The following is a 72,089-nucleotide window of genomic DNA, read 5'->3' on the forward strand; positions in this document are numbered from 1 at the left end:
TTCTGCCCTCTGACTCTGAGCAAGCTTTATTTACTAGAAGACAAACCACACTATTTTTGTCAGTTGCAATAAATACACTCTTTTAATGTAATGTTACACATTGAGAATAAACAATTCAGAACTATTTGCAACAATGTGGATGACACACACACACACACACACACACACACACACACACACACACACACACTTTGAGAAATTCTCCTGATTGTTCCCAAATGTCAATCAATCAGAAACCAACCCTTACCTACTGATGTAATCCTGTAACTTTTGTCTTTAAAACTTAGCAGTAGACAGGGAACTTCACCCCCTCTGGAGGCTGCTGCATCAGCTTGCTAGACGGGGTCCCTCCCGTGGTAGGACTGAAAAAAAAGTTAATAAGCCTTGTGCATTTGCATCAGTGGTTTGTCTCCCTGGTCTCTTTGGGGATCTCTGTGACTCGGGCACAACACTAACAAGGCAGAAAGGACCCTTCCTAGTGAAAGACAATTTTTCTAAATTTTAAATGACTATAATAGACCTTTCATAAGCAAGCCAAAATATCCTTTATTGGGTTTTAAGTTCTGGATATTATATGCCAGTTTTAATTAGCCCAGGGTCAAGAGACCAATGAGCCTGATCATTGGTCAGCCAAGGTCAGCCTCTGTCCCCTGAACCACTGGGCATAACATAGCTGTCCTTATTCTGCTTCACCTGTTTAGTCTTGATGCTTCCTGGTGAGCCCTGCTGTTTCTTGAGGAGTCTTGTGTGGTATGTTGTGTCTCCTGTTTCTAAGGACCTAAGAATGTCAACTTTCTCTTCATGGCCATCAATTATGTGTCTGTGTCTTACAATCACTGAGTAAAGGCCAGCCATTGGTGGCGCACACCTTTAATCCCAGCACTCAGGAGGCAGAGGCAGGCGGATTTCTGTGAGCTCGAGGCCAGCCTGGTCCCCACAGCAAGTGCCAGGAAAGGCTCCAAAGCTGCACAGAGAAACCCTGTCTCGAAAAACCAAAAAAAAAAAAAAAAATCACTGAGTAAAATAAATTCCAAGTGCCATTAAAGCACACACAGAAGCAAATACTCTCTGATCCCATTTAAATGAAGTTCAGAAGCAGGAAAAGCTAATTTATGGTATTTGAAGTTAGTAGGGAAGTGGTTTATTCAGTAAGAGAATGTGAGGAAGCAGGAGAGGAGCCCCTGGGATGCTGAAGATTTGTCTCTTGACCTAGGTACAGGTTATGAGAACATATTCCTTTTATGAGAATCAATCAAGCTTGACATTTGCAATTTGATCCGCTCTTTTGTGTATCTAATGCATACAGTTGCCTTTTTGATTTCAATTCTCTGCTTATATCTCTTTGCCCTTTGCTGGGCTACTTTGCAATAAGTTTTCTGCTCCTACAATGGGGAATGAACCAGCCATGTGGTTTGATTTGGCCAATAGAATGACTAGGAAGCAAAGCGTATGCTAGGTCTTGTCCCGCACCTCAACAGGTCTTAAGTGTTTCTTGTATGTTTTTAAAAGTTACAATATTTTGGCCGGGCATTGGTGGTGCATGCCTTTAATCCCAACACTCGGGAGGCAGAGGCAGGCGGATCTCTGTGAATTGGAGACTAGCCTGGTCTACAAGAGCTAGTTCCAGGACAGCCTCCAAAGCCACAGAGAAACCCTGTCTCGAACCGCCCCCCCCCCAAAAAGTTATTATATTTTATTGACGTTACACAGAATGGTGGCTCTAGCATGCTTATCCCAGGATGAGAGCCTGGTCTGAGGCCCCTTCCTGATCCAAGGTCTGCCTAAAGCTGTGCTCTGAGGTGTTCCACAGAGGAATGTTTCAACTAAGTCAACATCAGTTAAGTTCAGCTGGGTCAGCCAGCCACTCTTGGCCAACCCATAGACACACAGGCTAATCATGTTATCGTGCAATTGACTTTGATTGTGGGTTGTTAATTGGCAAAATGTTGCTCTAGGAGTGAGGATAAAAAGGACAGTAAACACTCAAATTTGGAAAATCTATAACAAGGGAAACTGAGATGTCAGTATTTCATTCTTTCAAAATTATTCCATTGAGCCGGTTTGGAATGCAGCACCGGTGTTCTGATTATGACACCGTGACATTCATAGCTCCCTGACTCAACAAGCCAATCTCCACAGGAGGCTATGATTACTGAAGGTAGAAAATAGGTAACAGCCAAAACCCAGAGGGAAAATTAGGGTAGAATGGAGGAGAAGATAAATGGGTTGAATTTGAATTTATGAAAGGCTAAGTGGAGTCTTCTAGCAGGGAGAAAGTGCAGTTTTGATACTTGGGTTTTCTGCAGTCTAGATTTGAGCATTATTAAGGCACAGGTAGGGACTGAGAAGTTAGTGCTGAACATACAAAAAACCAGTATTCAGCTGGACAATGGTGCTGCACACCTTTAATTCCAGCACTTGGGAGGCAGAGGCAGGTAGATCTCTGTGAGTTCAAGGCCAGCTTGGTCTACAAAGTGAGTTCCAGGATAGCCAGGAGTATACAGAGAAACCCTGTCTCCGACGCCCCCCTCCCGCCAACTCCCCTCAAAAAACAACCAAAAAGCTGGTGTTCAAACTGCAGGAAGCTGCTGAAGTATCAACACCTGGTTATTTCAGGGGAAGTGCTTGTCTTAGTTAGGGTTTTACTGTTGTGAAGAGACGCCATGATCACTGCAACTCTTATAAAGGAAAACATTTAACTGGAGCTGGCTTACAGTTCAGAGGGTTAGTCCATTATCATCATGGTGAGAAGCATGCTGACTTGTAGGCAGACATAGTGCTGGAGAGGTAGCTGAGAGTTCTATATCTAGATCCAATGGCATTAGGAAGAGAGAGTGAGCCACCGGGCCTGAGGAGAATATCTGAGACCTTAAAGCCTGCTCACAGTGCCGCACTTCCTCCAATAAGGCCACACCTCATAAATAGTTCCTCTCCCTGTGGACCTATGGGGACCATTTTTATTCAAACTATCACAGTGCAGTCTGGCTGTTTTTGTGTGCTTATCATTTTCAAATAGTCATGGTTATTATTTTGTTTTTAATGCAGCTGGGTGGTATTACTACTACTTGGTCAGCAGCAAGAGAATGTCCTTTATTACTAAAACATCACCGTCTGTCACATGAAACTTCCCTAACCTGGAGAAGACTGGGATAAGTGTTCTTTTAGCTGGTCCCAGGACTGGCTGGAGTGGATGGGGAAGTGAGAGAAATTCTACAGTCGTTGAGCTGGACTTATAAGTGGGGAGAGGAAAGGAGAAAGCCTGGTGAATGGTACTCCAAGCAGGGACCAGAGGGGAAAGTAAAGTAATCACAGTAATCAGAGTAAAATAATCAGAGAAGGCTGAAGGGAAGAACAGGAAAACCTAAGTGGAAAAGAACCGGGTCCAGTGTGCGAGGGCTGGGCAGTCCAGAGTGCATCTTCACCATTCTATGGAACCCGACTGGGAAACGGTGTCCCCGGAGCGAAAGAAGCACGAAACTTCAGGCAGAGTTTGAGCCAGTTTCCGAGGAACCTAGAGGCGGGGTGGGGTGTTGGGGTCGGGTGTTGTGTGCATTCTCAGGATCACTATCGCAGGGCAAACCAGAGCGAAGGCGTCCCTGAGACTCCGGAGGAGCTGCGAAGGGTAACCATGGAAGAATTAGGGCACTTACCCTCGAGGCTGGCACCTGCCTGAGGGGTGGAGGGAGGGTCCTGATGAAGCAGAGCTCAGCACAGAGGGAATGGCAGGGTTTGGAAGCACCGGAATGCCAAATCTGAGGTCGGAGGAAGGACCTGGTTTGGATAGAAACTGAGGGGAGGGAAGAAGCATCTGCGGCTGGGACAGGTGGGAAGTCCTGGCCAGAGTTATCTGTGGTGGGTGGGCACTGCCTGGCGACAGCGCTGAGGGGCTGAAGGTGTGCACAAGGGATGGAGAAGCATCAGTGCTTTCTTCTGGGCTATTGCTTGTTCTCAGAAGTTGCAGAATTGGAAGTTGATGGGTGAGGAGCAAGTCCTTCTAGGGCCACCTAGGGAGGAAAGGAGTTGAAATCGATGCAGACCGCACCGGCGGAGGAAACCTCCCCCCTACCCCGCAACATTTTTGGCTCTGTAAGAGCTTTGGTCCTGTGTCCCAGCAGCAGCCCAAAGAGCCAGCCGGACAAAATGGTCATTGCCTCTAAGCAGAGCCAGGGCGGGCTGCGCCAAGGTGGGAGGCACACGGGAAGGGGGCTGGAGGGGGGAGGGAACCCAGGTTCGAAGGGCGGATGCGGGGTGGCGTCTGATGCTCCATAAAGGGGCTGCGCTCACCGCCACGCGGGAGGCAGCCACCAGCTGTGAACACCGGCGAGATGCCGATTGAGTGCCACCAGGGCCCAGTGCTAGCAGGTAGCGCCACTTTGGCTACCATGGGGGCCCTGGTCCTGTACTTACGGGAACCCGGCAGCTACGGGAAACACAGCCAGAGTGTGTCGTCGGGAGTTCCCCTCCTGCCGGCACGCGTCGCCTGGTTCTTGCAGGAGCTTCCCTCCTTCCTGGTGCCTGTAGGGATGCTCGCTTGGCAGCCCCGATCCCTCTTCGGACAGCCCGGGAATGTGCTGCTGGGTCTCTTCTCTGCTCATTACTTCCACAGGTTAGCGTTTTCCCTGCGGAGCGCATCACCCTGCTCGGCTCCAGAGCACTAATAAAAGTCGAGGGCTCAGTGCGGAGGAGCTCGGAGTGAGGCGGGTTTGGAGAGCAGGGTAGGGGCTGGGTTTCAGGCTGGACTGACACACTCGCGGGACAGGAGCAGCCTTCACTGTCCTTGTATGCTCCTCGGATAGTTCAAACCGTCCAGTCCGGCAGCGCTGGAGAGGAGGTGGCTGTGGCAAGAATGAGTTGGGAAACTCAGGTTGGGCTCCATTGGCCACAGTGCTTCCTTCTCCAGTTGTGTGCCTTGCCAAGTGTCTGCTCAGTCTCTAGACTTCACCTTTCTGTTGTAGCAGGGATTTGGGGAGGCGGTATCTCTGAACTCTCTGAAGTTCTTCTATCAGTTTAGTCTTTGCGAGATTGAAGAGGGAGTCAGGGAGAGTCCAACCTGGATAGATGAGAACAGAGTATCATGGGGTTTCTGCTTAGACCCCACCCCAAAGAAGCTGCTCTTACTGCCTCTGTCTTTCCAGGTCCTTCAGGACTTAAAAGGTGAGTGAGTCAAAGCTAATGGAGGACTCAAATGTTCTAGATGAAAAATTCTGAGTTCAGAATTTTGCCTTTCTTGTGTGGGAGGAAAGACAGGAAGGCAATGGACAGAGACTGAGAGTCTAAGGACTGTGCAGCCTTCCAATAGAGACCACCAGGGGAAGGGGACAGGCTGCTGAAGCGCCTGCTATGCCCATTTAGCATCTGTTGTCTTGTTTGGCTTCACTGTAAACACATGAGATGTCCTTGATTATGCCCACTGTAGAGTCAAAGAAACTGAGGCTGAGAATGGAGGGTGACACACCTACCGGGGTTCCTAGCTAATTCCCAATGAATAACTTCAGTTCAAGCCCCTCCCCTCTAAAAACAGGTAGATGCTCCACGCAGGTAAGTAGCAGGGACCATGGGGAGGGAAAGGCTACCAAAGGCTGGTTCCTGAGCGGAGAATTCTTCGGGTCAGAAGATCAAGTCAATTTAGATAAGAAGTTAGATTTAAGAACAAAGTGTCTGGGAACCTAAGACAGAATTTCCCCTCAACAAATACCTTACACCTAGGAAAGAAAGAACCAGACATACAAAGTTCAACCTGTCCTTTCTTAACTTCCAGATGATCTCCTTTATTGGTCAAGATTTAGTAATCACGAAGTGTTAGTGGAATTTTCAATACATTAATGCTTGCCCAATAAACCAAAAGCCTGTTGTGGACAAGATCTGAGAGTAATTCACTTAATTTTATACAGATGTACAGAAAGAAGGATGTTGGGTGTAAGAGAAAAAAGACAAGCATTGATTTTGCTTGTTTGGAAACAGATATTTGACAAGAAAATATGATTGTATGGACATTTATTATCTTCAGATTTACTACTGTCAACATACACCCCCCCACCCCGCGCCTGAGCCTTTTTGAGTCAGGGTTTTATTACTCAGCCCCCACTGACCTGGAACTCACAAAGAAGATTCCCCCTATCTCTGCCTCTAGAGTGCTGAGATTAGAGGCATGTGCCTGGTCATAAACTGTATTTTTATGAGACCATTTCATATAGAAAAATGATGAATGTTTTCTGACAATCCTATGAACATAGTTTTTTAGGACTTTTTTTTAAAAACCCCAAAGGCATGTTGTGCAACAAAATATGACCAGTGCCCTTTAAAACAAACGAGGAAGTAACTGCCCATAAAACAAATGTGCACGTTGTCCAGTTGTCCATCACCTTCAGAGTAACTTTAAATGTGTTAGGACAGTCTGAGGATTGAGTCTGTCTGAAAGAAATTGGCCCCCTGAAAACACAGCTCTGAGTGACCTGTCTCTAAGATATTTGTGGAGCTTTCCACCCATGTTTCAGCTCTTCCTTTGAGACTCCTGAGCACTTCCATGCTGTTGTTTTGAGCCCTTTCTTGATGTTAGACTCTGTGCCAATAGGTGCCCCATTCACATGGTAGTTTGAGGACCCAGAGTTGATACCTGGGCACTTTGGATCCCATCTTGGGCTTTCACCACAGTGATAGGCTACTCATACTTGTTCTTGCTGTTTAAAAGCAATACTATTATTAATACTATTACTGTTTTAGTCACACAGCATAATTGATGTTTGCTAAAGCAAAAACTGGAATTTAAAAGGATAGAAATACACTTTTAGTATGTTAGTATGTTAGTATGTTATTCATGTATCAGAGCATGTCTGTCATTCTTTATAGGTGGTAACAAATTTTTACACATTCTTCATATATATATATATGTATATATATATATATATCAATATATGACTTTTGTTCTACCTGATTAACATTTTGAAGCTTTCAAAAATTAATCTCTCTCTCTCTCTCTCTCTCTCTCTCTCTCTCTCTCTCTCTGTGTGTGTGTGTGTGTGTATGTGTGTGTGTGTGTATTTTTTGCAGTGCATACTCCGGGCTACTTGGGCCAAGAACGTGTGAGCATTTTTATCCCTACCTCCATCTTAAGGCAGGAGTTCTAGATTACATTGACCTTTCATGTGAGTTCTCAAGATCCAAACTCAGGGTATCAGGCTTGTGATGCAAGCATTTTTACCTACTGACCCATCAGTGGGGTCTGTTAGCATTTTATGATATGTAATATCCCTATATTATTGCACACTCTTTGAACATACCTTCTCAGTGGCTGCTTTGGATTTAACCTCATGTAAAAGCCATAATTTACCTATGTACTCACTGATTGTTATACAATTAATTTGACCTTTTTTTTTTTTTTTTTGGATAGGTTAGATGATAGGTGGTGTGCATTTTCTGGTACCTAAATTCATTTCAGAAGCTAGCTTAGAATTTGTGAAGTTCAAATCCCAGACCTAAAAAAAAGCGAAAAAGAAAAAGGTTAGAATGCTATGAAGATTCTTTAGATTCCTGGTACAAAAATCCTGGAAGATTTAGGAATTATTGACTTGAAAACAAGAATGAATTAAGCAAGCAGCATCTGGCCCAAGTTCTTTTGTAAAGTGTCCATTGGGGACCGTTCAGGGCACTCTATGGAGGGGATGTTAAAGCTCACTTCCCTCAGCACAAGGATAACACACTAGAGTAAGTTCCACAAAGGCAAGCTGTCCTTTTCTTTTGCATCATTTCTTTTACATGCTGTGCTCTTGGAGCAAAGTATTACTATACAGCTGGCACTCAAATAAAATTTGTTCAATGCAGGAATGAACTTGGCTGGCAATAACAGACAGCATTGTGGGAGTGCTGGCATCTGGTTAGGAATCATTCTCGCTAAAGTTGCATGGCCAGGTCAACTCACATCACTGTCCTTTTTTCAGGGTCTATTGTGGTGAATGTTTAGCCATATGGAAATGACTGCTACCTACGAATGCTGCCTAACCCAGTTGATGGCAGGCAGAGTTATCTTACCTACCGCTGACCTCTACTCTAGTCCTGGAATGTCTCTTTGTTCAAATTCTTTTTGGATATTCTCTATCCCAAGAGCACTTGGTCTCCTACATTGTAGCCATCTCTATATCACTTAAGTACCTGTCATAGACGGTATCTTTTAAAAATATTTGCAAGTGACCTCAATAATAATAAAGTGACCTAAAAAAGAAAGATTTCCCCTTCAAAATGTTAGAAGGAGCTGTGTATGGTAGCACATGCTTTAATCTTAGTATTTGGGAAGCAGAGGTAGGAAGATCTATGTGTGTTTGAGGCTAGCCTGGTCTGGTCTTCTCAGTGAGTTTCAGGACAGCCAGGGCTGCAGAGTCAGACTCCTGTCTCAAAAAACAACACACCAAAAACAAAACAAACAAACAAAAAACCCCCAAACAACTTAGAAGATATTGGGCTGTAAGATTCACATATTAGAATCTTGGGAATTCCAAGAGATGCTAAACTACTTCCCAGTCAGCTGAGGAAGAGGATGGCTTTAGTAAAATTCTTGTTGCTTTCTCCACTGACTCTAGCAGCACAAATACTTTATCATTTGAGACTCAGGCTAGGCATCATTTCCTGCAAAAAGTTGTGACTAAACCACTGCTACTCTGTGACCCTATTCTGATGCCATTCCTCAGTTTCCTAAAGGCCTTTACACATGGGTTAAAATCTATTTTAAGAAGACTTAATCCTTTGCCCAACTTTCACAACCTCCTCCCTCTCCTTTCCAATTTCTGAATTTTACAGAAGCCATGCACCAGAGGTTGAGCCGGTGGTGGCAAAATGAGGTTTTAACTGAAGTCCTCCTGGACCTTTCTGTGGGTCACTTGTCATCTAAGAGGTGCAGATGTTTCAGACATTCAGGAACAGGCAGGCTCACTAAAACAATTCAGTGGCTGATAATCAGTGATGTTTAATGTCTACATTGGTGACAATAGACACATCTCTATACAATAGACACTCTAGATTATCACATGAGATAAGCAACATGCTTGTGGTTATGTGTTGAGGACATTCAAAATATGTAATTTTTACCTATTAACATTCATTGAAAGAATTTTTAGAATGAGAGTTAGCAGACTTTTTTTTGGACAGGTTTTTTTAGGTAACGCATAACTGAACTCACTATTCTGCTTCAGCTTCTTGAGGGCTATGATTACCGGTGTGTGTCACCACTCCTGGCCACAGCAAACTTGAAAGTCAGATCATAATTATTTTAGGTTTTGCAGCCTTTTGGTTTCTTTGTTGCAATAAATGGCCCTCTGTTTGGGATTTAGCAAAAAGCAGCATTGGTAGATACTATGTAAGCAAATGAGTGTATGTGCTTGTGTTCCAATAAAACTTTCTTTACAAAAACAGGCAGTGGTCTAGATTTGGTCTTTGAGCAACAATTTAACAACCCTTAAGAAAGCAATGAGTGGCATAGGTTTACATTCAGTGCCCTGGTAATTCTATAGTAAAGTTTAGTTAAAGTCTATTGCAAAGCATTGGGTGTGTTTTAGAAAGTGCATGTTATATTTTATTAGAGATTTGGTAGTAAACATAGGAAACATTGTTTTCTGAGAATCCTTGTGCTGCAGGTCCCTTATGTGAATGCCTGCAGGAGATAACTTTCTTCCTGGAGTTTTCCTTGTAAAAGGAATGACATCATAAGCACATCCAAAGAAATATATAGTTGTTTACGAAAATGTAAACACGCCATGGAGTTCTTGACCATTTCACTCTTTTTTTTTCCCACAAGCATATTTTATTGCATTTATTAGGCATTTGCTCTTTTTATACATATATTTCAGTTTGACTTTTCAAATGTTCCCTTAACCTCTGTTGTCCCTAAATCCTGTCAAGTTTTTTCCCATTCATTTATTTAGCTCATAAATAAAGTCATGCACAATTATGATACAGAATACAGTATGTTCACAATGGCATGACTAAATTAAACCAATTAACATGTTATATCACACATATTCATCATTTGTGTTTTGAGAACACTTAAAGTATACTATCTCACAACTTTTAAAATATAGCATATTGTTATCAACCATATTTGATATGCCCTCAGTAGACCTCAAGACTTCAGAGAGTCCATGCCTCTTGTCCAACTGCAGTTTTATATCCTTAAACCAATCGTTTCCCCCTTGTTAAAAGACCCACACTGAAGCCTAATAGCCACAATTCTGTTCTCTGTTTCCATAAGTTCATCGTTTCTAGGTTACACATAAAATTGAAATTGTGTGACATTTGTCTTCCAGTGTGTCACTTTTTTTTTGGCAAGCATATAACTTTACTACTTACTAAAGATGAAATCAAATTTGCATGCACAGTTGAGCACTCACTGAAACACCTTGGATTCATTACATATTTGAGTTTCAATTAGCACACACACACACACACACACACACACACACACACACACACACACAGCAATAATGGCAATATGTTATGCATCAATAGCAGCAACAGCTTTTCCAGGTTCTGCAGTCATTTGAAAAAAATTGTAGAGACATCCAGCACACTCCATTTAAAAAAAAACAAAAAACAAAAAAATAACAAAACAAACAAACAAACAGCAACAACAACAACAACAAAGTAAAAAACAAAATCCCAGAAAACAGCACAGTTCTGTTATTCTTGTGGTACTTGGCACCATTTTTTTTTTAAATTAGCTTTTCAGTCATCATCTGGGAGGAAACCATTCTGAGCAACATCATTAAAAACAGCTCTGATAAAGCATGGTTACTACTATGTATCATAAAGCAGGTCCACATATGAGTGAGCACATATCATGTTTGTCTTTTTGTGATTGGGTTACCTTGCTCAGAATGGTTTCTTTGAGTTCCATCCATTTTCCTGCAAATTTCAAGATTCCATTGGTTTTTTCTGCTGAGTAGTACTCCATTGTGTAAATGTACCACAATTTCTCTATCCATTCTTCGGTTGAGGAGCATCTAGGCTGCTTCCAGTTTCTGGCTATTACAAATAGTGCTGCTATGAACATGGTTGAACAGATGTCCTTGTTGTATGAATGTGCAGCTTTTGGGTATATGCCTAGGAGTGGAATTGCTGGATCTTGTGGTAGTCTCATTCCCATTTTCTTGAGGAGTCGCCATACTGATTTCCACAGTGGCTGTACATGTTGGCACTCCCACCAGCAGTGGAGGAGCGTTCCTCTTTCTCCGCATCCTCTCCAGCATAAACTGTCATTGGCATTTTTGATTTTAGCCATTCTGACAGGAGTAAGATGGTATCTCATAGTTGTTTTGATTTGCATTTCCCTGATGACTAAGGATGTTGAACACTTTCTCATGTGTCTTTCAGCCATTTTAGATTCCTCTATTGATAATTGTCTATTTAGTTCTGTACCCCACTTTTAATTGGGTTGTTTGGTGTTTGGGGGACTAACTTCTTGAGTTCTTTGTATATTTTGGAGATCAGCCCTCTGTCAGATGTGGGGTTGGCAAATATCTTTTCCCAGTCTGTGGGCTGCCGTTTTGTCTTGCTGACTGTCTCCTTTGCCTTACAGAAGCTTCTCAGTTTCAGGAGGTCCCATTTATCAATTGTTGACCTCAGTGTCTGTGCTACTGGGGTAATGTTCAGGAAGCGGTCTCCTGTAACGATTAATTCAAGGGTATTTCCCACTTTGTCTTCTAATAGGTTCAGTGTAGCTGGATTTATGTTTCCATCTTTGATCCATTTTGACTTAAGTTTTGTGCAAGGCTTGGGTCTAACTGCAGTCTTCTACATGTCTGCAACCAGTTATGCCAGCAACATTTGTTGAAGATGTTCTCTTTGTTCCATAGTATAAATTTGGATTGTTTGTCAAAAATCAGGTGTTCATAGGTATGTGGGGTAATATCAGGGTTTTCAATTCTATTCCACTGGTCTACCAGTCTATTTTTGTGCCAATACCAAGCTGTTTTCAGGACTATAGCTCTGTAATAGAGCTTGAAGTCAGGGATGGTGATGCCTCCAGAAGTTCCTTTATTGTATAGGGATGTTTTGGCTATCCTGAGTCTTTTGTTTCTCCATATAAAGTTGAGAATTGTTCTTTCAAGGTCTGTGAAGAATTGTGTTGGGATTTTGATGGGGATTGCATTGAATCTGTAGATTGCTTTTGGCAAGATTGCCATTTTTACTATGTTGATCCTACCTATCCAAGAGCATGGGAGATCTTTCCATTTTCTGGTATCTTCTTTAATTTCTTTCTTTAGAGACTCAAAATTCTTATGGTACAGGTCTTTCACTTTTTTGGTTAGTGTTACTCCAAGGTATTTTATGTTGTTTGTAGCAATTGTAAAGGGTGATGCTTCTCTGATTTCTTTCTACACCAATGTGTCATCCGTATATAGTAGGGCTACAGATTTTTTTGAGTTAATCTTGTATCCTTCTACTTTGCTGAAGGTGTTTATCAGCTGTAGGAGTTCCCTGGTTGAGTTTTTCAGGTCACTTATATAGACTATCATATCATCTGCAAATAGTGAGAGTTTGATTTCTTCCTTTCCGATTTGTATTCCCTTGATCTCCTTTTGTTGTCTTATTGCTCTAGCTAGAACTTCAAAGACAATATTGAAGACAATATTGAAGAGGTGTGGAGAGAGTGGACTGCCTTCTCTTGTACCCGATTTTAGAGGAATTGCATTGAGTTTCTCTCCATTTAATTTGATGTTGGCTGTTGGCTTACTGTATATTGCTTTTATTATGTTGAGGTATGTTCCTGTTATCCCTGATTTCTCCAGGACCTTTATCATGAAGGGATGTTGGATTTTGTCAAAGGCTTTTTTTGGCATCTAGTGAGATGATCATGCGATTTTTTTCCTCAGTCTGTTTATATGGTGAATTACATTGATGGATTTTTGTGTGTTGAACCATCCTTGCATCCCTGGGATGAAGCCTACTTGATCGGGATGGATGATTTCTCTGATGTGTTCTTGGATTCGATTTGCCATATTTTATTGAGAATTTTTGCGTCAATGTTCATGAGGGATATTGGTCTGTAGTTCTCTTTCTTAGTTGTGTCTTTGTGTGGCTTGGATATCAAGGATATTGTGGCCTCATAAAAAGAGTTTGGTAATGACCCTTCTGCTTCTATTGTGTGGAATACTTTGAGGAGAATTGGTATTAGCTGTACTTTGAATTTCTGGTAGAATTCTGCACTGAAGCCATCTGGCCCTGGGCTTTTTTTGGTTGGGAGACTTCTAATGACTGCTTCAATTTCATTAGAGGTTATAAGTCTATTTAAGTTGCTTATCTGTTCTTGATTTAATTTTGGAAAGTGAAATCTGTCCAGAAAATTGTACATTTCCTTTAGATTTTCTATTTTTGAGGAATATAGGATTGTCTGGATTTCCTCTGTGTCTGTTGTTATATCCCCCTTTTATTCTTGATTTTATTAATTTGCATGTTCACTCTTTGTTGTTTGGTAAGTTTGGATAAAGGTTTGTCTATCTTGTTGATTTTCTCAAAGAACAACTTTTTGTTATATTGTTTGTATTGTTCTCCTAGTTTCCCTTTTATTGGTTTCAGCCCTCAATTTGATTATTTCCTGGCGTCTGCTCCTCCAGGGTGTATTGGCTTCTTTGTTTTCTAAAGCTTTCCGTTGTGCTGTTAATTCTCTAGTGTGATTATTCTCCTGTTTCTTCATGTGGGCATTTAGCGCTATGAACTTTCCTCTTAGCACTGCTTTCAGAGTATCCCATAGGTTAGGATATGTTGTGTCCGAATTCTCATTGAATTCTAGGAAATCTTTAATTTCTTCTTTTACTTCTTCCTGGACCCATGAATTGTGCAATTGGGTGTTACTTAATTTCCATGAGTTTGTAGGTTTTCTGTAGTTCTTGTTGTTGTTGAATTCTAACTTTAAAGCATGGTGGTCTGATAAGACACAGGGGGTTATTTCAATTTTTCTGTACTTGTTGAGGTTACCTATGTTGCCAAGTATGTGGTCGATTTTAGAGAAGGTTCCATGTGGCGCTGAGAAGAAGGTAAATTGTTTTGTATTTGGGTGGAATGTTCTATAGACATCTGTTAAGTCCAATTGTGCCATAACTTCTATTAGTTCTTTTGTTTCTTTGTTAAGTTTCTGTCTGGTGTTCCTGTCCAGTGGTGAGAGTGGGGTGTTGAAATCTCCCACTGTGGTTTTATGTGTGATTTGAGTTTTAGTAAAGTTTCTTTTACAAACATGATGCCTTTGTATTTGGGTCATAAATGTTCAGAATTGAGACTTTATCCTGATGGATTTCTTCTGTGATGAGTAGGAAATGACCTTCTTCATCTCTTTTGACTGATTTTAGTTTAAAGTCCAATTTGTTGGATATTAGAATTGCTACCCCCGCTTGTTTCTTTGGTCCATTTGATTGGAAGATCTTTCCCCAACCTTTAATTCTTAGGTACCATCTGTCTTTGAGGTTGAGGTGAGTTTCTTGTATGCAGCAGAAGGAAGGATTCTGTCTTCTTATCCATTCTGCTAATCTGTGTCTTTTTATAGGGGAGTTAAGACCATTAATGTTGATGGATATTAATGACCATTGATTATTGTTCATTCTTGTTTGTTTTTGATTTGGTGATGGTGGCAAGATTATGTGTGGGATTCTATCCCTTTTTTCTTTTGACTGTTGGTAAGTTGGGATTATCTATTGCCTATGTTTTTCTGGTTGTAGTTAACTTCCCTGGGTTGCAGTTTACCTTCCAGTACTTTCTGTAGGGCTGGATTGGTGGATATGTATTGTTTGAATCTGGTTTTATCATGGAATATCTTGTTTTCTTCATCTATAATGATTGAAAGCTTTGCTGAGTATAGTAGTCTGGGTGGCATCCATGGTCTCTGGAAACAGTTCCTGGCCTACCTGGGCCGGAGGATGGAGGCCAGGCTGGCTCTGGTGATTGAGTTTCCGAACCCACCGCCACCGCTGAACTGGGTCCGGCATGCAGGTCACTTGCCTCAGATGTTTCTGAGCCGGCCATTTCACTCTTACACACATGACAGAAAGGGCCAACTCCTTGCTCATGTTGTCTCTAATCTAGGTCACTGAAAAATAACAAACAAAAACAAGGAAACAGGGATCAAATTTGTGGTGAGGTGATCGATACTGACTTACATAACAAAGGGGAGAGTGAACTTGAACTACTCACCTTTACCAGAGTCTTGAATGTCTGTCAGCATGCCCAGCCTTATGGGAGACAAAAGGAACTATGTGCTGGGTGCTTGCTTGGAGGGGAAAAGCATGTAAGAGCCATCAGGTTCCCTTCTGGTAGATGCAAACAGATCCAATACTCTGGTGTCGGTCCTCTTCTTGTGGATGGAGGTGTCACTGTTACCCGGGTGTCGGCAATGTCCAGGTGTGTCGGATCCTGCTGGGCAGGCAGTTGGAGGCAGAGCTGTCACTGGCCTTGGGGTGTCAGATCCTGCTGCCAAACTCTGTATGGTCACTTGTGTCAGATGACTCTGAGCAGCGACGACGAGCAGGACACAGTTGAGAGCCCTGGGACCTGTCTGTGTTTGAGTGTTCATGAGACAGGGTAGATTGTGGATGGGTTTTGAGAGGGTCCCCAAACAGCTCCACTGCTGCTTCCCAGACAGAACCAATTCCAGTTTGACACACTTCCTACTGACAAAGCTGGTTTAGTGGAAAGTGAGAACCACGTGGATCCTCTACCACCATATCTTCAAGCTACCAGCAGCCACAGTGGCTGGACAACTGGGGTTTTCCCCCAAGTCATGCTTGCTCAAGAAGATGGAAGGACTGAACTGGACACACCCTTTGAAAGATCCTGTTCTCACACTGGCCAATTGAGGATTGGGCCAAGGGCAGTTGGAGAGGGGAACATGTATTTTCTTTTGTTATTACACAGGATAGAGTAGTTTTCTATCTTAGGAGTTTTGCCAGGATGTGGCAATTTGCTTCTGGAACCTGGAATACTTTCCACCCTGCTGTTGACTCTCTTTAGGTAGATCCATCAAGGAGCCTCAAGCCCAACTTAAGTTGTTTCAAAAGTTTCTGTCCTCAACCCAGAAGCCTCTAATGACCCTCAGCCTGACACAGGAGCTCTAAAATTTAAAAACCTCTGAATTGGGGCCAAGAGTGCAATTTGCCTTCCATTTGGTTATGGAAGCAGGGAGAGGGGGAGGGGAAGCCAATATTTATTGGGCTCTGGGTGTTCCGGGCATCATGTTGATGATTTACATGGGTCATCTCATTTTGTTCTAGCTTGTGCTATTCTTCAGTGAGTACATGTAGAGCCGTGGTGGGCGAGTGGAGTGGGGTGTCCATGGGAGGGCAAGTGCTGAACTACCCCCAAACGATGGTCCATCTTTGGGTTTGTGGGTGGAAATGTGATGTCCTGTCATGAAAGGGGCCCCATCTGGTGACCCCTGGCTTAGAACCATCCTGCACTCTATACACTCAGTCTTGGACTGTTTCCCAACTTTTTAATTCTAAACATCACTGGTATTTACTGGCTGGTGCTATTACCAAAGCCTCAAGTCAGATTCTGGGCCATTTGTAAAATTGTTCCATTTTATTTGATCCATGTTGCCCAGGCTGACTCTTTATTACAAAATGGGGTACATGGGGTACTTTGAACAAAATAGGGTACTCTTCTTCTCCTCCTCTACCTCCCCCTCCTCTCCCTCCCTCTCTCCATCCCTCCCTCCCTCCCTCCTTCTCTTCCTACCTTCCTTCTATCTGAAGATCCTTTTCAGTGAAAAGCATCTGCCTCTTGGCTTCTCCCATTTTCTTTTAACAACACAGGTGACTGCACTTCCAGCCTCAGGTGTTGTGTGACCCCCATCTCTCAGGGGAGCTCTTTTACATGCCTAAAGTTACCTATTTAGTGAACAACTCTAAATAGCAGTCTATTCGAATATCTTTTTAAAATTATTTATTTATTTTTATTTTATGTGCATTGCAGTTTTGCCTTCATGTATATCTGTGTGAGGCTGTCAAATCTTAGAGTTAAGACAGTTATGAGCTGCTATGTGGGAGCTGGGAATTGAACCCAGGTCTTCTGGGAGAGCAGTCAGTGCTCTTAACCACTGAACCATCTTTCCAGGCCCTCAATTGTTTTCTTATTAAACTTTAGGGTTATTTATATATCTTGGACACAAATATTTTGCCAGGGAGGCACTTAACAAGTATTATTCTCTCAGCTTGTAGTTTTTCCTTTCTCTTTAATTCTCTATCTTCTGAAAAGCAGGGGCATTTAATTTAGCAGCTCTGGTTTTCCCATTTATCCATGTGCTTTTATTGTCATATTTAAGAAGCCTTTGCCTAACCTTTGGTAACAAGGGCACTCTCTTGTACTTCCTTCTAGAAGATGTGCAGTTTGGGGTTTTGTATTTTGTCCTATAATTCACTGATATCTTTTGCATTAGAATATGAATCAAAAGTCCTTCTGCATATGGACAGCCAATTCTATCACTACTTACTAAAAATCCATTCTTCTCCTCTAATAATTGGCTTTACACCTTACATTTTTTAAGTGGAAAAATTACACAGATACATATTTTACCAAGAAAATAGCCAAATGCCCAATGAGAACATGAAAAAATTCTCATCCTGAGATAGCTGGAAAAATCCAAATTCAACTATGATATCATTAGGAACCTACTAAGTATGCTAAAAGAGTGTGTAGCCATAGGCGCTCTCATACATTGCTGCCTGAAATGTAAAATGATAAGTTCTTTGGAAAATATTTTGACAGTGAAAAAGTTAAACATTGAAAAAATGTAAAAATAAGTGCTTATATGCTCTTGAGTTCATGACATTTCATTTCTGGATATCCTCTGCCCCAGTAAAAGTGTATGTTCATAGAATGACTTGTGTGGAAACATTTGCAGTAGTTCTGATGGTGGCTCTAAACTGGAAATAATGTAAATATTGGTCAATAGGTGAAAGTAATAAACTGAGATATAAATATATAATGAGCCATTACTCAGAAATAAAATGGAGTATTGGCACATGTTATAGTATGGAAAAAGGGTAAAATAACTCTAGGAAAAAGGAATCAAGCCAAAAAGAACCCATGCATTATTATTCCATTTCTATAAAGTCCAAAGAGCATATGGTGATGGAAGGGACACCCCGTGGTTTGCTGAAGGTACAGAGGATATGAAGGATCCCTTGGTGGTAACGGATGTGTTTGACATGATGTGGGGTCATGGGTATGCACACACCTAAAACGTAAGATTGTACACTAAAGTGTACAATTCAGTTTCATATTGAACATACTTAAATTAGTCCCTAAAAAACATTTGAAATCCTGTGTGAATGGCCATAGGTCACTGAAAATTATTCATGTTTTCTGTAAAAATAATCTGGTAATATTTAATAGTATTGGAAAAGCAATTCATTTGGGGGGTACAGGGAGAGAGGGAGAGGGACAGGCAGAGGGAGAGGGAAAGAGAGAGAGAGAGAGAGAGCTAAAATCTGAACTCAAGGGAAATGTTCAAAAGGAGTTTCCTCAAAAACAAACAAACAAAAAACAAAACAAAAACAAAAAATGGATACATGGATATAGGACTACTAGTAAAAATAATATTTGGTCACTTCTACAATCAGGGCCAGCTGAACTCCTAAAGCTAATTAGGTTTTGTCAGTTTGATACAAACTAGAGTTACCTGGGGAAAAGTAACCTCAACTGTGGAATTGCCTCTATCAGATTGGTCTGTTCTTAATCTTTTGGTGATTTTCTTTTTTGAAACAGGGTTTCTCTGTGTAGCTTTTGGAGCCTGACCTGGAACTTGCTGTGTAGACCAGGCTGGCCTCAAACTCACAGAGATCCGCCTGCCTCTGCCTCCTAAGTGCTGGGATTAAAGGTGTGTAGCACCAATACTCAGCAAAATTTATTTAATTTGTTATGTATGCAAGAGGAGGGCACCAGATCTCATTACAGATGATTGTGAGCCACCATGTGGGTACTGGAAATTGAACTCAGGTCCTCTGAAAGAGCAGCCAGTGATGAGCCATCTCTTCACTGAATTCACCAGTTAGCATCTCTGAATGCTTGAAGAAGACCTCTTCAGCACTCTGGGTCTCTCTCTTCAGTACTCTGTAATAAGCATTAGATACGTCTTGATCTCATGACTCAAGAATCTTGTAGCTTTAGCTTCGACTCCCCCTTCCTTGTACTTCAGCCTAGAAATTATCTCAAAACAGCACTCTGGGTTAGTTATAAGGTTCACATAGTTTGTTCCTTGTTTCCCAGAGATACCTGTATATGATAGTCAGTGTCCATTGTCAACTAAGAAAAATGTACAATTAATCTCTTTGGAGATGGGTCTATGATTATGTCACTGGGGGGTTATCTTGAGTACCTTCATTGAGACAAAAGACCTGCTGCTCTCTATTGGTGGCGCTGTTCCCTAGGTAGTGAACCCTGGAATCTATAAATGGAGAAATAATTTGACCACTAGCATGCATACATTTATTGCTAACTGACACTGTGGCTTTCTTGTTCTGATGCACTGTGACCTGGAACTAAGAGATTAACAAACCCCTTCTCCATTAAGGTGCTTTGGAGAGAGTATTTTATCATAGTAGCAGGAAAATAATTGAAGACACTGTCTTTCATTTTCTAGTGTTTATTGTTTCATATTATGTGTCTTGCTTATTTCTAGGAGGAAGGATAAATCCAGTTCCCATTACTCCAAATTCACTGGAAGCAGATGTATCTCCAATGGGCTTTGTAATTCATCTTTGCTAATTTGACCATCTTGTGGCATTGAGTGGTCCCTGTTTATTATATTCATGACACATCTAAACCCATTGTTTGCCTTCCTTCCTTCCTTCCTTCCTTCCTTCCTTCCTTCCTTCCTACCTTCCTTCCTTCCCTCCTTCCTTTTTTCTCTTTTTTTCTTGAGGCAGGGTTTCTTTGTGTAGCCCTTGCTGTCCTGGAACTTTCTTTGTAGGCCAGGCTGGCCTTGAACTCAGAGAGCCACCTGCCACTGCTTCCCAAGTGTTGGGATTAAAGGCATGTGCCACACCTGCACGACTATTGTTTGTATTTCTAAACTGAGTACCAGTTTTCCAAGGGAATCTGTTATGTTCCACTGTAATCCCTTTCTTTCTTTAAAAAAATTGTTTCTTTTGTTATAGGCATTCATGAACCACTTGATGTGGATGAAGGGGATTCCACACTGAGTCCTCTGGAAGAGCAGCAGCTCTTAACCACTGAGAACTCTCTCCAGCCCCTTAATACTGTTTCTTCATCCATTCTCATGCTTGATGTGCAGGGACCTTTAGGTCTCATTTTGTATGTTTCTAAACTTGGGGAAGGCTACAGATGATGGAAAACTGATGACATCCTTTACACAAGTCCTGTACCTCATGCAGTTGTGGATGGCAATGTGATTTCAGGGTCACAGAGTAGGGAACATAGAATGGGAGACACCAGCGATGGTGATGACAGACAGGCCTGAAGCTTTCACTCAACAAAGTCATAGACACTTCAATATGCTTTCCTTACTCTTTTTTTTTTTTTTGTCTAAGTAAGCAATGGACTGGAGATAGGTGTATAAACGAGCCACACTGGGGTGCATCCATCTTTGAAGGCTGTGCCCTTTGATCAGGGCAACTGGACCCTAGGGCAATATTTCTTCTTTGTAGTTTTTATTGGTGTGCTCAGTGTGCATGTTGACAGGCTTCATTAAGACCTTTCATTCAGTTATATCATGTCCTTTGACCACGTTCAATCCCATTATTCCCTTTCTTCCTTTCACCACCTCCTTCTAGCTCTCTTTCTTCCCCATAGTCTTTCTACCTTCACATCATGTAAACATGTATGTGTGTATATATGAATTGAATGTATCTATGAATAATCTAGGATCCACATAGGAGAGAAACCATATCAAATCTGTCATTCTGAATCTGGTTTCTTCTGTTAAATGTGACCATCTCCAATTGCATTCATTTTACTGCAAGTACCATAATCCCATTCTTCTTTACAGCTGACCAAAACTCCATTGTGAATATGATGGGCCATACTTTCAAAAGTCATTCATCATAGATAGATACCAAGACTAGTTCCACAGTGACTATTGTGAGCAGTGCTACAATAACCATAGGCGAGTGGGTATCATTGGGTTGAAGGGAGTCAGGATAAGAACTCAAATAGGGCAGAAACCTGGAGGCAGGAACTAATGCAGTGGCCATGGAGGGTGTTGCTTACTGGTTTGCTCCTCATGGCTTGTTCAGCCTTTTTTTTTTTTTTTTTTATAGAACCTAGGACCACCAGCCCAAGGATGGCACCATGTACAATGGGCTGGCCCTTTCTCCATCAATAACTAATTATGAAAATGCCCTACAGACTTGCCTACAGCCCTATCTTATGGAGGCATTTTCTTAATCGAGGTTCCCTCCTCTCAGTGACTTTAACTTGTGTCAAGTTGACAATAAATCTATGCAGCACAACAATGGGGTCATTTTTCTTGAAAAAAATTGTTTTTGAGTTTTGTGGGTATGTGTGTGTACATTCCTGTATGTGAATGCTGCAGATATGTGCATGCTAATGTCATTTATGTAGAAGTCAGAGAACCACCTTGGGTGTTGGTCCTTGCCTTCTTACCTTGTTTGAGACAGGGTCTTTTTCCTCTTTATACACCAGGCTGAATTCTTCCATCCCTGTCTCCCATCTCCCCATAGGAGCGCTAGGATTGCAAACTCTGCAGCTGCAGCATTCTGCTTTTATGTGAGTTTTGGGTATTTGACTCATGTTTTCATGTCTGTGTGGCCAAAACTTGTATCTACTGTGCCATCTTCTCAGTCCTAAGAATTACATATTATATGTATTGGCGTCTATTTAATTTTTTCTTTCAATTTGAGATCTTCCTAGTACTTGGAATGGTGAATGACTTTCAACTGTGACATACAAGAATTATGAAACTTTGAATCTTGCTTTGGTGTGTGGTATGTGGTGTGTGTGTGTGTGTGTGTGTGTGTGTGTGTGTGTGTGTGTGTGTTGGGACAGTGCCCAGGGCTTATGCATGCTATGCATGTGTCAACCACTAAGCTGTACCAATAGTCTGAGTCTTCTATTTCATCAGTATCTCCTAACATTGCTTTAGCTAAGGTTGTGGGTACACTACCAGTAAGGATGTGGGAGCACCACCACACCACTGCCAGGTGTGGGCAGAAGTCCAGGTTACCTGAATGCAAAGAATCCTTGTTACAGTTGCAGGGGATGGGAGTTCTGAATTCAAACTTACCCTCCACTGACATTTAGCTGCTAGGAAACTTGTTTGTAGTGACATCTTGGGATGCCACTACACTTTGTGTTTCCTTTCTCTTCCCAAATAGTCTCTTCTGACTCCATGGAGTAGGAGTGAGCGGCCTCACTATGGTTAGGAAGTGGAGAATATCCCCACTCTCCACTAAGCCTTTTCTAAACAGCACCCAGATCAGGAGGAGGATTAGGGTCAGGGTGGACAGACTCCCCATAAGATCTCACCTTTCACTGAAAACACTGAAGTGCTGGCTTCCGCTTACCCACTGTGACAACTGATAGGCTTAAAGTGGTTTTCCCAGCTGAGGGGTGGGGTGGGAAAACTTTTCTGAATTTTCTTGGTGGGCGGGAGTGGTGCTAAATTTTTTCCTTTTTTGCTAGGCTATTTTCTTCCTGGTCTCGGGAGAGGGGGTGGGGGTAGGGGAACAGAATGGGGGAATTCCCACTGTGTTTTGTGTCTATGCTTATTGTATCTTATGGTTGCTAGTTCCATCAGCTCTAACTCTACAAAGAGGAGGCAAAAAGAAAATCCAAGGAACTCAATGTGGCCTTGTTCTTTGTGTCTCTAAGTCTTTGCTGGGTGCCTTTTTTCTGTCACCACTTAGAATCAATCCTCTTACACTTGTTTTATGAACAATGTCCAGCAACTTAGTCATGTGTAGCAAGAAGACTAGGTGAAAAGTACATGTGGTTCACCATCCTGTAAGTGAAAGTTCTGATGCACCTTCAGGGGAATAGAATTTTAAGATTTGTGTACTGGATGTCTTCATTTATAGCAGGTGACAGACTCTCACCCATTCCATATTAATTCCAGGCTCACTGTGTGCCAGGTGCTGGAGATACAATGATAAACAGAATAGATAATAACACACTCCTTAGGAATTTTGCATTTTTTAATTGAAAATAATTTTTATTCAATATATTCTATTCACATATTCCCCTTCCTCATTTCTTCCTAGATCATTCCCAATGCCTCACCTTCAAACTCTGTGCCTTCTTTATCTCTCTCTTAAGAAAACAAACAGGCAAATAAAACAAACAAGTATATAACAATGAGCAACTAACAAAAAAAGAAACAAAGAGAGAACACACACCACACACACCATAAAGACACAAAATAAGAAACCATAATGCACAAACAAAAGACTAGTAAGGGAAAAATGCCAAAACAAAGCAATATGAGACAAAAAAGCTCCACAAATACCTTTCAGTTTGTTTCAAGTTGGTCATCGACTGTTTGGCATGGGGCTGGCCTTAAGTGTGGTTGATATACCTACTGGGGACTCCCTTGGAGAGGCTAATTTTTCCTTTGTGAGCAGTTATCAGTTGGAGATAGCATCTTGGTTAGGGGTGGACGTTCATGTCTGTTTCACTATCTCAGCACTGGGACCCTGTCTCTGTGCATGCACATCTAAGTTCCTATGTCTTTCAGTCCTGCTGTGTCAGGAAAACACTGTTTCCTTAGTGTCATCCATTCCCCTTGGTTCTTACAGTCTTTTGGCCTCTCCTTCTGCATAGGAACTGTACATTTTAGTTTGAAGAAACAGTTAATAAGCAACCTAGTACATTGTATTGCTGCCTAGCAAATAGAGCTATTGGAAATGCAAAGCAGGCTCATGAGGACAGCGAGGAAGGGGCTTCAGGGTCCTGTTTTGTACAGGATGGTCAGGGAAACTGATATTTGAGCATAGCCAACAACAACAAACAAAAACCATGATGGGCCCTGTGGATGCTTGGGTAAGAGCTTTCCAAACCTGTGACACAAGGTCTGAGATGGCGTGTGCTGGCCTTGCTGGGGTAAAGCAGAGAAGCCAGAGCAGCTGAGTGAGGTGGACAAAGGAAAAGGTGGAGTTGAGGTTGTGGATGTCATTGGGGAACCCAACATAGCAAATCTGGGATCTCGAAGGAAATCCTAAGGATTCATGCTTTTCTTTAGCTACAAGATGGGGTGGGTTTAAGGGGAGGTGATGTGGTCCAGATTAGGGATTGACTGGATTTGCCATGGAGAGAAGAGACATTAGTGGAGGGAGTGTGGTTGTCAATGGAGGAGGATTTTGCAAAGCTGTTCGGGAGACGAGTGGGTAAGATATGATTGCATTCTAGAAGTAAGGTTCTAAGATACAGATGACAGAATTTGCTAATGAATTCACCAGAAGTAGAGGGAGGTAGGAGAAAGAAAGGGAGAGAGAGAGATATGCCTGCCTCTGCCTCCAGAGTGCTGGGATTAAAGGTGTGTACACCAGCGCCCGGCTGGGAGAGAGATCTTTAGACTGGAATTGCAAGACTCAACTAGGAATTTTCTGGGATGAGGAAGCCTTGAGGAAGTGCGGGTTTGAGAGTGGGAGATTTGGAGTCTTGTTTGTGTATGTTAAAACTGAACTCTCCATACCATCAATGGTAGGGAACTTCTAGTCTATTAGTAGTCAATGAATCTGAGTGACTGGTGGCATGGATGGCTGTCTTAGTTTACTTTATGCTTCTAGGACAGCACCCCACACTGGACACTTTGTAATGAATGTGAATTTAACCCTCACAGTTCTGGAGGCTGGGGGATTCAGTATGAAGGCATCTGGTGAGGGCCTTCTTATAGTGTTTGCACTTGTTGCAGCTTAGAAAGGCAAGAACAAGTAGCCACTCCCATAAACCCTCCAGTAGAAGAGTCTGTCAATTCACTAGGTGAGAGCCCTTGAGACCCACACATTGCCCCAAAGACCTCACTTCCTAATATGGTTGCAATCAGACCATAGTGACACTATTTAGTATTTGAGATGTTATCACATTGATGGAGGTTGTTGGCAAAGAAAAAAGTCCTGAGACCTGGGACATCAATATTTGGAGGACAAAGGATTGGGGAGAAACCCATAAGGGAAAATCAGGACTAATCAATGAAGCTGAAGAACCAAGGGAGTGTGGGATGCTTGCAGGAACTGTTTCCATAAGATGGGAGTGGCCTAAAAATCTGATCTTGTTCTAGAAATGTGGTGCGGGGTGGTGGGGAAGGAGGTAAGTAGATGAGCAAACATCGTAGAGATGTCATGTATGGGCCGCTCTTCAGAGGAGTTTTGCTGTAAAAGAAACCAGGGAAATGGGACAGTGAACGAAAGAGGACACAGGGTCACTGTATAGAACAGCTAAATATAATACATGGAAGCTTTGTATGTGTTTGCAGAATTTGAATTTATTTTGATTGACAATGAAGTCTAAAGTTTCATATCATGAAGAGTCTTCAATTGGCTTGATAATCTTAGCAATAGCTCTTATATTTGAAGAAGATTTAGTTAAATATGAGTTGGTCGATACAAGATGTATTATTTCTAAGTTTCTTCCTTTGACTGAACATTTACTTAGCAATGACAGAAAGCCATATGTTTGCAGAATACTTATCAGGCTCCATCTGAATGAGCATAAAAGAATTAAAATTTACATTAAAAGTGTAGGAAGGAATTAAAGAGACATGGTCCCACAGCATGGAAATAGCCATAGAGAATAGTAGGGCACAGGGTGCCCCTTAGTTTCTTTTGTTGCTGTGATAAAACTACTCAGGTGGGAGAGATTGCTCAGTGACTAAGAGCACTCACTGGCTGCTCTTCAGAGGACCATAGCTCCATTCCCAGCACGGATGAGGCAGCTCAAAACCATATATAACTCAATCTCTAGGGGAATCTAATGCCCTCTTCTGGCCTCTATAGGCACTGCAAGCACCTGGTGCACATACATACATACATACATACATACACACACACCCATACACATAAAATAATAATAAAAGTTTCAGATAAAATACTCTGAAAAATTAATTTAAGGGGGAAGGGGCTACTTTATTCTGCCTCATAGTTTCAGAGTACAGTCTATCACAGTGATGATGTCAGGATGGTGGGAGCTTGAAGTAGCTGGTCATATCACACACAATCAGGGATGCTGAGAATAGGAAGTACACACATGCTAATGCCCAGCTCCCTTTCTTTCCATTGTATAGTCTGGGATTCTCAGCTCAGGAGATGGTTCTGGCCACAATTAAGATGGACCTTCCCGCATCAATTAATGTCATCAAAATAATTTCTCACAGGCACGTCAAAGGACCATCTCCCGGGGGGGGGGATTCTCGATTCTTGTCAGGCTGATAAAAAACAGGAACCATCACAGACCTGAAGGGGAAACTTGCCTGTAACTCTCTGGTATTGATTTGCAGTTTCAGGAGCCAGCTAACTCTCTCCCTTCTCTTCATTGTTTTCATCTTTTCTTCTATACTGAGCTATGTATTGTTTTGGATTGCTTCCAGCTTCCCGAAGCAAAGTTGTTTGTATCCTAAGAGCCTTGTTTGTTCCTGAGGGCTTCTGGATTCCTACCCATTCTCTATAGTTACTAAATTTCTTTTCCTTTTCCCACTGGGAAAACTAGTGGGCTATATTTTCCATTTTCCCCTATGGTTGTGTGGGGACAAGGAACGAGGATGAGAATATAATATGGCATTTCTATCCTGAAGCTTGATTCTCAATAAAACTTACAGTGTCTTCCACATTTTCCTGTTTTTGCTCATCTACACGCCCAAGGCCCTGCTGAAAGATCTTGAGTCCTGAATGCTGAACCAGAGTATCGCTGCCGTACCCCAGCTGTGCTGTGGTCTGAACAACAAAGGAACTCCTTGCATCTCACACCTCTGGCTCTTTGTTACTTTGTTACTGCCCCAAGACATCCCTTTGGTTAGGAAGCAATGATTATTGATTTAGGAGGCCGTAAGGTTAGTTTGGATATATGGCTTACTTTGGAGTCATCATGAGCCGGGTATTTGGACTCATTTGGGTACATGGTTGAAACCAACAAGACTACACTGTTAGGAAGCAAGCAGTTATTTTTTTCAAATGACTTTCTGTTGGCCTTCTAGACCCTTTCTACGTGAGAGCTTAACCTACCTCTAGTTTAATCTACCTTTTGGCCCCTGAAGCTTTCAAGTATGGACGTCTGGGGGAAATGAATGTTCAGTGGTAATCTTGTGTTAGATACTTGTTCTTGCAGGGTTGTATTTAATTTTTGTGATCATGGTATAGTTATGACTAGCCTCAGCTTACCAACAAGACGCTTGCCCAAGATCTGTCATGGAGAAGGAGAATCCATCAAGCTCGAATGTCACCTCCAGGAAGTACTTGCTTTCTCCATTTGATTTTCATTGTGCCCAGGAGGAAACATCCCTGAGGCCAGTGGACTTGCAGACATACTCCAGTGCTAGAGCTGCAGTCTCCTCTCATTTCTTTTGCATGTTTAAGGACATGGGAGGCCAATGTGGTGGTTTTTATTCATGGAAATAAGTGTGTTCACTGTTGTGATTGAATGGAGAGAGGGCTCCATAGGGGACTTAGGGGTCTGCATCTGAATATAATGTGGGGAATAAGGAGTAAGGTAGCCTATAGTTTTAGCTAAAATTTGCGGTGTTCGCTGGCCAAAGAAGAAGTGCAGCTCCTTCCCAGTGGCTACAGAGGAAGTGGGCATGGGATCTTGGGCCAATTCCTGACACCAGCTGATGGGGAACAGAATCAAACATGGGATATGGTTATTAAGTGGTATATTTATTAAGAAGGAATACTCATATGAGAACCGATAACCAGATTGTCACTCCGAGAAGCCCAGTCTTAGACACACTCTAAGACCTGGCCTGAACCCCGAGAGAGGGCGAGAGCCTCCTCCTGAGTCCTTTTATCCCATCCCTTCTGTGTACCTGTGACCACGCCCAAACAGGCGTGGTCAGAGCTACAGGTACGTGGAAATTCTCCCTACAAATCATGCTTCAGTTTAAATGCCTGTCTCCATAGATTATTTGAATAGTTTTTTTTAAAGATTTATTTATTTATTATGTATACAACATTCTGCCTGCATGCCTGCGTGACAGAAGAGGGCATCAGGTCCCACTATAGTTGGTTGTGAGCCATCATGTGGTTGCTGAAAATTAGACTCAGGACCTTTGGAAGAACAGCCAGTGCTCTTAACCCCTGAGCCATCTCTCCAGTCCTATTTGAATGTTTATTTGTGGTGCTAGAGACAGAGCCCAATGCCTTGAGCATGCTAAGCAAGTACTTTATCACTGCACTACATGCTTTAGATTACCAAGTTTGACCTCACAGCGATGCTTGGATTGCCAAGTTTGACCTCACAGTGATCCTGGGAGGTGAGAGGGGAGGAATAAGGTCCCATTTCTATGTAATGCAAAACTCTTCTAAGTTTTCTGACTCCAAATCCGGTGCTTTTGTTAGGCTTGCTGATGAAATCTAAGAGCAGGCATCCGGGCTTTGAAGCTAGAAGTCCTATCTAAAGTGCAACTGTGCTTTCTGTCATGGTCTCCAGGCCCTGTCTGTTCTTTATTGTCTGCAGATGGTCAGATGAAAGGCTAGTATGTGTGTGTGCACTTGAGTGTGTGCATCCATGGATGCATGTGTGTGTGTGTGTGTGTGTGTGTGTGTGTGTATAAGTGAATATGAAACTTACAATGTCAAGTCTTAGTTCATCTTCCGTTGGTATAAAAAATACCCAAGACTTGTTCTGTATAAAAGATTAGAGTTTCTTTAGCTTACAGTGCTAGGGCCTGGGGAGTTCAAGAGCATGATACCAGCATCTGTGCATTGTGTTTGAAGCTGCATCTCTCATGTTCATATGTTGATGGTGTTTTGGAGATGGGGCCTGGTGAGGGTATCCTTTCTGCATTACAACATGACAGAGACGGCATCACATCACACGGCAAGACAGGACATGTGTACCATAAAGGGCTGCTTTTACAACACTTGCTCTTAACTCCTTCAATAGGCTGTCAACCCAAGAGTAGATTAACCACATTCCTTAGGTCCCATCTCCAAAACACCATCAACATAAGAACCTGAGTGAGGCAGTTTCCAACACATGAAATTCAGCTCCAGTGCCTGAGATTTTCAGACCTGTTTCTAGTTCTGTGATGAATGTGGCCCACCTGTCCTTTTAAGAGAGTCGCCACAAGCTTATGCACCTGGATGCTTGAAGAAGTAAACATGTAATTAGGTCTTGTTTGACATAGCAAGATCTCAGGCTTACTTAATTGCGGTGATGAGCATGCCACCCATTCACATATAACAGTTCGTTGTAGTTTTTGGAAATATCAATTCAGGAGTAATCAACAAGTCTAGTGTAGGTTATTGAACCTAGCAAAAGACCTATATTTGTTTAATTTAGTTGGACTGTATTTTATGTATACATGGTTTATGTGTGTGTGCACCAGTGAATGTGTGTGTGTGCATGCAGAGGCCTTATGTCTGTGCACCATGTGTGTGACTGGTACCCATGGAGATCAGAAGAGAGCACTGGATTTCCTGGAACTGGAGTTATGGATTGCTGTGGGCAATGGAAATTGAACTCAGGTCTTCTGCAAAAGCAACACATGGCCTTGACCGCTAAGCAATCTCCCCAGGCCCTTATTTTGTGAGTCAGGGTCTCTCACTGAACTTGGAGCTAATAGATTTGGCTAGAAACCCTGGCTAGTGCTCCCCAGGGATCCTCCTGTCTCTGAGGCCACAGCAGGAGGCTGCAAATGTGTGCTCTTTCAGCTGGCTCTTATGTGGGTGCCAGGGAACCAAACCCAGGCTTTCCTGCTTTTGCAGCTAGCACCGACTAACTAAGCTGTCTCATCAGACCTAGAAAACCTAGGTCTTGCTGTTACTCCATCAGTTGAATCTATAATTATGGGCATATTATTTTAACTTCCTTAGGCTCTAGCTTTCCCATATATAAAATTACAGACTTTGATCTGAAGATTTTGCCTCTGAAAATCCATCATTTTATTTCCTTGGCCTTAAACTCAGTGTGACATCCTGGATATCACTGAATGCGTGTTGTATCTCTAACTTTGTAACCAAGCCTTATCTGCTCATCTTTTCAGACAAAATGTGTTGAAAATCATTGCTATCTCTTCCACTATATTTCTGGTACCTAAACATTTTCCCAACCAGGAAAAAAATTTAATTGTAACTGTTGGGCTAGGGAGTCACATGCAAAAACACCAGCTATGAAAGCCTGAGCATCTGAGTTGGATCTTAGACTCCAGGAAAAGGTGGAAGGAGTAAACTGACTCCACAAGTTATGTTCCTACCTCCATGTATGGTGTCATGCGCTTGCTCTGCTCCCACACCGTACACTACACAGAAAGACAGACAGGCAGGCAGACAGACAGGCACACACAGACCTACAGACACACAGACAGACAGACATATACATACAGACAGCCAGATACACAGACACAGGCAGACACACAGACATATAGACATATATACATACATACATACAAACAGATGCACACATACACAGAGGCAGACACAAAAACACACACATACATACATACAGACAGACAGACAGATACACATACACACACAGGCAGACACAGGCAGACACACAAACACATATATGCATACAGACAGACATACAGATACACATACATACATACATGCATACATACACACACAGGCAGGCACAGACACACATAGACACACACACACACATACATACATACATACATACATACATATACACACAGATAAACAGATAAAAACAAAAGCCCTAATGGATATGGTCCGTTTTTCCCTTGCATAACATCTTGAGTCCAGTCACTCATTCCTTCCTGAACTTCCAGCTCAAAACCATCTGCTGTTTATTCTAAGTATTGCACTCTTTATTTTTATTTTATTTTTTTTAAATTTTAATTTAAATTAGAAACAAGCTTCTTTTACATGTTAATCTCAGTTCCCTCCCCGTCCCCTCCTCCCCTGTCCCCCACTGACCCCCCCCATCCCAACCCCTTTCTGCTCCCCAGGGAGGGAGTATTGTATTCTTTAACTAGTGTATTTTTTCATATCTTGTATTGTCACGTCGTTCCCTTTTAACTGACATTTCCTGCCTCGAAGAAAACATTTCTTGGAGGATACTCTGGGGCTTATTTAAAGTCATTCTGTTGTAATTCCTCTTTACCCAGTATGTGTTGCTCATTATTTACTCAAGATGTTTGCATATTTTATACTGTTGGCTATTTCTTTAGTTGCTGTACTCCTCAGGTGTCCAGTTATCTTGGCTCATAGTCATTTCTCCTAAGATTCTTTGCCATGTGAGCTAGGTCATGGATAAAGAGCAGGCCCCAGTCAGTGTCCTCCTGTGAACTCAAGAAACAGGAGAGAACCACGAGCATCACAAAACAGTGCTCCCCAGAGCCATCATCATCGGGGTATCAGGCAGTCTGCAGCTCTGGGGGGAGGAGACTACAGACTGCAACATATTAACTGTGTGAATGTGGCGGGCTGTATGACAGAACCACTGGCTTCAGTTACTGCTGGGCGTCTGCCTCACCTACCGGCCTCCTGTCTCTGCAGGGGTTTCTCATAGATTTTACAACTGCCACTTCTCCAGGGTTGAATTTAGGAGCAAGAGAAGAAATAGCTTGTGCTGATTGCCTTCTTGCGTGAGGTCCCTATAATAAGGGATGGCAGTGTCTTCATTCAAAATCCTGCCCGAACTGATTCTTCGATTCTTTTGTACATAGTAGCTCTTTTAAAAATAAGTCTTAGAAAGATGACAGTCTGTGGGTGACTTTGGAGTTCCTCCAAGGACAGCTTTTCTAATTGTAGTGTTTCCTTGTTGCTGTTTTACTTCGAGGAAAAACTTTTGCTCATCAATTGAAACTATTAAGTGTAAGAAGGCAGGGGCGAGCATGGATGTAGGATAAATGCTCAATTGCCCCTCTAGTTACATTTTATCAGAGTAAGGACTTAATGTAATAGTCACCTCTAGTGCTGACAAAATTCTTAATATTTTTAATGGGCCCATGTGAACTCACAGAACTTTTTTTTTTAATCCAATATTTACAATTGTCTTCAGCCACTTTTTTCACACCCTGTTTATCACAAGTTTGGCTAGTGGAGCAGTTGGTGTCTATAATTGGGGCAACATCCCATCTCCCATTCATCTTTAATTGTTTCTTTACTTTACAACTCGATAAAACATCCCTGACATACCTTCTATCCTCCCTGCCTCCGATGTCTGATTAGCTATTTCTCCATGACACCCTAGCTCCCCTAGGGGAGTGGTGTTGATGGATGAAGGTCTGGTTGCATATTGCTGCTGGAAGATCTTTACTCCCAGACCTTGGAGAGGACCATTTTTTTCTTAACTCCCCATCCCTATCGATATTTCCAATGAGCACTCTTCCCATCCGAGCTTTGCCAAACTCCTGTGAACATCTTATTCCCTAGCTTTTTCCTTTCAAACTTTTATGTGGTTTATCTTTACTCCTCCTGCCATCACCCCAGGATACCCAGCTATAAAGACACCACAGACATGGCTAAGTCATTCAGCTTTGCCTCAGGTGGGGTACAGACAAGGCTTTTCAGCAGAGCTCTGCAGGGGGCCACTAGAAGGCTGGAGTAAGGGCTTCTCTTCCAGAATGAGACTAAAAAGCCTCACTCCCTCCTGCTCTCACCAAAACTTGGAACATTGTAACACGATTAATAAAAGACCCAATGACAGAGATACTGGGGTTCAGGCTGAAGATCAGAGAAACAAAGCGGCCAGCCAGTAGCTCTTACCTCTACCTCAGACTGAAATGGACGATCCTGTCTCCACGAATCCTCAGAGAGTAATGCAGACTGCACTGCTCTCCACCAAGCCTCAGACTGCAATCCCCGAGTTCCTGCCTCCCGGCCTTATTTTCCTCTCTCAGCCCAGCCATATCACTCCTGTCTCCACCTCCCTAGTGCTGGGATTAAAGGCATATGATCCCAAGTGCTAAGATCACCTTTGTGTGAGCTGTTTCTCTTTTAGATTGGATCAATTTCATGTAGCTCAGTGTGGCCTTGAACTCACAGAGATCCATCTGGCTGTCTCCTGAGTCCTGGGATTAAAGATGTGTCTCACCACTGCCTGGACTCTATGGCTAGCAAGTATGGCTACTGGGATTAAAGGTGTGTCTCACCACTGCCTGACTCTGTGGCCGTGGGTAGCTTTGCATTTTGATCTCCAGTGGATTTATTAAATCATAAATAATATATCACCACAGAACATGGGCTATCAGTTTTAAAGTCGCAGAGAGCAAGAGCATGGCAAATGGGTCTAAGGTAAGTTAATGGCACAGGGTTTGTTGCCTTCAATAAAATTCAGCCTTTCTTTAAAGAGTCCTGCGGGGTGCTGCAAGTTTTTAGCTAATATCCAAAGTTCTGAAAGAAAAAATTGATTTTGGCAATTTTTGTGGAGCCAATTTTTATCTTGATTTTTATAGGGGTGATAATTCTTCTATCTTCCCACTACCATCATCCACTGCTGGATGGGGCTAGTACCTCCCTTTCAAGGCTGTTGTGTCAATAAAATGAGGTACCAAATGGCAGTTTCTAAGCATTTCTTTCTTTCTTTTTCTTTTTTTGGTTTTTCAAGACAGGGTTTCTCTGTGAAACAGCCCTGATGTCCTGGAACTCACTCTGTAGACCAGGCTGGTTTCGAACTCACAGAGATCCACCTGCCTCTGCCTCCTGAGTGCTGGGATTAAAGGCGTGCACCACTGCCTAGCTATTTCTATGCATTTTTAATGTCATAAGACAAAAAAACAAACCCACCAAAAACTACCCCCAAAAAATCCAAGCCAAAACCTAAAAACCAACCCCCTCAAACCAGCAAAACCTGTTGTTCTAGAATTAGATAGTAATCGTCCATTTAATGCATGTCTTTATGTCCCCTGTGCTAGATTAAAAAGTGCATGCCACCATGGCAGGCAAAACCAAACAAAAAAACAAAAACAAAAACAAAAAAACAGATTGTGGGATCAAACTCAGGTCTCCATGCTTGCAAGTCAAACGCTTTACTGACTGGGCCAAATTTAAGGGGAAAGCATTTGCAATAATGACTTTGATGTGGCTTGGACTGTTTTGTGGTTTGACCTCTCCTCCCCTTCTCTCTTTTAACTTCCCCTCCCCGCTTCCAACCAATGAAGACTTAATCACTTTCTTCTTCCATCCTAGGACATTTATTTACTCCTTGCTCACCAGAGGGAGGCCTTTCCCGGTGATGCTCTTTCTGAGAGCGATTGTCTTTTGCATCGGAAATGGATTTCTTCAAGCCTACTATCTGATTTACTGCGCAGAATATCCCAAGGAGTGGTACACAGATGTCAGGTTTAGTTTGGGTAAGTGAAGCTGACTGTATCTCCTCCCTTCCCAGCTAGTGCCAACACCACAGTGTCAGTCACCATCATCTCTTCTCATCCTGGGGCAGCCACCTCACCAACTCATTTGCTACTCATGCCCCTCCTCGGATCTTCTTTCCAGAAGGCAGCTGGGGAGAATTTTTAAATATGTGTCATGCCGGGGCTAGAGAGGTGGCTCAGTGCTTAAGAGTCCTGTCTGCTCTTCCAGAGGCCCTGGGTTCAATTCCCAGCAACCACAACTACAATTTCAGAAGACCTGATACACTCACATAGTCATGAATGCAGACAAAACACCAATTCACACAATACAAAGTCTTTAGGCTGGGCTGTGGTGACACAAGCCTTTAATCCCAGCACTCAGCAGGCAGCTCTCTGTGAATTTGAGGCCAGCCTGGTCTACAGAGTGAGTTCCAGGACAGGCTCCAAAGCTACACAGAAAAACCCTGTCTCAAAAAAAAAAAAAAAAAAAAAAAAAAAAAAAAAAAAAAAGAAAAAAGAAAAAAGAAAAAAAAGTGGATTGTCATCTCCCATCTTAAGTTGGTCCAATAGATTTCTACTGTTCCTATGATACAAACAGGCTCCCCTGCCAATAAAACCCAAATGTTTGGGTCTTTCCGACTTAGCCGTGATTCTTGCCCCGGTTCACCCCATTTTCTGTGCTAGCCCCAGAGGCCTTGCTGCAGGGATTGAAATAGTCAAGCCTGTTTTGTCCCAGTGCTCCTCGGTCGTGGGTTGTTCTGCCTCACTGAGCTTCCAGGCTTGCCCCTCTTCCTTGCTTAATTCATCTCCACCAACTGACCGTCCTCAAGGAGGCTTTTCTTGAGCACCCTACCTGAAATAACTGAAGAAATCGATTTTTCAAAATTTCCCCTATTTTCTGTGGAAGAGGGAAAGGGCCAGAGGGGATGGAGAATACCGAGAAAACAAGACCCTGTATATTAACAGCAGCAAAGCTCGTATGCTCTCAGTGGCTGAAGCAGCATGCAGAGGGCCTGCATGGATCTGCACCAGGTCCTCAGAGCTTTTATTCTGGCTTCCAGGTTAGTGTTTTATGGGACTCTTGAATGTGGGAACAAGTGTGCCTCTGATTCTTGTGTCTTCTCATAGGCTCTTTTCCTTCTGTTGGTTTGTCTTGTCCAACTTTGATGTGACGGGATTATCCTATGATACTTTATTTTATTATATTTTAAAAATGACTGAGTGAATGAATGAGTGAAAACTAAGCCACTAGGGTAATGGTTAACAACTGAACTGTCATTTATATCTGCTTGGAGAAAAAAAAAAAAAAAAAAAAAAAGGTTTTCTTCAATGGTGTGACACTCCAGGACAGGCCTCATGTTCAGGAGAAGTTGATCAACACATACCAGACTCCAAAGTTTTCTTTTCCTTTTCTTTTTTTACTATGTGTGTGTGCTTTTTTTAATTTTTTTTTTTTTTTTTTTTTTTTTTTTTTTTTTTTTTTTGAGACAGGATTTCTCTGTGCAGCAGCCTCTGGCTATCCTGGAAATTGCTTTGTAGGCCAGGCTGGCCTCAAGCTCACAAAGATTAGCCTGCCTCTGCCTCTGAAGTTCTGGGATTAAAGGTGTGTGCCACCACTGCCCAGTGTGTGTGCTTTTATTTGGTTACAGTTTGGTGGTTATTTTTTTTTTTCTTTTGCGGTGTGTGTGTGTGCTGTTTTCTTGGTTTGGTATGTTTTGAGTGGTGTGTGTGTGTGTGTGTGTGTGTGTGTGTTGTTTTCTTGGTTTGGCATGTTTTGTTTTACATTGTGTTTTTGGTTTTCTGAGACTGAACTTAATGCTGGGTGGGTATTAGGGAGGGAGAGGGGATATTGAAGAACTCAGGGGAGGAAAAGAATATAAATATATTTAAGTTTAAAAATCATTTTAAATAATAAGCCTTACTGAGGGGAGTGTCTAAGGAAGTTAGGTCATTTTAGATATGATTGGCTTAAGCAAGTGGCAATCAAATTAGTACCTTCTAAGTGTCTGGGGCTAGTAAGGGGCTGGCCAGGGTTACAGTTTTCCATTTTTGGGCAGGCCTGGAATCAGGCCCTGTCCTTGAGCTGCTGTGGAGGCTGGCTCAGGCCTGGCCTGGCCTAGTACTGCATGTACCAGGCCTCCTCCTGGCTGTTAGGGTGTTGGAGATTGATTGTCCTTTATTTGTGGCTTTTCCTCAGAAACTGCTTGTTCAGTCTCAGGAAGTAAGTCTATGTTTGGAAGATAACCAAAACAAATCTAGAATCTTGAGCTTGTGACCCAAACAGTAAGCAGTCATTGCTCTATTAGCTCGTTAGAACTTTATTCATGTTAAACTCTGAACTTTTGAAATCCTTGTATAATATTATTATGGAAGGGGAAAGAAATCTGAAGCATTTTTATATAAACCTTAAGTTACTTTTTGTATCTTTATAAATTGTATTAATACTTTTAAAAATATTTTAGACCATCACAATCCAAGCCTTTATGATTTCAGACCCTTAGAACTTAGACTTTTGCATTTTTATTTAATTATTTACCAGAAATATAAGCGGTTATTATTAAGAACAACCATTTTAGGTTATCCCTTAATATGAAGCCCGTGAGTAAGGCAAACCTGTTTGTCTCTCTCTCTCTCTCTTTAATAGATCAAGAAACTTAGTAACTTTAACTAGCTAATGTATTAATCAATGAACTTGATCAAGGTGGCTGCAACCTTGGAGAAGACTCTGGTTACCTGTTGTTGTTATGCTGACAGAGTTATGGCTGGCCTATAATACCAACATCAATACCAACAGAGATCTGATAAGGATAAATTCTGTCTGCGTGTAAACTGATCAGTTTTTAAATCTATTAAAAAACAATGGAGACTGTCTATAACCCAGACAGCCAGCCCAGGTTCCTGTGGCCTTCATAGCATTGGCAGGGCAATATCAATCTTCAGCTGCAAGACTCACAAGGCAAGAGTTTTTCCTGGGGAGACTGACTTTATTTTGTCAGTGTTTCACTTGTCCACAGTCTGGGCTGGATTCTGGCAGCAGGTGTTGAGATGAGGTCATGTTGCCCAGTGGTCAGTGCTGTCAACAATCCAGGTTTCATGGTGGTGGTGTTTTATATCTTCCTTGGAGTCATTGCTCGGAGCTGGGAGTGTCTGTCAAAGTAAGCTTTTATCAAATAATTTAAGTGCCATGTTTATCAGATCTTCCACAGGTTTGAGGACCATTATCTATTAAATATATCTGAGTTAAAAAATTTAGACCTAATCTTGAAAACATCACCAAGTTTGGTAACAACAAACTGGCCATTATGTTATCCTATAGATATATTAGTCAAATGGACCTCTCAGGTCCTGTTTTTTTTTTTTTTTCTTTTTTTCTTTTTGGTAAGTACGTTTTATAGAAATTATAGGAGCAGTTAGACCACAACTTTTATTTACAGACCATAGAGTTGATGTTGACATTTTTTAAGAAATAGGTTTGGACTTCTCTGTGAAACTCTGAATAGTCATGAGCTTTAGCCCTGATTTCATAGGAAGCCAATTATATAGAACTAAGAAGGTTGCAATATGGTGATTAATTATTAATTTGTGTACCTTTAAAGAGAATGATCCCATTTTTTGGAAGATAAATTAGTATTTATGTACAGAAAACTTAGCAGTGAGTGTACATTTAACACAGTTTAGTAGTGAGTTCTTTGGTCTTTGCCTTTTCCATCTTGGCAATTCGAGCCACAGATTTAGGACCCAGGATATTGCCTCCCCAGTGGCGGAAGATCTCATAGTATCTGTCATTGTAATTGGTCATAATAGCTTCCACAAGCTTAGCCAGAGCACCCTTGTCTTCCGAGTTAACCTGTGTGAAGGCAACGGTGATACATGTCTTCCTATGGATCAGCCGTCACAGCCTGGCTTTTCCCTTGTTGATGCAGTAGGGGACCCCCATCTTCCGACCCAGGGCAGGCAGGAAGACCACCAGCTCAATGGGGTCTACAGCGTGGGTGATTACCACCAGCTGAGCCTTCTTGTTCTCCACCAAGATGGTGACTGTATTTGATACTGCTCGAAGGACAGTTGGCCTCTTAGTTGGGGCATCCCCTTTGCCAGCAAGCAGCCTTCTTCTCAGCACGGGCCAACAGCCTCTGCTTCTTCTGCTTTGTCTCTGGCCTGTATTTGTGGGAAAGCTTAAGCAGCTGGGTAGCTAAACCAGTTCACCCAGACCGGTCCAGGGCCTGGGTGAACTGGTTAATGGCAGGAGGAACTTTGAGAAGCTTTTAGAGGATGGCCCTTTGCCGCTGCAGCATAATGTAACGGGGCCATTTGATGAAGTATATGAGATCTCTTTTGGGCTGGATGTCCTGCTCAATGCCAAAGTTCTTAGGCCTTTTCTCAAACAAAGGATTCACCACCTTTTGGCCTCCGGTCACGATGGCGGGGGCTGGGACCACCTTCTTCCCCTTGGTCTTCTTTCCCTTGGGCATCTTGTGAAGCAAAGAATCACCAGCTTTTTTTTTTTTTTATGAAGAAAACCAATCAGAATTAACCTACTATGGTTATATCTCCAACATGTTTTCTAGTTTCCTTCTAAACTCAGTATTGTTCACATCCTCTCTGCCCTTCTACAACTTTTCCTGCACTCTTAGGTCAGACTTTTCCTATCTTTGCTCCTCTGGTGTAGGGAGCTGCAGAAAACCGCACCCAAAAGATGGCGCCGGTTTCTGCCCTCCGCCAGCCCGACGGCGAGCGCTCACTGTAGTAAACAACTCCAAATATGGTAAAGGTCATGTATCCTCTTAATTCTGCTTGGAGACAACCTATCCTGGCGCGCCACGTAGGGTTAGGTGATTGGTAGATGTAGACTATATCAAGCCCCGTCTCCCTCGGCCCGGGGCCCGCCCGCCGCCATTATACACTGTACAAAGCAAAGAGGTTCCCGATTAAACTGTGTTTGAAGAAGATTCCTCGGTGTGGTGTCTTTCTTGCTGGTCAAGGGTGGACGCCGCGCTCTGGTTCAGCCAGACATAGACAAACTTTTTTCGTTTTTGTTTTAGTTTCATCTTTTTTTTTTTTTTTTCAACTTCCAGACAACATGTAAATTTCCATAAGGTCTTTTTCTGTGATTTTTCAGCAGCCCAGAACAGTACATAGGTGCAACATGTCAAACAAGAGCAGAAATGTATGTATGTATCATAATAGGAATTTTAAATTTGCAACATGTAAAACTTATACCAATTGAGATTAACAGTATTTTTTTTATCTTAACCAATAACAATTTGTAACCAATTGAATCCAAATGACCAACACCCATGTATTTTTATTTTAAAGTTACAGGGTTTTTGTTTTTGTTTTTGTTTTTCGAGACAGGGTTTCTGTGGCTTTAGAGGCTGTCCTGGAACTAGCTCTGTAGACCAGGCTGGTCTTGAACTCACAGAGATCCACCTGCCTCTGCCTCCTGAGTGCTGGGATTAAAGATGTGGGCCACCAACGTTACAAGGCTAAAGTTACATTTTAAACATTTTTTGAGTGTTCAAGCTAGCAGCTGGCCAGCAGCCAAGATTAGACCTTGACTTGTTATCATAGTGAAGAAGTTGGCTTAGGAAGGTAAGGAGGACCAGCAGTGCTGGTGGGCACAAAGTATGCTCTTGGGAGTCCTGAAAAAGATATTGTTAACCCCTCTGGCCAAACCCCAGATTCCCTGTTCAGTGTTTGCACAGTTTATCAATATTCGTTCGAATGAACGTATCTCCCCATAGTCTCCTCCCTGCCCAAGTGAGTGTGAGTGCGATTAGTTTTCTTCATTAAAAAAAAAAAAAATTAGAGCTGGTGATTCTTTGCTGCAGAATATTTACATTAAAAATGGGATCATTCTCTTTAAAGGTATACACATTAATTATTAATCATCATATTGCATCCCTCTTAGAGACCGCTGGCTGGCTGCAGACCTTTCCTGCAGGCTAAGCCAAGTCCCAGTAGCACTATCCACTTCTTGCAGCCCTTGTAGCTGGCTGAGGGCCAGAGGGCAAGAGAACAGCATCAGAAAAAGGCCCTTGCCATGTCTCTCTCTCTCTCTAGGAAAACTAGGGAGGTTAGTAAACAGAAACAAGTAATAGTGACACAGACAACCAACAGACACTGAGATGACAGCCTCACTCACTGTTATCGAGCCCCATCTAACAGATGGCCTTTCTTGCAGTAAGCAAGCCCCACTTGGCAGGAGCTACCTGCTTATCTCAGTTTAAGCTTTTCAGAGACATGAACACATGGAACAGAACAGCAACATAGTAATAGTCAGACCAAGACAGAAACAAAGAGCACTCATTCACCTACTGGCCGACTTGTCAGAAACTGGGGTGGGGGTCCAATCCTTGTCACCCACAGGTCTTCAGACCCTTCTGCAGAGTTGGGGAACTTCTGAGACCCTCCAGCATGTGTGCTAGGTCTTAAGTGGGCTTTACAGATTACAGATGGAGCTCCAACAGACAGAGAAACCAGATACAGATATATAGAAACCAGATGTCCAGGCAAGTTACCTGATATTTGGTGCCGCAAGACTCAATGGAGAGGTAGTCATGGTGGACTTGAGGGATTTCCGTGGAACCTCCAGTGTTGTGCCCTGAGTCCAGACACCCAAAGACTACCAGCAGACCAGATCCAATACAAAAGCAAAGAATCTTTTTTTAAAAAAAATTATTCAAGCATTCTGGGGTGACCATCCTACACAAAGGCAAGATGGCTACCACCCCAAGAAGGAGGTGGGGCTTCTTTTAAGCCTTACTGAGGGGAGTGTCTAAGAATGTTAGGTCATTTTAGATATGATTGGCTTAAGCAAGTGGCAATCACATTAGTACCTTCTAAGTGGCTGGGGCTAGTCAGAGGCTGGTGAGGCCTACAGTTTTCTATTTTTGGGCAGGCTTGGGATCAGGCCCTGTCCTTGAACTGCTGTGGAGGCTGGATCAGGCCTGGCCTGGCCTAGTACTGCATGTACCAGGCCTCCTCCTGGCTGTTGGGGTGTTGGACATCTGAGGGGACTGGAATGGGGCCTGAAAGTGTCAGATCAGGTGAAAATTGAAGGATGTGTGTGCACTAAGATGTCGATCAGTGGTGATTTGGGGTGATAGGAGTGGGTCATTTGGTTCGGTTAACACTAATTAATGCCTAGTGTTCTACAAACGTGAATGTTGCTTTTACAACAATTTTAAACAGAAATGACATTCTAGTTCTCCTTAGCTTAACACCTCCAGATGATTTCCTTCTGCTGGGGGAACTCCAACCTGCCCCCCAGAAGGCTTTTAATTCTCCCACTACCCCCAACAACATTAATGAGCATAATATTTATATTTAACTACAAAGAATATGGAGTCGCTTTTTTATGAGTAAAGTTGGTTCTTTGACAATTCCATGCATGTATATGTCGACTTCCAGCCTTCACGGTGGGTCATGACAAAGAAGAGAGTGGAACCGGCTGGTGAATGAGCCAGCCAGCTGGTCATTTGTGAGAGAGCCACATGCTTCCTGTTACTCGCTGATTGTTCCATGGGTTTGTTTAATACACACAATGCTGTTCTGTTGCCTTCTACTTGCCCCCCTTCCTACCTCTGCCCATTTCATATCACTGTGAGTGCTAACACTTTACCCTAGGAACAGGACAACCTCTCCTCCCCAGAAGCTTCAGACAATATCTGAATGCCATGCTTAGATTTGGCAATTAACTGCCCCTCCCTTTATTTTAAGAAAGAAAAAGAAAACATATCTTGTATGAAAAATACCAAAGCAGAGCGTATCTTTTGATATGCTTCCTCTCTTCTTCACCAAGGTGTCTTCCTATTTATTTTGGGAATGGGAATCAACATCCATAGTGACTACCTGCTGCGCCAGCTCAGGAAGCCTGGAGAAGTCATCTATAAGATTCCACAAGGTAATGCCTCCCCTGACTCCCGCAGTCCCATTCTTCCTTGGAGCCTGTCCCAGTGACTAACAAGTGGGGAGGGTTCGTGACAGCACAGCTATGCAAACACACACACCTTGGCTTGCTTCAGTCCTCCCCTGCACACCTTTTCCCTTCCACAGAACCTAAGGAAGCTCCAAGACAGCTAGGGCTGAACTCAGTTGGTAGAGTGCTTGCCTAGTATGTGTGAAACCATGGGTTCCATCCCCAGCAACAATTAACCGAGGCATGGCAGGGCAGATCTATGATCCCAGCACTTAGGAGGGGAGGCAGGAAGATCAGGAGTCAGGAGTTCAAGGTCATTCTTTTAGTACATAATGAGTTCAAGGTGTACACTCATGTGTACAGAGAGAGAGAGAGAGAGAGAGAGAGAGAGAGAGAGGAGGGAGGGAGGGGGAGAGAGAGAGGGAGGGGGAGGGAGAGGGAGAGAGAGCCCCAGAAAAGACCCCTTTCCTACCCCAGGGGAAAGATCATAGTACCTTCACGGTGACAGAGGGCACTAGGCTTGGATATAAGTAGTGGGGAAATAGATTACAGCCTAGTATGTAAGTCTTCCATTTACACAGAATGTGAGCCTTGCTGTGTTAGCAATGAAACTGAGGATTCCATTGTCACATGACCATTATAGTGTACTTACAAGAACCTGGATGGGGCTATCTACTGCATACCTAGGTTATAGAGTACAGCCTGTTTTGAAATTTTGAATTTTTTTTAAAACTTTTTTTTTTCTGCTAAAATCTAAGAGACAAACATGTCCTAGCCTAGGCCTACCTATGATCACAATCATGTTACTTTCATGCCTCCTGGAAGGTCTCCAGGGAGCAGCATACAATGTCTTACGGTTAACTTTTTTCTCTCACTGAACCTGGCACTCGTCAATTCAGCTAGACTGTCTGGCCATGGAGCTCCAGAATCCTCCTGTCTCTACTTTCTCAGCACTGGGACCATAGGCATGTGCCACTTTTATGTGGGGACCGGGATTGAACTCAGGTCCTCAGGCTTGCATGGTAATGCCTGGGCCTGAGCTTTCCAATGATGGGCAGTGTGCTGTACTTGCATTGCCATGGCTATGATGTGATTAGGAGGTGAATACTTGAGGTCTGTTAGAGTCTAAATGACTCTTATCATCATGTGTGCAGTCTGCTATTGACTTGTGACTTGCCACTGGGCAGCACATAACTGCCTCTTCAAAGATCAAGATACAGAACTTGCAGTATAACTGGTGCCAAGAAACTAGGAATGAGATAAGAATTCAGCAATGAATCAGTCCAGGTGATCAACACGTGAAAAGTGGACAGTGGTTCCGGAATGTAAACAGAGCCCTCGTTTGCAGTAAAAATGTCCTGGATTATGATATGATGGTGTAGACTGACAACCACTGATGAATAATGACAAAGATATTGTGATTAGTAATACATTTACATGAGTGAGCATTATTAATTCCTCGTATCTAAGGATCTAAGCTAGACCATTCATGCATAATTGGACCCTCACAAAGTCCAGGGTGTCACGGGCAAGAAGACAATGATGCAGTGTCATCCTTAAGAAAAACAACAGCAAAGGGACTTGCTCTTTGTGTCAGTCATTTCTCTCACAGCTGGGATAGAATACTGGACAGAAGCACTGTTATCTCACAGTGTCAGTGTAGAGTATGTGAGGATACCTTGCGTGCTAGGCTCTCTCTTATTGTTAGTGGCAGGAACATGGGGTTACTTGCTTACATCTCCGTAGCTAGCCAGAAAGCAGAGAACTTGGGCAGGAACCAGGCCAGCTATACCCCTCTAACCCATCCCTAACAGCCTTCCACCTACCAGCATGGACCCATGGCCAAAAGGTTCCATAGCCTTCTGAACTGGTATCACCAGCTGGGGACAGAGTTCTCACGCAGGACTCTGGACAGTGTTCACATCCTACCATAGCAACACTTAAAAACTTTGGCTTAATGATTAAGTAATGATGAGCTGGGGCAGGTCTTAAAAACCAGATTGCCTGGGTCAGTTTCCAACTGAGCTATGAGAGTGAGGGAGAACGACTTAAAAGCACATTTTCATGTAGCTGCAGAAGCAGAAAAGCTGTTTTGGTCACAACTTTCTTAGTTTAATATGGCTCAGAAAGCTTGAGTGTGGGTACATTTAACATCGTAAGAATGCCTTGATTTCCAGATAGCTCTGCCAGAGGAAATATCTGGTGGTTAGAAGTGAAACACTTTAATGGCAGCAGAGCTTCTCAACCCCAGTAGGGTGCATATTCTCTGCTTTCAACATGAACAGTGTTAGTGCAGGGGGCCAGGTAGTGGAGGATCACAGGGTCAATAAGAACCAAATCACTTCTCACACCTGCTAAGTTTTTAATTCAGTGTAGTGTGTAGTTTCTCTTTGTGTGACTGGTGTGTACCCTAACGACTGTCCTTGGGACTTGCCAGGGAAAGGCTTGGTAAGGTAAGGAGTGGCCTGAACATGGCCTTTAAAATAGAACAAGACAAGAAGCAGCCCATCTACTCCTCCTGTTTGTCTTGCTCAAAGTTGGGGGTCTAACAGTTGTAAAGAAATCTGGACAATGCCCATCAGTGGATGGGGCCATTCCTCAGGGTTCTGGAACATTCCCTAGGCAAGGGGTTGTGGTTGCTTTGTTTTCTTGTATTTCTAAGAGGCTTCTTCTAAACTCTGGCTGGGGAAGGGGCCTCCCATCTATTTACCTTTGCCCATCGTCTTTGTGTGTTTTGGAACAACACACAGGGATGCAGTGTCACAGAACTGCAGCTCTAAGTATTGTTTTTCTTGTTCTCTGCACACAGGTGGCTTGTTTACATATGTCTCTGGAGCCAATTTCCTGGGCGAGATCATTGAATGGATGGGCTATGCCTTGGCTACCTGGTCCCTCCCAGCCTTTGCATTTGCATTTTTCTCACTTTGCTTCCTTGGGGTTCAAGCTTTTTACCACCACAGGTAAACTTTTTATTTTATTTTATTTATTTTTTTAACAGAGGTGTGTCTCAGTTTTGTTTCCTGTCACTGTGATTAAAAAGCCCTGGCGAAAGCAACTTAAGAAAGAAAGGGTTAATATTTGTCTCACTCTTCCAGCTCTTCCAGTGTCTGTGCAAGGATGTCAAGGTGGTGGGAACTCCAAGCAGGTGGTCACATTGCATGCATTCATTTATAGTCAAAAAGCAGACAGCAAATGAATGAATGCATGTGTGCTACGCTCAGCTTGCCCTTTCCTTTTATACCAGTGATTCTCAACCTTCCTAACGCTGTGACCCTTTAACACAGTTCCTCATGTTGTGCTGACCCCCAGCCATAAAATTATTTCATTGCCTCTTCAGAATTGTAAATTTGTACTGTTATGAATTATAATGTAAATATCTGATATGCAGGATATCTGATATGTGACCCCCAAAGGGGTCATGACTGGCAGGTTGAGAACCTCTGTATAAACTTTATACAGTTCAGAGTCCCTCATCAGGGAATGCTCTAGCCCGTGATTCACATAACAGTGAATTTAATCAGAACAACCCTTCACAGACATTTTCTGAGGCTATCCTTCATACAAAAAGTCCTTCACAGGTGTTGCCAGAGGCTTGCCTCCGAGTCAAGCTGACAATAGTGTCACAAGGTTGTAGCAGTCAAGTAGTATTCTTCTCCAAATAAGATTTTAGCACATGGAGTCAGATTTACAAGCACATGATAATGTTTTCAGAAAGGAAATTTGATACAATAATCAATTTGTGTGATTAAATTCTGACTTTTAAAGCTTTTCCTGAAACTGAAGTTGAGTTGGATAATGGTTGCAGTAAATAATAAAAAAAAGAAAGGTTGTGTAGATAGAGACACGAGAAGTGACGGTTGGGTAGCTATTGTGCCCGCCTTGTTGAGGAGGGTTTCCCACCCTCTGTCCCTGAGGATGTAGTTAATGACTGGGAGAGACACAGAGACATTTTCTTCAGTGGTGTAGCCAGTGGTAAGGTACCCATGTTCATATGAGCAACCCTAATGAAACTCAGTGACTCATAAACAAACAAACAAACCATGAAAATAGAAGGGAAATAGTTGGGAAGAATAAGGGGATTAGCAGGAGTGGGAGAGGACAAGAGAGGGTAATAGAAGCGAATGATCAAAGTGCATTATATCTGTGTATGACAATGTCTTAATGAGCTGGGCGTTGGTGGCACACACCTTTAATCCCAGCACTTCGGAGGCAGAGGCAGGTGGATTTCTGTGAGTTCGAGGCCATCCTGGTTTACAGAGTGAGTTCCAGGACAACCTCCAAAGCAATACAGAGAAAGCCTGTCTCAAAAAAAACCTAAAAAAAAAAAAAAAAGCAAAAAAAAAAAAAAAACAAAAACAAAAAATCCCCCCAAAACAAAAAAACCAAGAAAATGTCATAATGAAGTCTATTATTATGTATATTTAACATGTGATAATAAAAACAAAATAAAAGGTAACTTCCCACAGTGAGTTGGTTGGTCCAACTTCTATGCCTGGTGATGGTTACCACTTGGCTAGAAACTTCAGATAATTCTTTTTTTTTTTTTTTTTGTTTTGTTTTGTTTTTTTGAGACAGGGTTTCTCTGTGTAGCTTTGGAGCCTATCCTGGCACTCGCTCTGGAGACCAGACTGGCCTCGAACTCACAGAGGTCCGCCTGCCTCTGCCTCCCGAGTGCTGGGATTAAAAGCGTGCGCCACCAACGCCTGGCTCCATCCTATTTCTTGATGTGTGTTCCATCAAGATGTGAGATGTGCTCGCACATCTCAAAGTTTCTTGGAAAGTTAAGGTAAGCAGGTGAGCCCCCGAGTGCTCCATCTGCTGGTACATGTCGGAACTGCAGGCATTTAAGGTGTTCCTTTGGAAGGTTGGTCTAACACATCTTTAACGCACCAGGCAAGGGTTGAGTAGCATAAAAGAGGTAACTGGGAAGTAGTGCTTCACCTGCTTACCTTAAAGTAGCTTTTGTAGAGAGAGAAAGCCTAGAACCAAGAAGGAACACCTGGAGTACAGAACGGGGCTGAGAGCTCCTTAAGTTCTTGCCTTGGTGTTTCCACCTGGCTAATGATTTCTTTACTAGTTTTTAGAATTAAATGAGGTACAAGCTTCCTTCTTCTGAGTGGAGAGCAAGACCAGTTTGGAAATAGTTGAATCAGCAGTTTCCCCATGACCTATTCCTATCACCTCCTGGATTGAAAGGGACAGGGTACAGGGGTTCATGGCCTTTGAGAGAGCCCGTGACAGCCCTCCCACTTTAGGAGATCTGCTACCCGTGAGAGATGTCAGAGAACGGCCAAGGTCAGGGCCTCGCCTGGTGCATAGGAGGGTCTTTGAAAAGCATAGACCTCGGAGTCTTTGGTCAGGAATGGCATCAGAAGTTTCCAGCTGATGGAACATGAACATTAAGTTGAGGCCATCTGTTTATATTCCTCTTGGAGGGAGGGCCAGGGATGTCTCTTTTAATGGGCCCAAGAGGGTTCAGTGAAGGGGCTCAGGAAGCAAGGGCAGGCATTGTCAGGAGAGGCTGAGCACACAGGGGCTTTTCAAACCAAAGCAGGCACTCTGGCACATTTTAATTAATTAATTTATTTTTTGATTTTCCAGTTTAAACCCACAGCACTTTAGCAGAGTGTATTTTGTCTTTATTGTGCCTCAAGGGCCATTAGTTTCAAATAGTTAAGAGGACAACTTGGTCACACAGGGCAGAGGCTTTTCATAAAGACTGTCATAGGAAATGACCCTCAGCTACATGGGCTTAGACAAGGGAAATCTTTCTCTCTGGAGTTCTGGAGATCATACATTTGGCCCTAAGGTATAGGCAGGGCCATGCTCTCTGGAATGGCTTGGGGGAAGAAGCCTTCCTTGCTTTTATTCCGTTCTGGCGGAGACAATTGGTCTTGGTTTTCCGTGGCTGGGGCAGATGCCTTATACCTCTCTGCCATCCCCTGTGTCTTCTTGTCTCTTTTCAGGTCTGTGGGATTAAGGGTCCACCCTGCACTGGTATGTGCTATTTTAATTGATTATATCTGCAATGACCATAGTTCCAAAATAAGATTGTATTCCCCAGTAACTCTTAACTGCCTATGGACCCTCAGGGAGAGGCCAGGCCTGTGAACTCCTTCCTACTAGCTGTGATGATCAACCTGTATGTCCTAGGGAGAGGGGACCATGACAGGATATTGGCAGGCTCAGTCTTGTGCAGGTCTCAATGGCTGTAGGATTGGAAGCACAATGGTGATGCCATATTCTACAGTGTTCTACTTCATTTCACTCCTTCTCTCAGCTCTCATACTCTTCCTGCCCCATCTTCTGTGATGCTCCTTGAGCTGGGAGAGAGAGATCTAGAAGTTCATTTCATGGCCGAGCATGCAGCAGTTCTTCATTCTCAGCGCTCTGACTTAGTTACTGCTGCCCACTGCACAAAGAAGCGAAGCCGACAGTAGCACGGCAGCAGTGATCTATGGATATAAACATAATTATTGGGACAGCACTTTGATGGGAATGTCTTTTCCATTTAGCAAAATAGTTGCAGTAGCTTCCCCAGCAGGGCCCATGACTTCCCCAGCCATGGGCTTTTGTCCAGGTTTTTAGTCCCAGATGTGGATTTCCACCCGTGGAGTAGGCCTCAGGTCCAATCAGACAGTAGTTGGGTACCCCCATTACTTACCACTATTTCACCATTTGCCCCAAATTTTTGGGAGGCCCTAGCTTCCTGTAGTTTTTTAGCAATGTGAGCCCAAATGAGTACTTCCCTTTGTGTATCAAAAAAGTCTGGTGACATATATGTGGCATAACAATACCACACCTTAACAATTTCCATCACTACCACCCTACGGATATTACTTTGTATTTATCTGCACATAAATTACCAATGTTTACAGAAGACAGACCGTAGAGAGGGGTCAATGATGGGCACATGGTTCCCAGGAATGGTCAGGTGGTAAAAAACTGGGTTGACTTGTGCAAACTCAACTGTTGGCCACTTCTCCATCACACTTATAATTATTCCTTCCTTTCTTGTCTTTGTAGGTTCTACCTCAAGATGTTTAAGGATTACCCCAAATCTAGGAGAGCCCTTATTCCATTCATCTTTTAAAGAACCCCAATTTTAAGGAGCAAAGCTACGGGAAAACTCCCAGCTGCTGAGACTATCAACTGTAAACTATAATTGAGCTGTCTTGATCACATGTGTACATATGATGGTGTGTGATAATAGATCTCTTGTTATTCTGGTTGCCCGAGGCATGCTGAGTCATGCCTTCTTAACCTTTACTCCTGGCTGCCCAGTGAGCTCTAACCTAACTTCCTGTTGGAGCGTCACAGAGGCCCCTCCATGGAGACATTTTCTCCTTCTAGAAGCTTCTTCATTTCCCATGGGTGTTTATTTCCTATTGTAAGATCTGAAGACATGTGACTTTCTCGTATTCTGTATCAACTGTGGGAAGTTCTTCAGTCAAAACCCTTTGGCTGACATAATGAAAAATGAAGTCATAACATTTGCAGGCAAGTGGGTGGAACTGGAAATTATTATATTAAGCAACATAACCTGACTCAGATAAATACTGCATGTTTTTCTCATATGCAGATCCTAAAGTTTTAATTTATATGTATATATGTATCTGTTTATATGTGTGTGTTAAATTAGGAAGGAGAGCATGAGAAAGGAAAAAGAGGTCTCTGGAGGAGAAGGGCTGGAATAGGGTATGTGTGGCATGAAATCAGAAAGAGGCTGCCGTAGGAGGAAGGGGCCCAGCAGGATAAATGTAGGAGAACAGGGGAGAAGGGAAAAATAAAGTGTGTATGAAAATGCCACAGTGAAATCCACTACTTTGTATGCTGCTTTTGAAGAAAACCAACCAACCAACTAGCCAACCACCCACAAAAGAATGTCTGGGCTGAAGAGGGCAGTGCTTAAAGAGGTAATTAAAAGCATACCTTTTGTATGCCCACAGAGTGTCAGGGATTTACATTTTTAAGTGCCATAGACTCAGAGCACACCTAAATTACTTTGTACTTATCTGCACTTAAATTACGAACATTTACAAGAGGCAGACTGAAGGAAAGGGATTGACGATGGGCATATGGTCCCCAGGAACGATCAGGTGTCAAACTTCCTGCTCTGACCCAAGTCCAAATGTATAAAAGTATCTTAGTCACCAGGCATTGGTGGCGCACGTCTTTAATCCCAGCACTCGGGAGGCAGAGGCAGGTGGATCTCTGTGAGTTCTAGGCCAGCCTGGTCTACAGAGCGAGTGCCAGGATAGGCTCCAAAGCTACACAGAGAAACAAAAAATATCTTAGTCAGTGAACGCCGTGATCTCTCAAGAGGTTTCCCAATCTCTATTAGAGCTATTGCCATTTCATCCACAACATCTTTTCTTGATGGTCAGGGCTATTTTTTGAACACAAGGATATATATATATATAATATATATAATATATATATATATATTATATATCTGAGTGTTTCCAGAAAGAATAAAGAAATATGTTAGGACAGACATGGGAAACTCACGATTTTGGTAGCAGATGGGAATATCAAGTATCAGGGACACATCAAGAATGAGAACTTCAGGAAGAAAGTGGTAGGAGATGAGGAGATGTCTACCATGATGTGAGGAATTGCAGAAGCCCTGAGCAAGTCTCTTCTGGAGTTTCTTCCTCATGAGCCTCGAGACCTATTTTAGAGGACGTGCCCCAGCGGTAGCTTGAACATCAGTCCTCAAGGGGCTCAATGGCAGAAGCTGAGATCTGCAAGCTGCTGTTCATCTGGCAGAAAACCTGTTTCATTCAGTCCAGACAGGGTTTCATTCAGTTTTATTTTCTTTTGTCTTGCATTTCAGGTTTCAAATGGTAAAAATTTAGAGGTTTCTACATAAACTGAAACCTTGGCATTCATTTAAAAAGCTGGAGAGAGAGAGAGAGAGAGAGAGAGAGAGAGAGAGAGAGAGAGAGAGCCATAGAGACAGTGTAATGGGAGGGAATGTGATGGAAGAACTATACACATATAAGAAAACGTAATGAGACCTTTAATACAGTTCCTCACATTGGTTGTGGTGACCCCCAACCATAAAATTATTTCATTGCTACTTCGTAACTGTAATTTTGCTACTGGTATTAGTCATAATGTAAATATCAGATGTGACCCCTGTGGAAGGGTTGTTTGACACCCCCCCCCCCCCGCAAGGGGTTGTGTCCCATAGGTTGGGAACTGTTGATATGCACTGATGTAAAGCTGGAAGATCCCAGCTTACTGAGCCTGGCTCCCCTGTGAGACTGAGTAGCAAATGAGCTGCTTGAGTGTGCCACCTCTCCAGAAGGGATGGCTCCCCTAAGGAGGCTGAAGTGTGGGTCCTGTGATGGAGGAGCTGAGTACTGTGTGTCACAATGGTTGGATTCATATCTACTTAGTCCAAATGTGTGGGCTCAACACCATCGTAAGACACTTGAGAATCGAACACCGGTTTTATCATGTAGTAGAGAAACCGACTGTAAGTTAATACCTGGGTGGCAGATATGTAATGAAGAAGATATGTAATAAAGATATGACTGTAGTGCTAAGCAAGTGTTCTTGTTCATGAAATGCCTTTCAAGTCATGACCGCCACCAATGCTTGAATAAAAAGAGCCAAGACATCTGAGGCTCTTTACAAAGTATTTACTGAGCTGTGTTTTTTTTCTCCCTTCCTTCCCCTCCCTCTCACCTTTTGGTGTTGCTAGTTTTCTTTCTTGCCATCTGTCTTCATTTTGCCAACCGGAAATTGGGGGCTACGAGCAGGATATAAAGTATGACTGGCAGCTTCTAAGTCACAGCTCAGAGTCCCAGGAGGTACAGTGGAGGCATGGGAAGATATGCTAAGGTTAGCTATGTCCAGGATTTCAATGACACTTGTGTGTGTGTGTGTGTGTGTGTGTGTGTGTGTGTGTGTGTGTGTGTGATATACTGTGTATCAGGTAGCATTCACTAAAACAAGTAACTGGGATAAATCATCTTATGAAGAAAAAAGTTTTATTTTTGGTTCATAGTCTGGGAATGTTTGGCACATAGTCTGGGTCTGCAGTAGGCAGCACACTGTGGAAGATTCCTGTTTACCTTAGGCCAATGAGGGAGGGCAGAAGGGAGGGGAAAGAGAGGCACCAGAGATCCACAGTCCTCCTTTGAGGGCATACCTCCCCTCCTCAGTGACCCAAAGACATCCCACTAGGTCCCAACTCTTAAAGTTCTCCCACTATCTCAGGGGTGCCAAGTGGGGAACTAATTGGGGAATGTTCAAGATGCAAGCTGTATAAGCTTTCATGAAGTGGTGAATTCGCCTGAAATAAAGGATTTCCAGGACTTCCATGACTGAAAATCACATTCCTCAGATCTTTTATTTCAGAGCTGGAGATGTAGCTCAGTAGAGTGCTTGCCCAATGTGTGTGAGGCCCTGGGTGAGCAAGGTGCTGCTCACCCCAGCACTTAGTTCAGGCTAATGCTGAACTAAGGAATGCAGTGTCAAAGATACATAAGACCCTGTATTAAATATTTTTTAAAAATTATTTATTTTTTATCTTATTGACAGGCGAGAAAAAAAATCTAGGGCAATCCATGAAATGTGGAAAATGCTCAATAAATGGCTGCCACCATTTGCCTAGTACTCTGACAAAACTACCATTCAGCAACTGCATGCTTTTGCCACAAGAGGGCACTATCTAGAATTTTTTCAGGTGAATTTAGTCAATTTACCAATGTGTGTATGTTATTTTTTTAATCCTACAAAAACTTATTTCTATTTCAGCTTAGTTTAATTAACCACAACCTTCATTTTAAAAAAGTTTTAAACTTTATTGAGTGTGTGTGAGTGCACACTATGTGCACTTGGAGGTCAGAGGACAACTTCTGAGAGTTGGTTCGTTCCTCCCACCATAGGTTCTGGGTTCTGGGCTCTGGGATTTAAGCTCTGGTCATCAACTTTGTGTGGCCCACTGAGTCATCTTGCAACCCAATCACAGACCTTCTTAATTTAAATAAGTAACTTGCATGTTATATGAGATCTTCCCTTGACATCTGAGGGATGCTTAGTCATCTAAAGCCATTGTTTTAAACTCAGTGTTCTTTGTTGAAGGCTGGGATACACACACACACACACACACACACACACACACCTTCGATATGTGGAGATATATGGATATGCATGTTTATTCGTGTATATGTATATATTAAATACAATAAAATTCTGAATATGTCCCCATTCCACAGACATATTTCCTATTTCTTCCTATTTTTCCTAAAAACAGAGTGCAACAAAATCAAGGGAATGGAGTGGCGGCTTCCCCTGAGTGGTTCCCGTTAAAACACCTTACTGGTGGTTAACTACCAAGGCTCATTTTCTTGTCCTTAACCAAGAAGCTTTCACAGAGAGATGTTTCCTGTTGGCCTGGAGGAAGTGTGTTTGATTTGATTTTTAGGGTTTAAAATGTGCAAGCTGACATTAGACATCAGCTAGTCCCCTGCCTTCATATTATAGACAGAAACCCTGAGACTTTTGGGGGTGAAGTGCTTTCCCAAGGTGCCGAGCTAATCTGAGCATCAGTGTGTCCCTTCGAGGGTCAGAAATCTTTTTCACAGCAGGCTTTCACAAGGGAGACCCAGTAGAACCTATGGATCGAACCTACCCACACAGGGATCACTTATTAAATATTTATTACACAAAAAACATTAGTAGTTTCTGGAGACTACAGAACCTGGAGTTCCCAATGTAGCATCACTACGCTGTACCCACAGCCCCAAGGCTATTGTTGGATTAGACATGTCTCTTGCTCTCTGTAGGAGCTGCCATGTGGGTTAGTGTAGAAGCCATGCAGGAGAAAACTCTCCAGAATCAAGCTCTGGGCCCTGACTCAGATACACATGCTCTTTTTGCACATCTGGGAGTCACGTGCTTTGCTCACTCCAGAAGGATTGGTGGGTACGCTCTGTCATGAATCTGTTTAACATAAAGGGGACTTTGTAGCCTTAGTATAGTAGGGATGACCTCTATGTTTGTTGGGGAGAAAGTTGCTATTCATGAATTCTCAAGGTTTACCTTCATAGAGAGAGACATTGGCTCTACTGTCTGAAAGACAAATAGAGCTCTGACAAAAAACTTGCAACCAAACAGCAACTGAAGCATCTGACACCCTTCTGAGCACAGACAATTAAGCCTATGGTTTTACTGTCTGGACTTTGTGTGATTACCTCATGACAGTCATCTTGATAAGTAGGTGAGTGACTCTTGGCATAGTCAGGAACCTGATGTGTCATTTTCTCTCCTGCCTGACCTTTGGTTCTCCAACAGCCCATGGTCTGGGGCCCAGGCAGGCAAATGAGCAGGGTGACAAAGCATGGGAAGCAGCAAGTCCTGTAGCAGGCTGACACTGACTTTATAGTAGAGACACTGTTTCATGATAAAGCGAAGAGGTATGAAGCCGGGGGCAGTATGGTGCTTGGTTGATTTAATGGCCATCGAGTAGATTGAGTTTTTGAGAATAATTTGTTTATTCTGTAAGTCCACAGAGCTGTGATCTAGGAAGGCTGTTATGGAAACAGTGCTCAGGACCATGGGCAGGAGGGTTCCCCCAGTGCAGTGACTTTCCCCCATCCCTGAGTCCAGATTGCAAAGGTCTGATGCCTTCCATGTGCTCCCAGGGAAAGAAATTCTCCCAGGGTTTGAATGAGCCCTTCTTACAGCTCCATTTTATAAGATGAGAAAGCACATTTGCTTAAACAAATGTGGATGAGCCTCACAAGAAATAGCTCAGCCATGTTTCTGTCAGCTCACCTCACAAAGGTGGCTTTTGATCTAAATAGCAGGGACTCTCATGAGAGCGAGGCGAGGCGTGATTTTGGGATGTGGTTGTATCCAATGCTGTGAGGTAGATGGGGAGCAGGGAACATCCAATCTATTTGTGGACTTCATTTTCCTCCATTATGGAGCCTCGAAAACCAAACCAAACCAAACCAAACCAAACCAAACCAAACCAAACCAAACCAAACACTGACCTTTTCTTATAGGAGTGTGTATATTTCTTCCTTCCTTCCCTCCCATGTTGATTATATTAAATTCCAATTCAATTTCATTAATCTGTTAATTAATGCTCTCTTTCATCATGAACTGGGTTTTGGACACTATCTCATAAAAAATGTTCCTTGTGGCTGTCTCAGTTACTCCACCTCCCCATTTTTCTTTTATTGACAATAGTTTTTTTCGTACAATATAGTCTGATTACGGCTTTCCCTCCTCCAGTTCCTCTGAGAGACTCTTCACTTCTTCCACCCAGATCCCCACCTTTTCTGTCTCTCCTTAGAAAATAAATAGGCTTCTCAAGAATAATGATGAAATAAAATATAAAACAAGAACAAACAAACCAGAATAGGACGAAACAAACAAAAGAAAAAGAACCAAGAAAGAAGCACAAGATACACACATGGAGGCAGAGACACATGTGTACACACAGGAATCCCATAGAAATACAAAATCGAAAGTCATGCTATGTAAGCAAAAGATCTGCAAGGTAAAAAAAAAAATGCCTTGATAAAGCATTTTGAGATAAGGAGCCTTCAAACTTGCCATTGAGTTTGTTGTGTACTAGGTATGGTGCCTGTCCTTAAAAATGGTTTGTATCCCTACTGAGACTCTGTTAGAGAAGACCAGTTTGTCATTTGTGAGTGGTTATCAATTGAAGATAGATTCTGAGTTAGGGATAAGGGGTTGTGTCCAATTCTCCTCTCAGTGTTCCAGCTGGTGCAGACCCAGGTGGGCCCTGTGCATGCTGCCATAGTCTCTGTGAGCTCATATGTGTTGGTCCTGCTGTGTTTAGAAGACTTTGTTATCCTCCATTCCTTTGTCTCTTACATTCTTTCTGCCTCCTCTCCTGCAGGGTCCCTTGGGCTCCAAAGGAACACATTTGACGGAGACATCCCATTTAGGACTGAATGTTCCAAGTTTTCTCACTCTCTGAACATTCTCTGACTGTGGGTCTATGTATTTGTTCCCATCTACTGCAGAAGGAAGCTTCTCTGATGATGGCTGAGCAAGGCACTGATCTGTGAGCATAGTAGAACATTGTTAGGGCCAATTTATTTTTTCATTCCTTTAGCAGAACACTAGTGTTTGGTTTCCCCCATGTCCCTTGCCTATCTAGTCTCAGGTTCCTTATTATTTTTATTTTTTTTAAGATTTATTTACTTATTATATATACAGTGTTCTACTCACAGGCCAGAAGAGGGCACCAGATGGATAGTTGTGAGCCACCATGTGGTTGCTGGGAATTGAACTCAGGTCCTATGGCAGAGCAGCCAGTGCTGTTAACAGCTGAGCCATCTCTCCAGCTCTGGGCTCAGGTTCTTGGCCTCTTGAGCAGGGATGGGTTCCAGCTCATGAAGTGGGCCTTATTGGTTTGTTACTCCTACAAGCTTTGTGCCACATTTCAGTAGCACATCTTACTAACGGTCATCAGTGTAGATTGAAGAGTTTGTAGCTTGGTTGGTGTTTACCTTTCTCTCTTGGTAGCATGCACAGTACCTCCCAGTATCACGAACACTGGTCTGTAGGGGGTGAAGGCTTTAGGTAGTCACCAGTTTGACTTTTCCATGTTCAATGATTTGTGTAGGTGTTGTCTTCTTCAATAGGGCCTGTCTTAGTTAAGGTTACTATTGCTGTGATGAAACACCATGACCAAACCAACTTGGGGATAAAGGGTTTATTTGCTTACATTTCCATATCACTGTTCATTACCAAAGGAAGTCAGGACAGGAATTCAAACAGGGCAGGAACCAGGAGGCAGAAGCTGATACAGAGGCCATGGAGGGTGCTGCTTACTGGCTTGTTCCTCATGGCTTGCTTAACCTCCTTTCTTGTCAAACCCAGGACCACCAGTCCAGAGATGGCACCAGGCACAATGGGCTGGGTCCTCCTTCATCAATCACTAATTAAGAAAATGTCCTACAGGCTAACCCACAGCCCAATCTTATGGAGTCATTTTTCTCAACTGAGATCATCTCCCCTCAGATGACTTCAGCTTGCATAAGTTGACATAAAACTATCCAGCACAGGGCTTACTCGTAGTTTGTGGAGGGCAACCAATAACCTTAGCAATAACCTGAGTTGCTTGGAGATTCTCTTTGGCTACAACTTGATTAGATGTAACCCATCCTTAGCATTGGAAACTTCATTTGGCAATGGGAGATGTCCTGTTGGGGCTCTCTCTCCCCTGTTATTTGTCAGTTTCAGTTAGATCCCCTACATACACGTATATATTTTAGGAAGCTTCTACTGCATCAGGTTCCCATATGGCCCCTCAAGTAGCCTTTAGTTTCAGTAATTTCTCCTTGCATTCCCTTTGTCAACCCCTGCTCATTCCCCTCCCTATTTGATTCTCTTCCCATTCCGGTCTCCCTGCCTCATCCATCCATAACTATCTTACTTCCTCGTCCTATGGAGACCCATCTTTCCCCACTCGTCCCTTACTTTATACCTAACCAGTGTGGTTATATTAACTGAAGCTTATATATTAAAGACTTAACAGCTAATACCTACACGTTAGTGAATATATACCATATTTGTCTTTCTGGGTCTGGGTTACCTTATTCAGCATGACTTCTTTCTAGTTACAAGAATTTTTCTATAAATTTCATCTTCCCCCCTTTAATGACTAATATTCCATTGTGTAAATGTACTGCATTTTCTTTACTCATTCATCTGGTAATGGACATCTAGGCTGTTTCTAATTTCTGACTATTATGAATAGAGCAGTAATGAATATGGTTCATCAAATGTCTCTGTAGTGGGATGAACCTTGGTGAATATGTCCAAGAGTGGTATAGCTGGATCTTGTGGTAGCTTGAATCCCGTCTTCCTGAGGAACCTCCACCCTGGTTTCCATAGGGACTGTACAAGTTTGCACTCCCACCAGCAATGAGTGTTCTCACATCTTCATCAACCTGTGCTGTCATTTGTTTCATTGATCTTGGCCATTCAGACTGGTGTGAGACGCTTTGATTTGCATCACCTTGATGACTTGTAGACTGTTATTTTAAGGTGTGTGACTTTTGTTTATGTTGCATTTGTTTAACTCTGTGAAGCTGTGTTACTGTGCCTGTCTAAAATACCTGATGGGTTAATAAAGAGCTTAACAGCCAATAGCGAGGCAGGAGAGAGAAATAGGCGGGGCTGGCAGGCAGAGAGGATAAATGGAAAGAGAAACGAGGAAGAGGAGGAGCAAGGGGATGAGGACGTTAGGGGCCAGCCACCCAGCCACCCAGCCACCCAGCCCCCAGCCACCCAGCCACCCAGCCACCCAGCCACCCAGCCAGCCACGGAGTAAGAGTGAAAGTAAGATATACAGAAATCAGAAAAGGAAAAAGCCCAGAGGCAAAAGGTAGGTGGGATTGTTAGTATTTAGGCATTTGTACTGGCCTGACTTTGGAGTTCTGACAAGATACACCCTCAGCTGCTGCCACTAAGAGTACCACCTGTACCTATTCAATATGTTCTCCTTAAAGGGACCTGCCCACTTTCCATCTCTCTCTTTCTCTCCCTCTCTCTGTCTGTCCCCCACTCCCTCTCTTTCCTCTTTCCTGAGTTCGGTCTCCCCCTCCCTCTCTCCCTTTTATGATCCTTTTCCTCTTTAAAAAAAACAAAAACAAAAATAAAAAAACCTCTGAATGAACTATGTCACATGGTGTCTTTCTTTCTTGAGCCACTTTTTAAAATTATAACAGGGATAATTTCAGTTAAGAAAGGCTGGCAAGAAACAAGCTAAGCTAAGGTCAGGCATTCATAACTCAGAATAAGCCTCTCTGTGTGATTTATTTGGGAGCAGGGTGGTGGGCTCCCCAAAGAGTCCAAAAAGCCAAAAGAGTAAAACATTGCACAATAACAACTTAGGATGTTTAACATTTTGTTTGTTTGTTTGGTTGGTTTTTCGAGACAGGGTTTCTCTGTGGCTTTGGAGGCTGTCCTGGAACTCGATCTGTAGACCAGGCTAGCCTTGAACTCACAGAGATCTGCCTGCCTCTGCCTCCTAAGTGTTGGGTTTAAAGGTATGAGCCACCAATGCCCTGCAGGACTTCTGTTTTTTAAATCATGAAATGGTGTTGGATTTTGTCAAAGGCCTTTTCTGCATCTAATGAGATGATCATTTTGCTTATACAGTGGATTAAATTTATTGATTTATGTATGTTGAACCATTCCTTAATCTCTGGGATGAAGCCTAATCAATCATGGTGGATGATCTCGATGTGTTCTTGGATTCATTTTGGAAGTATTTTATTGAGAATTTTGCATTTATGTTCATAAGGGAAACTGGTCTATAATTCTCTTTCTTGGGGCTCTATGTGGTTTAGATATTAGAGTAACTGGCCTTGTAAAAAGAATTGGACATTGTTTTTTCTGTTTCTATTTTGCAAAATAATTTTAGGAATATTGGTATTACTTTTTCTTTGAAAGTCTGGTAGAAATCTACACTAAAATCTCCTGGGCCTGGGCCTTCTTTTTTGTTGGGAGACTTTTAATTGCTACTTCTATTTTACTAGGGGTTATGGGTGTGTTTAAATTGCTTATCTAGTCTTGATTTCACTTTGGTAAGCACATTTAATATTTGCATGAAAATGGCTTTATATAACCCACTATAATAAAATACAATAATATAAAACAAAATAAAATTTCATATAATATGTTCCTATAAAAGATATGCCTAAAACTTATTCTCACAACTATTTACATTTATAGATTCAAGGAAATGCTATATGACCTTTTAAAATATTTATAATTTAACTGATACATAGAAAATAAATTTTGTAGATGTTAAGGGTTACTATGTGATATTTCAAGACTGTATATATTATGTGATGTTTAAAACAAATTACATGGCTCTCCTCAAATGTTTTTTTTTATGATGAAAACATTCAAAATCTTTTCTTCTAGCTTTTTATATGTAATGATACAGGAAATTTTGAATCTTTTTCTTTTTAGCGCTGGGGGTGTAACTTAGGGCCTTGTATAAGCTAACATGTGCTCTGTTACTCAGGTTTTAGAGTCCCAGTTGCTTTCTTCTTCCTCCCCTCAAAACCTCTTAAACTGAGAATGAAAAGAGGCCCTGTAACTTGTTAAATAATGTACTTAAAATAATATGGAAAGCATAATTTTTTACTAACTAAGGAAAATGTGCTTACTTTTACAATTCAACAGCAGCCAGGCTGTGGTGGCACACACCTTTAATTCCTGCACTCGGGAGGCAGAGGTAGGTGGATCTCTGTGAGTTCAAGGCCAGCCTGGTCTATAGAGCAAGTGCAAGGACAGGAACCAAAGCTACACAGGGAAACCCTGTCTCAAAAAACCAAAAAAAATCTGTTTGTACAATTCAACAGTGTAAGTCATAGTTAATAAAAAGACATGGGAAATATAAGATGTAGAAATTGAAATGAAAACAAACAGTCACTGTCTACAGATGTATCAGTGTCTACATAGAAAATTCAAAAGCATTTCAAAGCAAATGAGCACAAGTCAAAGGAGGATGCAGCGTGTTTGTTGATGAAGAGATTTATATATAAAATCAGCAGCCTTTCTTACATTAGCAATAATCAATAGAGTGAAAAACATCACCCACAGAGCAGCAAATCCCAAAGTTATTTATGAATGAAAAACGTACCAGTCCTTACAGAAAACACAACTGAATGTATCAAAGTACAGTTGTTCCTGAGTCAGTGGAGATAGATATTTTGTTTCTCTGTAAGATATCTCAATAGTGTAATTGTGTCAAGTCTTCACCTGCTGCCTGGTAAATGAAGTACTTTTAAAATCAAAATCCTAATAGAACAATTTATGGAGATTTATCAGATTATTCTAAAATTCATACAAAGGAGGAAAAGCAAGGCACTTGGAAACAAATTTTAGGATTTGTTCCTATGCAGAAATAAAACTTATTTTGAAGTATGAATATTAAGATAAGTGTGGTTTTTTGACTAGGGTGATTAGGCTACTGAAAAAGATCTATGCTCATAGGCACTGAGACAAGAAATTCACTATGCTTTTGCTGTGTGTGTGTGATTATGTATACTTATATTCACTTTTAAAGTAATTAAACATTTATTCTTTGAGAATTCCATACATGTTTACAACACATTTTGATGAAGTCCATCCCCACTTCTCCCTCTGACCAAGGCTGAGAGCAGCATAGACCTATGGGTATAAACACACACATTCAGAAGGCAGTTGATAACACGGCCATTTAGCAAAACAATAATAGTCCTCCACTAGGGTCCATGGCTTCCCTAGCCATGGCCTTCTGGCCAGGTTTATAGTACTAAGCATGAATTCTCTCCTGTGGCAGAGGCCTCAAATCCAATCAGAAAGCATTTGGTTACCTCCATATCAATCATGCCACTGAACACCTTTTGTCTGGTAGGCTGACATTGTAAATGCAAGATCCAATGCTAGGTCTGACCAGTAGTTTGCCTAGCACCTTCTGGGACTATGAAAATTCTAGTTAGTTCCAGATTGACATGTCTATGTCCTGCAACCAAAATACATGCTGTCTTCAGCAACATTGTTTTACTAAGTAGTTAGGCTAGGCAACCAAGAGGAATGGCAGTAGTCTGTGTTGTATTAGGTATTCTGGAGGCCCCTATAATCCAATAACTCACAGGAAGGTATCGCATAGCTGGCACTTTAAATCAATATGTCTTCTGAGAGTTGCATGGTACCTCTCAGACTTCTTTTGACAATTTATGTATATGTTAGTTTTATTTATGTATATTGTGTACATATGTACATACTATAATCATCCTGCTTCTCCCCCCCCCCCATGGTGATACCATCACTCCTGTTTTATGTGGTGCTGTGGAGGCAAACCTAGGACTTCCTGCATGCCAGGCAAGCACTCCACCAACTAAGAGACATCTCCATCTCTCAGATGTATTAGTAATGGCTTATTTAAAAGAAGATATTGGGAGCAAAAGTGGAAAGTTTTCAGATTTGTTAGTGCTGTCTAGAGTGTACAAAGACATAGCTTGTATTATTATTCTCCATGGTATTTTTCTGACTTAAAGATAGTTCATGATGAAAAATAAGTGAAGAACTATTGTGTGAGACAGTGTTTCACAAGATTAGATTCTAAACCAGGCATGGTGGTGTATGTCCATAATCCCAGTGAGATGGAGGAGGCAGAAGGACCAGCGGTTCCAGGTTCTCTTGGAATATAAAGTGAGTTAGGAGGCTGGGGGTGGGTGGCAGGGGTTTGCGCGGGGGGGGGGGGGGCTAGTTAGACAGAAAGGGCCTCAGGATGTATTGCAATCTAAACATCTAATAAGAGCATAGTAATGAGGTTGTTTACACCTGGGAATTAGAAATAACTGCCAAAGTTCCTTAATGCATTTTCTTTTGCTGAAATTGAATACCCCAGACTGGGAAATTTATGAGAAAGAGTGGGTTTACGAAGTTAACTGCTCTGGAAGTCTGGTATCCTGATGTGGAATTGGTAAGATTTTTTTTTTTTTTGTCTTTTAATTTTATGGTAAGACGTTGCTGGTGGGGTTTTCTGCAGAACCTCAGGGTGGTACAGGGTATCACACTGTGAGCCAGTGCAATCTTGCTAGACAGTTCTTGCTTATATCACAAAGCTATTCCCCATAGTCCATTAGCATAACAAATTATAAATAAAGTTATCCCTGAGCAAGGGCCCCAAGGATCCAATCACTATCTGAAGGTCTCAACTCTGACGTACCATTAGTTTATGATTTTAGAGATTAAGTCTTATGTGGGAACTCTAATACATGAAATTTAGGGTACCAGCTTAAAACCTATCATTCACATGGTAAATACTAAAGTTTTGGATGAAGACAATCTGGGTTCAAATCCTAACTGTATTGTTTCTCAGCTATAAATGTTGAGTAGGTATCTTACTATGGTTTCATCTGAGAAATAAGGATGACACTGCTTTCCTTTCAGTGATATAAAGGTCAAAGCGACATCATGCATCCACTGTCTAGCATTGCTGTTACTACACAGACTGTTTATGTCCATTAGTGTGGGTTTTAATTCCTTTCATTTCTACCTGGGACTTTCCATGGACACCCATCTTCCTCCCACTACTTCAAAGCCAAGAACAGGTCTACCAGATAGGAATAAAACTGTAAACACAAGTGACTGCATCCCTTAGAAAAGTGAAGGGTACTAACAAGTTTTGGCAGCATAGAAATTGACCATAACATTTGTATAAAAAAGAGGTGCCTTATTGATCTCACAGAGTAGCTATGGCATGAGTTCTCTGAGAAGCATGAACTCTTCTCTAAAATCTGACAGTCTGGCTCCTTGGGAAGTAGCTCGTTTGTAGGATGTTTCTTCTTTTCGGCAGATCTATGTGGAGGTGATCCATCCATGAAGGTCTCTGAACTTAAGACCTAGAACTGAAGAGACATCGCATGCTCTCCACTGAGCTGCCCTGCAAACAGTTACTGAGAAGGAGAGGCAAGCTATCTGAAATGACAATGACATTTGGTGCATTGTCTCAAGTGCTCCCCACAAACTTACAAATGAAGTAATATATTCTTAAAGGTATGTAGTTTGGTCTTACTTCGGTGCTCCAAGAACAGACAAAACTCTTTCTGTAGGTCAGTCCACATACCTGTTTGTACACACAACCGTTTATCCTTCCAAGTAATCCAGAGGGAAGACAGATGATGAGGGATAATCCATTGTGTGTTGAGTACTATGTTAAGTGCATTTAAAACATAGCGCTTGTATGTTTTAGCATGTAACCAGATTATTATGTACTGGGTGCTATTATGTACTGGGTAGTGGTATCAATGAGACATATTTCTTAGGTGTAGATATTGGAGAAGTCCCATATTATAAATAAATAAACACATGTACACAAACCTGTGGGAATCAGAAGAAAGAGATGAAAACCAGGAGGAAATATTAGAAAATAGAAGAACATGGGTCATGGTTGGCCAGTCAGAGTCTGGGTTTAAGGTGGGGTGGGAAGCATTCTGTCATAATTTGGATGAGAATGTCCCTCATAGGCTCAGATATTTGAACACTTGGCTCCCTGTTGGTGGGATCATAGCTAATGACATGTCTACAATGTTACTACTGCAGACCTTATTGGGAATACACACCTATTATACAGCTTTATATTCAATGTGGCTCTACTTTTCTTTGAACAGAAAGTTGGGAACAGGCAAAAAGCTTTTGGATCCTGAAAAGCCAGGGCAATAGAGAGATATCATGCTTATAGTGACAATCTAGAACTGGCAGGAGCCAGTCTGGCTTCACTTCTTATTACGCTAAAGGAGTAGGTGGCAGAGCCAAACAGAGGCTGAAAACTATGGAGATAAGGTCATATTTAATTTGTTTAAACTAATCAGTGTTTACAAAATCTGAAAAAATAGCAAAAAATCAAGGTTTTCATCTTCTTGAAGTCTGAACTTTAAGTGACAATAATAAATGGGAGTTAACTGACAGATATTATGTTTATCCTCAGGTTGTGGCATTCAATATGCTATATGTTTGCCTGCCATCAATTTGGTAGTTAATGTATTTATTTATTTTTTGTTATTTATATAGACTATAGTATGTCTTGAAATTATCTGGAAATATGATAGATTTTAATGTTAATTAATATTAGTGTAATAAGTATATATATTTATGCAATAGTAAGGTAATATATGCTTTGCATTAATCCAGGTTTTTTTTTTTTTTGAGATAGGGTCTCTTTATTTAAATTTATTGTGTGTGTGTGTCTCCATGTTGCTATGTGTACATGAATGCAGATGCCTGTGAAGGTCAGTAGAGGGCGTTGGATCCTCCCCAGAGTTGAAGTTACAGGCAGTTGTTAGTCACTTGTGGGTACTGGGAATTGAACTTTGGTCCTCTGTTAGAGTAGGACATACTCTTAGCTGCTGACCCATCTTTTGAGCTCCAGAGGCATCTCCTTGTCTTTCTCCTGCTTGTGTCTCCTGGGTGCTGGTTTTCAGCCTTGCACAACTCTGCCCTGCTATATAGGCTTTAAAGAAAAGGGAAATCACATTCCTGTAGAAGAAAGCCAGAGATTTTTGGAATCTGTGGTCACTGCTTTCAGTTCCCTGCTGTTGTTAATTACTGATATAGAAACAAGGGCACTGGATGGCTGAACAGTTTCTGCTTGTACACAATGTTTAGAAGGAGAACTTAAAATCTATTTAGCCAAAGGACATGTCCTGGCTATTTTTATGTCAACTTGACACAAACTAGAGTCATTTGAAATGAGGGAACCTCAATTGAGAAAATGCTTCCATAAGATCAGGCTGTAGGACATTTTCTTAATTAGTGATCAATGGGGGAGGGCCCAGCTCACTGTGGGTGGTGCCATCCCTGGGTTGGTGGTCCTGGGTTCTATAATAAAGCGGGCTAAGCAAGCCCTGGGGAGTAAGCCAGTAAGCAGCACTCCTCCATGGCGTCTGCATCAGCGTCTGCCTCCAGGCTCTAGTCCTGCTTAAATTCCTGTCCTGATTTCCTTCATGATGGACGACAGTGTGGGCATGTAAGCTAAATCAACCCTTTCCTCTCCAGCTTGCTTTTGGACATGGTGATTCTTTACAGCAAAAGGAACCCTAACGAAGACAGGGCTGTGGAAAGACTTCACTTGAATTCTGTTCCCTTGCTCCAACTCATCTATTTCATCTGGGTTATTGCTAAATACAACTCCCCAGGTCACCAGTTGTTTTGAATTTTTGTTTGTTTTTGTTTTTCGAGACAGGGTATCTCTGTGTAACAGTCCTGGCTGTTCTGGAACTTACTTTGTAGACCAGGTTGACCTCGAACTCACTGAGATCCACCAGCCTCTGCTTCCCAAGTTCTGGGATTAAAGGTGTGTGCCACCACCTCCTGGTTTATTTATTTATTTATTTATTTATTTATTTATTTATTTATTATGTATACAGTGTTCTACCTGCATGTTTGCCTGCAGGCCAGAAGAGGGCACCAGATCTCATTACAGATGGTTGTGAGCCACCATGTGATTTCTGGGAATTGAATTCATGACCTCTGGAAGAGCATCTAGTACTCTTAACATCTGAGTCATCTCTCCAGCCCCTGTTTTGAAGTTTTAAGTATTTATTTGTTAATTCATTTACTGGTGGGGGTAATGCCATGGCATGTGTGGGAGTCAGCTGTCTCCTATTGTGTGGGCTCTAGAAATCAACTCAGGTCATCGGGTTTGGCAGCAAATGTCAGTTTTACTTGCTGAGGCATCTAGTCACTGGTTTTGGTATGTCAACTTTTCTTCACCATGAGTTTTTTCCAACTGGAGAAGGACCTCCTTTTCCCTTGAGGTATGCCTCCAAGTAAGAGAGGCTGCCTGGTTTTGGAAACACTGGTTTAGTGGCTGGGTATCCTCAACCCCACAAAACAGAAAGCTAAAGTTACATAACCCGAGCCCAGACAGCTTTTTCCTTATGAGCAAAACAGGAAATCATGTGTTTGAAAACCTCAGACAAAATTGTATTTTGTTCTTGCGTTAGGGATGCATAGTGTGTGAGAAACAATCATTAAATCTAACATTAGTAAGTGGCAGAAGACTGTTAATCTGCTCCATTTCCCTCATAACATTTTACGGGTATGGCCAGGACCCAGTTCTGATAGAAATACCCCACAAATCACCCCTGCAGCCTGCCCAGTCTGTAATCTGCTGTTTGTTATTTATGGTCATATTTTCCCACATCTAGAGATTTCGAGGAACCTGATAACTTAGAGGTCTTTATTCTCTTATAAAAGTTTGCTGTCTGCCTCCCTTTTCCTCTCATAAATGAGGGAGCACAGTATAAGAGTAGGTTTCCTTTAGGAAGTCTGCATAGAGCATTTTTCCATGCAACTAAGCAATGTTACATAAATAAAGATATGGCATGAGCCAAATCCCCTCATATTTCATCAAAAAATAGTTTCTCATCAAGCACTGAGAATTAAATATGCAATCAAATGAAACCAGTCCCATACTGAATTGTCCTCTCAGATCCTCTATATTTCAGAGATCTCATTACTCTTGGCCACAGAAGAAATGGGTCTTTCATACAAAAATTAAGGCTGGAAAAATAGGGAAGTAACAGCCAGGTATTCCCTACTTAAGTGAAGCCAAAGAATCAAGTCAGTACTAATGGCACACTTCGTTGTTTTAACCCGAGAATATTCGTTTACAGCATCCAAAATGGGGTTTGAGAATGTCTAAGCTGCCTGCCACTGCTTCATTTTCCACTATATTTTGCCAAGGCATTCATTGGCTGACTGTTCACAACATTGACTTTTGGTTCCCAGAGAAAGAAACACATGGAAGAGGAGGAGGAGGAGGAGGAGGAGGAGGAGGAGGAGGAGGAGGAGGAGGAGGAGAGGAGGAGGAGAGGAGGAGGAGGAGGAGGAGGAGGAGGAGGAGGAGGAGGAGAGATACTGGGGAGGAAGTAGAGAAGGGACAAGACAATATCTATTGAGACCTGAGAACTAGGAGCCACATTTGATGTCATAAATCCTGTTAAATAGATCTGTGTCCATATTAATGATGACATGTTGGGACTGTGAGTGAGGTTTCCGGGTAGGATGCTATTCCAAGTCTGCCCAACTCCAAAACGATGTTCTTTTTTCTATGTTAGCTGGAGAATAAGGAGAAGAAAGGAGAAATCAATATAAAGGCGTATGACCCATTTGTTCACTTTTGGAATCAGGAGAAATTTGTGTGAGGGAAGTATGAAGTTCCTAGAGCTGAAGGGAGAGTGGCTAGCAAAGAAGTTTCTACTTAAAGGGATGGAGGGATGGCTCAGTCAGTAGTGTTCACTGTGCAAAGACAAGGACCTGAATCTGTGGCAGTACATTCCTATAATCCTAGTGCTGTGGAGGCAGAGGAAACAGGATCCCTTGGCCCTTGCTGACCATCTAGCCAGCTGAGTTTGTGAGATCCAGGTTCAGTGAGAGACCCCGACTCAAAAAATATTTGTTTAAAAGACTGAGAATAAAATACAAGGTCCAAAGATGTCTTCTAAGCTTTGTGAACTCTAGGCTTGTGTTTTTGATGCTTTTGGGGAGTTTGGAATGATTTTCTGGTTCCTAATTGAGCCTGATATAAATGCTGAGTGACAGAGAAGGCAATATATTCTCAAGAGAAGAAGGGAGGCAAATAAATTCTAGACAAGATCTGATTTATTCATTGATAGAATGATTATTTCTGCCGTGTGAATATAAGTGATCAGGGATCAAATAAATAAGCAAGGAAAAGTTAGGTGTAGGGCTTGGGATTCAAGTGAGATAGGGTGGGGATAAGAACTGGGTGATGGTGTTGGAAAGAGTGACAAACGGTTGGGTTTGCATCACATTTTAAGATAAAACCAATGTTGCTGATGACTTGGATACAATGTATGAGAGAAAGCAAAAACTCAAGGATCCTGTCAAGGTAATGCTGTCCCCATCATCCAGAGTTGATTGGACAACTATCAACGAATTGGTAAGAGGGATGACCAAAGGAGAAAAAGGTTTGAAAGGGAGAGGGGAACATGTTCAGTTGGGATAGAATGACCTTGTTATATTTGCCTCTTCAAGTGAAAAAAAATTGGGGCAAACAGCAGATATTCAAGTCTGGGAGATTAGACATGATTTGGATATTGGGGTCAGAGGTAAGACAGAAATGCACCATATCCAAATCCATGGAATTCAGTAAGGTCATTGAAGGACTGAATAGAACAAGACAAGAAGTGCAGGGACCAAGGGCGTGCTGATTGTTCTTTGTCACCTTGATGCAAACCTAGACATATCTAGAAAGAGGGAATCTTATTTGAGACAATGTCTTCTTAAGACTGGCCTGTAAGTAACTCTGTAGGGCATTTTCTTGATTAATGATTTTTGGGGAAGGCCCAGCCTATTGTGGATGGGGCCACCCCTGGGAGGTGCTCCTGAGTTCTGTAAGAAAGCAGACTGAGAAAGCCATGAGGAGCAAGTCAGTAAGCAGCACCATCCATGGCCTCTGTGTCAGCTCCTGCCTCCAGGTCCCTGTCCTGCTTGAGTTCCTGCCTGACTTCTCTCAGTGATGGGCTGTTACATAGAAGTGTAAGCCAAATAAGCCCTTTCCTCCCTCATGTTACTTTTGGTCAGTGTTTTATTACAGCAATAGAGACCTAACTAAGATGAGGGCTACTCTAACTTTTTTGCTAAGAATTGCCTGAGTTATCTTAGAGTTATCTCAATTTTTATTCTATTGCACTCCACATTCAATTAATCAATAAATCTCTTTCTCAGTGACTGCTTTGATTCCAACCACCACAATCCCATACTTGTAGGATTGCAGTTTATAACTTCTTCAGTATTGTCTATCTCTCATTCTCAGAGTGTTCCTTTTAAAATGCCAGTGAGATCATGTAGCTATTGATAAATTCTGCAGTAAGGAGAAACAAAGCAAGGCAAAGCCAAACAAGACAAAACAGAAAAGAAATTCTGTCATCTGAGAGGAGACAATTTTAGTTAAGAGAACGCCTCCCTAAGATCTGGCTATAGGCAGACCTGTAGGGAATTTTCTTAATTAGTGATTGATGGTGGAGGGCCCACACCATTGTGGGTGATGCCATCCCTAGGCTGGTGATCCTGGGTTCTAGAAGAAGCCAGGCTGAGCAAGCCACGAGGAGTAAGCCAGTAAGCAGCACCGCTCTATGGCCTTTGCTTCAGCTCCTCCCTCCAGTCTTCAACCACACTTGGGTTCCTGTCCTGAGTTCCTTCAGTGATGGACTATGATATGGAGATGTAAGCCAAATAAACTCTTTCCTCCCTTGCTTTTGGTCATGGCATTTCCTCACAGTAATAGTAACCCCATCTAAGACAAGTTGGTCCTAGGGTAGTGGAGTGTCACTGTGACAGATCTGACCATTTAGGAAGGATTGTGGAAGGACTTTGGAACTTTGTGCAAGAAAAACCATTGAGTGTTCGATGCTTGGTGCGCTGTTCTGTGGGAGCTTGAAAATGTTGAGGGCAATGCAGCAGATGGAGGCCTGGCTTGTGAAGAGTCAGAGGGAAGTTTAAAGATGCTATGGGGCAATCTGGTACTTTGAATTAAAACTCTGTGGCTCTGGTTAGCTGGGGCTGAAGAATCAGCTGTGATTAACAAGATACTAGAACTACTAAAATGACATCTTTGCTTTGCTGGCATTCTTGATGCTGGTCAGGTGGTGCTGAGAAATTGAAGTGAAATATTCTGGATAGCGTCTCCCAAGAGTCAGCTCACGGAAGCTGTGTTTTAGAGATGGCCAAGCTTGTACCTTGTGTTGGCAGCTGAACTTGGTGTAAGAGTCACCCATGGGAAGTTCATTTGAAAGGTGTGAAGGGGTCATGGAGAGCAGCTGAGGCTTGGCACTGTGTGGCGGGGTTGGAGTCCCTGAAGAGAGGCTATTGGTAAATGTGCAGCCCAGTTGCAGCCCAAGACTCCAGTATTTTGGAGATGCCAGTGTGTGTCATAGGATGGCCACCAAGAATTCCAACAGCAGTGGAGCAGAGCCAGCCTGAGCCTAGAAGATACATGTGTGTTTTTGTGTGGAGCCAGAGGGCAGAGCCAGAGAAGTGACCAAGTCCTTTGGAGGAGCCCAGAAGATCATGAGTGAATCCCAGACAGGCATTGCACTATTTATTTACACTGTTGGGAATTTAGTTTTGCTTTGATTTGATTGTGACTGTGCCCTTGTTTTCCATTCTTGAAGTAAGAAAGTATTTAACTTAAATTTGATTTCTTACATGAATTGAGAGATTTTGAGCTTTTAAAAGAGATTTTTTGGATTTTAAAAGAGATTGGATATTTTAAATGGATGGAACTTTTAATGTGTTTGAATTTGCAAAGACTGTGGGACTTTTAATGTTTCTTATGTTTTTATGTGATATCTTTGTGGGGGACCGAATATCCCTGTTATGGAATATTTTGGGATCCAGGCCCTGGCTGACATAAACAGTGGTGGCGCCAGGGAGCCCCGAGTCACCATTGTATTGTTAATTAACACCAGGCTGTAACTGTTTACCATGGGCGAAGGTGATATGCCTCCTAATTTGTATCTCTGTAGCTTAAGCCTTGAGTAGGCCCATACCTGGGCTCAAGACTGCCTGCTTGACCAAGAGTTGTTTAGGCAACTTCTGTTGTTAGCAATGTTCACTTGATGTTAGCAATATGCATTGTAATAAATGCTTCCTGATGTTGCCCCTGCCCTTAGAGGACTATTTAAATGGACCTCTCAATAAACTGGTGCCTCTCGGTGACAGCTGGGAGCCCTCCTGAGATGATATGGTGTTTCCTGTCCCATCATTAGCGTTGTTGGGTAATTAAACTTCCCTAGTCCACACACCTCCACTCAGAAACGGACCCGGGACTGTACGGCTGGCTCCATCCACAGTCCTGAAGACATCTGTCTGGAACAGATCTTGGGGATAAATGGGAAAGGAAAAGTGGTTTAAAAGTGATGTGTTTGTATATCAAGTTGGCAAGGGGTCAGTTGTGGTGGGTAGCTTTATTGACTTTGTGAAAGTCATCCCAGAAGAACCTCAAGAAAATGCCTCCATAAGATCAGACTGTAGGGCATTTTCTTAATTAGTGATTGATGGGGAGGGCCCAGCCCATTGAAGGTGCTACCATCCCTGGGCTGGTGGTCCTGGGTTCTATAAGAAAGAGGGCTAAGCAAGCCATGTGGAGTAAGCCAGTATAACATGCCTCCATGACATCTGCATCAGCTCCTGCCTCCAGGTTCCAGTTGT

The 72,089-nt window shown here is 42.3% G+C and overlaps 1 protein-coding gene and 1 pseudogene across 1 annotated transcript; one reads left to right on the forward strand and one right to left on the reverse strand.

The window, feature by feature from the left end:
* The first annotated feature begins 4,325 nt into the window (after positions 1-4,325).
* On the forward strand, positions 4,326-49,977 carry Srd5a2 (steroid 5 alpha-reductase 2). The gene is made up of 5 exons (XM_027426100.2): positions 4,326-4,606; positions 34,257-34,420; positions 42,225-42,326; positions 45,151-45,301; positions 49,368-49,977. Exons 1-5 carry the CDS (start codon positions 4,326-4,328, stop codon positions 49,432-49,434), a joined length of 765 nt encoding a protein of 254 aa, XP_027281901.1. The 3' UTR covers positions 49,435-49,977.
* LOC103163080 lies at positions 38,085-38,892 on the reverse strand (annotated as a pseudogene).
* Positions 49,978-72,089: the final 22,112 nt, after the last annotated feature.

This window comes from Cricetulus griseus, chromosome 7, assembly GCF_003668045.3.
Source record: "Cricetulus griseus strain 17A/GY chromosome 7, alternate assembly CriGri-PICRH-1.0, whole genome shotgun sequence".
Lineage (NCBI taxonomy): Eukaryota > Metazoa > Chordata > Mammalia > Rodentia > Cricetidae > Cricetulus > Cricetulus griseus.

Coding starts and splice junctions, on each gene's coding strand:
- Srd5a2 (XM_027426100.2), top strand. CDS start 4,326: ATGCCGATTGAGTGCCACCAGGGCCCAGTGCTAGCAGGTAGCGCCACT. Junction 34,421..42,224: donor AGATGTCAGGTTTAGTTTGG/GTAAGTGAAGCT, acceptor TTCTTCACCAAG/GTGTCTTCCTATTTATTTTG. Junction 45,302..49,367: donor CAAGCTTTTTACCACCACAG/GTAAACTTTTTA, acceptor TTGTCTTTGTAG/GTTCTACCTCAAGATGTTTA.